At 46.8% G+C, this 72,089-nt stretch overlaps 4 non-coding genes across 4 annotated transcripts; 2 read left to right on the top strand and 2 right to left on the bottom strand.

Moving 5' to 3' along the window:
- Positions 1–34,951: 34,951 nt before the first annotated feature.
- Positions 34,952–35,024, top strand: TRNAA-AGC (transfer RNA alanine (anticodon AGC)). Its single transcript has one exon. It is a non-coding gene; the product is annotated as a tRNA-Ala (tRNA).
- Positions 35,025–40,184: 5,160 nt separating this feature from the next.
- TRNAY-GUA (transfer RNA tyrosine (anticodon GUA)) lies at positions 40,185–40,274 on the bottom strand. Its single transcript is given in 2 exon segments — positions 40,185–40,220; positions 40,238–40,274. It is a non-coding gene; the product is annotated as a tRNA-Tyr (tRNA).
- A 613-nt stretch (positions 40,275–40,887) lies between these two features.
- Positions 40,888–40,960, top strand: TRNAA-AGC (transfer RNA alanine (anticodon AGC)). The gene has a single exon. It is a non-coding gene; the product is annotated as a tRNA-Ala (tRNA).
- A 2,153-nt stretch (positions 40,961–43,113) lies between these two features.
- TRNAY-GUA (transfer RNA tyrosine (anticodon GUA)) lies at positions 43,114–43,203 on the bottom strand. The gene is given in 2 exon segments: positions 43,114–43,149; positions 43,167–43,203. It is a non-coding gene; the product is annotated as a tRNA-Tyr (tRNA).
- Positions 43,204–72,089: the final 28,886 nt, after the last annotated feature.

The following is a 72,089-nucleotide window of genomic DNA, read 5'->3' as shown; positions in this document are numbered from 1 at the left end:
GGTACGCGTTTATTGCTCAACACACACAGTTATTCCGTGCTCGTGGCACGCGAAGGCACACTTGTCGCGCGAGAGTTCCGCGTCCTCACGTGCATCAGGTACTCGCATGATTTCTCCGCGCACGTGAGCGCGCTCGCGCCTCGAGTCGCTGAGTCACTCGACCCATATGGCACTTGCTTTTCGCAGATCGTGACAATCGCAGTCAATAAAAACATGGTCAATACGAGGCCCATGATACTTCCTTTTTTTCCACTTATCCTTTGCTCATTTATACATACGCATTTCGAGCTTGAAACCAATGGCCAGTTGATATTAACAACACATGCTTCAAATTTTGAGCTTGTAAGCCCAGCAGATGCAATGAACTGAAGTCAGCATACGTATTATGTTTTATGTTGAAATGCTACGGTGCATACCCAAATAATGTTGTGCTTGATGCATAACAAGAAATACAAAACAACAGAACTCCCAGTAGCTTTAGTTTCACTCTGTCACTATGCATGTTACATAAACCGCTCTAAAAGCACAAGAATTTTATACATCGCCCTTATAACTTAGAAAAAAAGTGCTGCGTCACCAGCAGGCATTCCTGCCATTTTTTTTTACACAGGCAGCAAATCTTGGCAGTCTAAGGAAACCGTCATAAGTAAGTTGAGAAGAGTAGCCGCTCATGAACGCACTAGACAGCCGCGTTCATAAATCGCAATGTAGCAAACTCTCGCTCATAATCAGCGTACAGAAGTGCATATACGTTGCTGCAGTCACGCAAATGGCTCATATTGGCCTTCCCTAAGATTTAGTGCGCAAAATGGTCATCAAAGTTGGTTTTTACGCCTGCTGTGCACAGATCGTGTTACGATCACGGCGCAAACACCGCTGCGCACACGGCAGTAGCAGTGTGTCGTGCGTATACGGCGGACGAAGTCGCCCGGCAAAATCGAGAACGCGCGGTATCCGTTTACAAACTTAATTAAATGTATCCGATTTAGCTTGTGAAATTATACAATGAACGTACGTGCATGTGACACTGTCAGGTGTTAGTTTCGTCCTGATTGGAAACATTCAATAGCAGCCGACGGCGGTCCAAGATGTTCATGCCCAAAAGCACAAGCTTGCCTCATTCCGGCTCGAAGTGACGAAATGTTTCCTTCGTAGCTCGCTCCGCGGAAGGGAAAAAAAAAAACGCGTGCATAAGCTCCCGATAGCAGCGCTAAGCTGCTGCCCACAATCGTAGCACAGTTCCAGCAGTATAGACACGATCGGAGTGCAAAACAACCACCGGCTGCATTACTTCGCACAAAAGAACATTTTATTTTCGTTCTTAGCAACCATTATCTCTGGGCACAAAGTATTTGTACTTCAGTAAACACTCAACCCGATGTGTCACCGAATATCAAGCTCTTCCAACATGCCGGCCTTCCCGCGACGCAGTCGGCTTGGAAGGTATATGGCGGTGGCCGCTCAGTGTTGCCCGTCAAAACCTGACCTTTGCGGTACTCTGAAATTTTTTCCAGTGTCTCTAGGCCGACCACGGCGGCAACGCCACCTCTCGAGAGAAGATGGAAGAGGGCCGCGTTCTCGCGCCGCTCCTAGGCGGTGTTTCACAACTTAAATAACCTAGGTAGGACATTAGGCTGTATAATAGTAAGAGCTTGGTGGCGCAGCCCACCGCCCCATTACAAAGGGGACGCTCATAACATCCATCCGTATCTACTAACGTTGCATGCGAGGGTGACGATTACTATTCGGTTCTCTCACGTTTACAGGCCGTGTGCAGGGGGTGTTCAAATGATCGCGCACGCTTGCTCGCACTGAAATTGCGTAACCGTCCTGTTCTGTATAGAGACCACAGCGCAAAAGCTGCTTTCACCTTGAGACGACAAACACATGGATCGACGATGCAGTCAACGACTAATTCTTTATAAGGAGGCACGCTGAACACAATACCTGGGATGCAGATGCGCGCACAGACAAGAAAAGAAAAGCGAAACATAGAGGGATGTGCTACATGCAATACTAGATCAGATGCACAAAATAAATAGTCTTTTCAGGTGGCAGAAAAAATGCCTGGAGCAGAGAAATCGCCTCTAAACCCCTTTCACATCAATATGCCCCGCTCATATTGCTTTAAGAAAGTTTCAAAGTTTATTTGTCAATACAGCATACAAATACATAAATTCTGACCTGCCTAAGCATGTTGTGCTTGTTGGCTGGTCAGGCAGCAGGTGGAGAATCTTCTAAAAGAATAACTTCATATACATGCATTTTATGTTATACACGACATTGCCGATAAATCTGACAGCACAGGATAACATACAAAACAAGTAAAACTATACACAAGGCAATAAATTTACGCACCAATCTCGTAAACCAGTCATCATCTTTCTCTTGCTGCTTGCAAGACATATATCATCAGGAATTTCATTAAACACAGCTGGTACATAGTAATTGCGCATCTTTTTACCATAATTAGCATAGACCCGTGGTTTAACAAAATGTTCTGTTTTCCTCAATGTAACATCTTTTTTTTACAGGAGTTTTATATTCATTTGAATAATAATACCGCGTCAACACAACAAAATAAAACAGCTCACGAATCTGTAGGATGCCTAACTCAACGTATTTCTCTTTCATGTCAAGCGAGTGTAATTTGGTACCGTGAGATATACTGTTCACGATTCGTTTTAGTATGACATTTAATGCTTGCTTCTTATATTCCGAGCAGTTTCCATATAATGTAATACCATATTTTAAAACAGGTTCCACTAATGCTGTGTAGATTACTCGTCTAAGGTGAAGCGGAGATTTCCCCCGAAGGTGATACAACATAGCCGCAATGGCCCTAATCTTTCTAGAGAGGTAAACGATGTGCTCGTTCCAAGTGAGATGTTGGTCGAAATTGATACCCAGATATTGAACTGTTCGCTCTATTTGCATGGCTTCGCAATCACACGGGTAACAACGGGATGAGTGCAAGTACAGTGGCTGCATTAAGGCAACTGTTTTGTGGGGTGTTTTAAAACATGTCAGTTGTGTTTTGTGAAGGTTTAAGAAAATGAAATTTTGTGAGAACCAATCAACTATTTCAGTTATATCTGCCTGAAACGTTTTAACGTCAGTACAATAGTCAGTGACTTCAAGTGCGAGCGCTGTATCGTCAGCGTATTGAAATATTTTTGACTTAGTCTGCAATAGACCCAAATCAGACACATAAACGTTAAATAGCAGTGGGCCGAGTGTACTTCCTTGAGGTACACCGAAAGTAACATTCCTCAAATGTCCGTACGTATTATCAAGCTTTACACACTGCAACCTGTGCGTAAAATAACTGTTAAAAAACTTTTTAAAATGACCGCGGAAACCAAGTGAACTTAATTTTTCGAGTAGTAACGCATGGTCTATCGTGTCAAATGCCTTCGTTAAATCCAGGAATACGGCTAACACAACGCGATTATTTTCTATTGCATTGTAAACATAATCAGAAAATTCTTCGAGAAGTGTTGTCGTATTTCTATTTTTTGTAAAGCCAAATTGCGCAGCATTGTTCAAACAGTATTTTTCACAGAATGATTGCTTAACGTATGCAACATGCTTTTCCATAATATGCGCTATCGACGACAGTATTGCAATAGGCCTATAATTTATTAAGTCGCCTTTCTTGCCGTGTTTGTACACAGGCCTGACAACAGATATCTTAAGTTCCTCTGGTATATCACCAGTTTCGAATATGCCATTCAGTATGTTCAGAAGAACGTCTTTTAAAACGCCAAAGTTCCTGTGCAAATCTCTGAGACGAATGCCATCATATCCTGGTGGCTTGAACTGTTTCATTCTGCAAATAATGCTCCATAGATCATCCACTGATATGAGGGGCAGGTACGCTGTATGCGCACATGCGCGTTTTGGTTGATATGGTACAGGACTACCGACTGTTATGGTTCGCAACTTTTCTGGTGTATTTAAGAACACATCATTAAATTTATCACAGAGCACCTTCACATTTTCCTTTGGAAAATTCTTCTTTACTGTTTCATCAATGGAAGCCTTTTTCTGCCTACCCATTAGTTCATTCGCTATCTCCCACGTTTTCTTTCCGTCACATTTGTTCAGTGAAAACTGCCGCATGAAAAAGGATCTTTTCGCCTGTCGCATTTTAGCCGTCACTTCATTCCGCAATGCTCGATATTCATCTCTTAGCGCTTTATCTTCAGGTTGTTTCCTGCATTTCTGCCATGCCTTATCTTTTGCGCAGCACAATTCTGCTATTTCATTAGTTATCCATTTCTTATCTGGGCTTCTTATTTTGATTTTAACAGATTTAGTTGACTGTTCATAGACATTGCGAAGGATTTCAACAGTTTTCTTGTATAAACTGATATGATCTAAATGTAGAAGGGAACTCCAGTTAACCTTATGAATTAATTGATGTACTTTTTTCTTATCTAAAACAGAACCTCTAATAATGCCTCCATCAGTTCTATGATCGCTAGACATAATTGCAATCGCTACAAAGTAATGATCGGCTAGTTTTTGCTTGATAATCCCCGAAACATATTGCTGGTTTCGCAAACGAATTATTATGTGGTCAATGCATGACTTTGTTATGTTAGCACCTAAGTGTTCTTCTCTTGTACATTCATTAATTGTGCTAACAATCCCAAATTCTGCCAGCAAATTGAGGTAATTAGCGGGGATACTTTTTGTCTCTTTCATTATGTCTATGTTAATATCCCCCGCAATAATGAAGTGCTTCTCATTCATGTACTTATAGAAAAAAGTATACAGCTCATCTAGAAATGCACTGGCATTCATATTCGGTGGCCTATATATGGCGCATAAAGTGTACTCTGTATTTTCTTTCGAAATAGACAGAGTGACCGTCTCTGCATGAATAAAACTAACATCAATTTTATTCGTCATCCACACATTTTTTATGAACACCATAACACCGCCTCCTTTACGATTTTCGCGGCACAGTGCATATTGAGAATACCCATCCAAGATAAATGTACATTTTCTCGACGCTTCTATATTAACCTCGGTTAAAATAATAACATCAAAAGGAACCACAGCAGTCTTGAGCTTCAATCCTAATTCATGCCAGTATTTGTTCAAACTTCTGATATTAACATGTAGCAAACTAAGTTCGTGGTTCAATTCTGCTTCACTCTTAGCAGTTTCTAAATGAATATTCCACTCACGAAATGAGTCAAAGGAGGCCATTACACTAGTTTACCAAGGTCTCTTTCTGAGTTGATACTAATTACCGATGCACCTTCACTTTTCCGGACAAGGATTTTCCCGTTGCTCACCCAGACAAATTTGAATCCTTGATCTTTTGCAAGCTTCTTACATTCCGAAAGCAACATTTTCTGAGCCCTTGTTAGGTTTTCGTTGATGTAGATTTTGTCTGCCCGCAGCGCGCGCTTTTTCGCCAGCCACATGTCCCTTGTGGTCTGGTCCACAAAGCGAACAATAATCGGCGCAATCTTATCTTTATGTGCCTTGAGCCGATGCAATGCCTCTATCACCTGTCGCTCCGGTGACTGTATATTCAGCTTTATGCTCAGGTCAGTCAGAACTTGGTAAAGGTCCTGATTATGGGCTTCAGGTATCCCGTGTATTTCTACATTTCTGCGCCGTGTGTATTGTTCAGCGCTTTCGACACAGTCTTTCAACCTGGCAAGCTCAGTGTCCTTTTCAGTCAACTTCTCAGTCAGTTCCTCAGTTGTTTTTTTTTAGTTTAGCTATTTCCTTTCCCTATTGACAATCTTTGACAAGAGTTCGTCGTACTTGGAAGCAAGCAACTCCATTGACTTTTCAACTGTCTCTGTGATTCTGTTCTGTTTGTCAACTTTGCCTTCGAGGGTTCCCAGTCTGCTCAGTATTTCGGCAAGCTTCTGGCTCAAGCCTTCAATCAGAGTATTCACAGAGCCTGTGGTCTTTTTGTTCTGCCTTGTCTCGCTGTCACTTTCAATATTTGATGCATCGTCATCAATTTCCGTTTCCTTGCAGACATCACACTTCCAAGTCGATAATTCTCTAGGTCTAAGGTTTTTAAAAGCTGATTTAGTTGTTCCTGAGCACTTGCCTAAGTGGAAAGACTTTTCACATTTGCTACATGTTAAAAACGCACTTTCTTTTCCAATACCCTTCAGACAAGAAAAACACTGTTGGGCCATTACTGATTACAAAAAAGTGCAGTCCAGTGGAGCATAGAGCTGAAAAAATGTCGCTTACCTAAGAGCAACAAGACAAGTAGTTAGCCCAGCATTCGATGCTCCAGCGGACTGCGGAGTGTAGCCTTTCGCTGCTCCCTTTTATAGTGCTCAGATCCCGTGGTCCGTGACCTCAGTTTCGCTGCAGGCGGTGACAGCGAAGTTATCTGTCGTTGCTTCGGTGCCTCTATCTTGTTTCCTTGCTACGGCCGTACAGCAGGATCATCAGACCAGGAAGGGACACGTCGGCGCCTAAGAGCAACAAGACAAGTCGTTAGCCCAGCATTCGATGCTCCACCGATGCTCCACCGGACAAGAAACCGCCTTTCTCGTAAACGTTACCTTCAGGATTCTTTAGCTGTTATCGCCATTTTTGTAGACATTCCACACCCCTGGGGAGCGCAACTGGCCCAATCTACTGTGCCTCCATCGAATGCTGCCGCCCGTTTGCGAGAGCGAAGGAGGGAAAGCGTGCCGTGCGCAGCTTGCGCGGAAGGCGCGCGAGGAGAATTGAGAAGGAAAGCGCCGCGGGGAGGAGGCCGTCGCTACTTTCAAATTGTCAACGCGTTTTATTCCGAACGTTCCGCGGGCGCCGCCGCTAAACTCTCTGACTGGGGTCCGTCACCCTTTCTCAGAACTCTCCTCCAGCGCTGTTGTTCCCATTTCCCGGCGGTGTCCCCTTTTCTGTACGTCATAACGCGACCTTGAAGTATATGTATATAAGATTTTTCGCCTTAATACTTCTGCCACAAATTTCATCTTCCCATTTCTGTTCCTTTGTTGACACGCTACATAGCAAACTATAGAAAAATAGACACATCTTCGTGAGTTGTCCAAGTTGTATCTCTTCTCTGATGGAAAATCTCTTTTTTTTTCTGCACAGAAACCAATAAACCTTGAATATATTACGGCCTTTCTATCCTTACTGCTCCTCTATTAACCCTTGCTTTGAACAGTACTTAAACAGGTAAATAACATTACTGACTTGCAATAGGGGCACAGTGATAATGCACCCTCGCGCAACGTCATGTAAAACTGGTGCAACAATGCGAAAGGCAGGCAAACAGCCTGTTCTCGTGTCTAGCTTTTCTGGACACGTACCGACTAGCGCCCCAAGCGGGCACGGCACGAAGATAGCGCGTTTTCAATGGAACGAGCGGGTTTTCCGCGAATAACAAAAGCTGTGTGTCGATTATTGAAAAAGGCAGGTGACAGACGTGTTCTGGAAGACACTCCACACGAGCCAAATGCAGTGATCACGCTATGGCACGTAAGAATTTTGTTCCCACAGCGGTTAAAGATTTAGCAATGGAAGCCTATGGAAACGACGAAAATTTGTACTCAATTTTCGAGGCAAGGACGACGCCTGTGATAAAACTACGCCGTCTATCGTAATACCCGGTGCAGCGTATGTAGTCCGGAGACAGCTTTCGATTGATGCCTATCTCGACTTTCCACACATGGCGTAACACTGGTCCTAAATGCGATTTTTGTAACACTGTCGTGAGAATTCACGTGGTATCTATAAAAACATGAGCGTACCGCTTGGCGAAGCCTTGGAAGCCGTGGCCGAGTGGTAGAGTCACGAGCACCTATAGTCCCGCGTCATGGTGGCCGCGGTTCGATGCCCGCTTCGCACTTCTCTTTAAGCCGCATAGGACCAAGTGTTGTAGTCTCTCACTAGATGGCAGAAATACAAAACCCAAGATTTGCTTTCGATACTGGTTTTTCAGCAGCGCAGTTCTTTTTAAAGCCGCATAGGACTTAGTTTTATAGTCTCCTACCAGATGTCAGAAACACAAAACTCAATATTTGCTTTCGGTTCTGGTTTTCCAGTGGTGCTCTTGAAATATTATGTTTTCTATTTTTCCTTCCTAAAATGTAGCAGTGTCGTGTTCATTTGTTAAGTCATCGCTTTTATAAAGATTTAATTCATTGGACATCATAACTAGAAGCTTGCGCATAGCTTTGTGTTATGCAAAAAAAGAACTTTCGTGCTTTGTAGCGTGGGACATGGGAGAACAAAATGGCTATTCTTATTGCGTTATTCTGGAAGGTCCGTTTTCTTCGACTTTCGTCTGTCCTTAATGACACATACTCCGAGCGAATTAGGTCCACCTGGGCCACAGTGCCACCCGGTGGCCAGTGCCATTCCTATGCAACATTCTTGCGGAACACTGGGTCTGCTAAGCTGAGTAGCTGGCCGAACGTTAATTATTTCTAAAGATTCATCCAAATAAGAAATGCACCAACTAGGAGAAGATGTGCAGCGTCTGGATTAATAGCTACTGTTAATGTGTTCCCTACAGCCAAGTGGTATGAATCCGTAGGTGTGACCTTAAAAAACCATTTGAATAAATGTCTCGTGTTGTGTCTGCCCCGGTCGCTCTACAGAGAAGCTAGCTTGGCTAGCCGTCAGCATTTAGGATCAACATATGGCGACCCTCGTTCGGCGCATTTGCTTTTAATGCGTAGCATTCTTTGGCGGGTACCACAGTAATTCGGTAGCAAAAGCGTGCAAAATCGTATCTGTAACGCCAAGAAAACTTGACGCATTTCCCATACAAATGCATAGGTCTTCATAAAAAGCGTTGGGGTGGCCAACTTGAAATTGGAAGTGGCATCAGCATAAATTTGGGCGGGATACAGCGATGGGCCAAGCTGAATTTGGTAGTGATATGGGAGTGGCCCAACCTAAATTTGGGGTGAAATGGTAGTGAGCCAAGCTGAATTTGAGGCTGATATGGGGGTCGCCCAGCCTAAATTTGAGGTGATATAGGGGTGGGTAAGCCTAAGTTTGGGGGAATATGGGGGGTGGGCCAGCCTGGATTTGGGGATGATATGGGCGGTGGGAGAACCTAAATTTGAGGGCTATATGGGGGGTGGGCCACCATAAGCATGGGAGTGATATGGGGCTAGGGCAAGTTGAATCGGGGTTGACATGGGGGTGGGCTAACCTAAATTTGGGAGAGATTTGCGGTGGGCCATTCTAAATTTGAGGTGATAGAGGGGTGGGCCAGGCTAACTTTGGGGCTGATATGGGGGTGGGCCAACCTGGATTTGGGGATGATATGGGGGTGGGTCAACCTAAATTTGGGGGGACAGGGGGACGGACTAACCTAACCACGGGGGGTGATGTGCGCCTGAGCCAAGTTGAATTGGGGGTGATATATGGGTGGACTAACCTTAATTGGGGGATGAGTTGCGGTGGGCCATCCTAAATTTGAGGTGATCAAAGGGTGGGCCAGCGTTAGTTTGGGGCTGATATGGGGCTGGGACAACCTATATTTGCAGGTGGTATTGGATTGGGAAAATCTAAAATTGGTGGTTTGTGGAGGCAGGCCAATCTGTATTTGGGGGGTGATATGGGGTTCGTCCTACCTAAATGTGGGGGCAATCTCGCGGTCCGCCAACCTGAATTTTGGGGTGATATGGGGTGGGCCAACCTAAATTGTGGGGTGCGTCGACTCGAAATTTGGGGGCGATTTATTGAAATTCGTGGGTGGACGAACTTCAACATTAGGGGTGGCCCAATTGAAATTTAGGATTGGGCCAACTTGAAGTTTAAGGCTGGGCGAAATAAACATCGGGCGTGGCCGACTTTAAATTTGAGGGTGGGCTAATTGAAATTTGGGGGCCTGTTTATGAATAGTTAGATAACACCAGTGGTGTTTCTGCATCCTTTTCATCATCAAAAAGTACGTATATTAATAATTGTTAGCCAATACCCTTCAAGGTGAGCTACCACTCGAGCCTTCCCAGCCCACTGGGCTAATAATGTCACAGGAGTGCCCTCATCGTGACGACTGTGACGTTCAATGTGGAGATCCACAAGAACTTATCGCAGACCGAGCTGACCATTTTCACACCAATGTCATCGCTAACACTACTCGCTCGTGCTAGACGCAACACAAGCTTAAACGATCATAATTCAACATTCAATCTCACGCTAGTCGACACGTTCTCAGAGCACAATTTAGCCAATCATCTGGATAGGAACCTTGCTGGATGTTCTACTGTTGTGTTGCGTCGTTTTTCACGAAGGCCTTCTCCCGCAAAGAGAATACATTTTTGAGATTGACGAGGCAAGCTAGTATATAACTCATACGAAGCACATGTATAAACTGGGATAGTGATTTTTCAAAAAATATATATAAGTAAACGAAATTTCAAATGGTATTGTTTCAACCGGGCATGACAAGGATTTCTTCTCGCCTGTTACAGTGCTTTGACCGAAGACCTAATCATTTTGCTCAAACGTGTTGCCCCAATACTACATGGGCTAAATGTACAAAAGTGCGGTGCGTGGTCACAGCTTCAAAGCCAGTCTATCTTGTCTACTGTTGTTAATATTGTTGTAATGTGGAATTTTCCTCTTCAGAAGAGCGCAGAAAGAAAAATATTACAGTTGGTAGCTAAGCGCAAAGTACATTGGAAGATCTGAAGCTAGCGATGTTTTTTTTTTTAATTTGCGGGTTGGTCTTCTTGCCTGGTAGATCGCTGTCCGGTCAATTCAACAAATTTCGTTTGTGTGCAACTGCAGAAAAAACGTCGATACTACCGTTTAATTCCCAGGACCTTTATTCCCTCCGCACACACAAGAAGGACATCACATAATTGGCACACGTACTTTGATAAAGTGATGTTGTTTTGCTAATTTCAGGGTAGCGACGTGTCTGCGAACGGAGCATTTTCTTAGTATCAGTCCAGTGTTAGCAGTGAGAAGCAGTTCGGTCGACCATACCCATGAGGGCATACTAGCCATTGCAGCATTTTACTGTACGACAAGTGAGGTGCTAAAAACTTCGTGTGCCTTGCCCTTTACGCAGGTCGCCCATCCATTATGTTATGATGACGATCAACGTTGTGTCCGTCAGGACTCCTCCCCATTTTTAGCGTCAGCATCGCGAGAGCGGACAGGGAAAGGAAGCTTTCCTCACAATAGCCCCAGCGGGATTCCACCACTCGTCACTGCTGCAATTTGCATTCAGTGGCTGGGCATGCTAACCACATCCTTAGTTTCACAATCGCTAGAGCGCGCAGAAAAAGGAGAGCTTTGGTCGCTATCACTACCCCGAATCCATGTCAATGCAGATATAAGTACGTGCAGGGGCTGGGCATGCTAACTTCTGTGCTCCACCTGCCACCGCCACCTTAGATTTTCAATGCATGCTTTTCCATGCTTCTTGTTTTCATCGCAGACGCATGCAGGACAAACGCGGATAAGAAAAGAATCTCAGTGCCCTTCCACTCTGTGAAGAATGATGACCAGCAAAGCTGTGTATGTGGGCCCCTTAATGGCGAACTGCACCTGCGCCGCGGGCCGGCCCGCCATTGCACTATCTTCGGGATCGGTCCACGTATGGGGAGTGCTTAAAAACGCCTGCTTCACCGCCGCCGCGGGTCGAGTCAGCTCGGTATTTCACTATCTTCCGGATCGGCCCACGTATGGGGAGCGCTTAATGCCTGCTTCACCGCCACCGCGGGTCGTGTCAGGTCGGTATTGCACTATCTTCCGGATCGGCCCACGTATAGGCAGCGCTTAACGCCTGCTTCCCCTTCGCCGCGGGTCGGGTCGATTTTACACCATCTTCGGGATCGGTCCACGTATGGGGGAGTGTTTAACACCTGCTTCACCGCCGCCGCGGGTCAGTCCGGCATTTTACTATCTTCGGGATTTTGTTCTGCACGCGGACACGATAGTGGCGAAAGTATCCCTTAAGAGGAAGCTTTAGCTCGGGTGATTTTATCTAAATATAGGTAAAAGGAGAATTCGTTTTTCTCGGCAACCACTGCACCAAATTTGACAAAGTTTGTTGCACTTTAACGAAAAACGTAAAATCTAGTGACTGTTGGTTTCGAATTTCTGATTTAGGTCATCATTTGTTTATCGAAATTGGCAAAAATCGCAAATTTTCGGCGAACGGAACCATAAAGTTTACAACTGTGTCTTTCGGCAATGAAAAATGATATCAAAATTCTGTGCGTTGCATATTACAGGACATCTAAAGCAGACAAAATTAATATATTAATTAAACATTAATCTCAAAAGAAAATTAGCAATATGGAAATACAGCTTTCGCAGAACCCTTGTACACAACGTAACGAATTCACGTAGCTATAAATCGACATATCAAATTTGTCCGCTTTGAACGATCTAATGGATGCCGTTTACAGAACCGTGATATCTATTCTTGATGCGGAGCTATTAATTTGTAAACTTCGCGCTTCTATCCTTTTTGCACTTTCGAATCTCTAAAATTCTAAAATCGGTCCAGGAGTTATCTGAGAAAAGCGTTTCGGCGTTTTACACCTATTTGAATAGGCCGCGCCGGAGATGGGCCCGAGTTCGAACTTCCTCTTAACGGCTTGGCTATATAATTAAAGAGAAATAAAAAAAAATAAATGCCTCAGCCGTCAATACCGCCGTCGCAGATTTCGTCACGATGGCAGCGTCACCCCCCGCACGGCTCCGTGAGCAGCTACCAAGCTGTTCACTTTTCTTATCTTCCTTTCCTCGGCTGCAGCGCATTGTCTTGATGCCAGCGACGCGCTAAATCTGCACCATCATTGCGTCATGCATCGCTTCTGCGACCAAGCAAGCTTTCGGCGGCAAACGTTCGCTGCTATATTAACAATAAGAATTTAAACTGCTTGCCTTCGAAACAACAGTGTGAATGAAAATCGAAAGCGGACTGGCCGGCCACAAAGAACACGTTCACGGGGCCATACTATTGATTACAGCATCACAAAAGGCTAGGTGCGGTCAGGTTGACATTACAGGTTTACAAGTAATGACTGACTGCTAGTTGCTTCATTATCACAGAAACAACAGCGCTTCAAGTTGTTAGCGCAGTTTGTGTGTGGTTCCTCCTTTGTGTTCCGTCTTGAAGTGCTGTTCTGTGACTTTACATCTTTTTCTGCGTCAGTTACGCCTTCCAAGAGCGTTTACTTAGAAAATTTTTGTTCGCATGCCACTTACAGAAGCATGTGTAATTGAAATTTCTTCGCTTGGCTGCATAATCTCGAGGACGGGGTCCAAGCTGCTCATTTTTTTTAGCCATGTAAGATCAATTACTGGAAAGTTAACGTAGCTTTGTTAATTATGCACGCAATTTCTCAACTTACTCCGCATCCAAAGGTTACAAATCTGAACACTCGCATGATAAAATGATGTCACCATTGCTTGTATTGGTTAAATAGTTTTGTTTGATGCAGTTAGAAGCAGCCGGCATGTTGGTGGTGCCGTAGGCTTCTTATAAAGTAAGTATGAAAGTATCGGCAGGTTATCTTGGCGCAAATCAACTTCATGAGCTTAAGAGGAAGCTTTAGCTCGGGCCCAACTTCGACGCGGCCTCTTCATGTACATGTACAACGCAAAAACATTTTTTCTCAGACGACACCTGGAGCAATTATAATGAAATTTGTTGCATTCGAGAGAGTAAGTTCAATTCTAGCGACGCTTGGAAGCGGAATTTCGATTTAGGGTCTGTATTTTATGAAAAGAATCTTAAAACATTCGAAATTTTGAAAATAATAGACGCGCGAACTTTATAAATTAATAGCTCTGCATCAAGAACAGATATCGCGGTTCTGTAAAGAGCATCCATTCGATCATTCAAAGCGGACAAGTTCTCTATGTGAATTGTTACGTGAATTTGTTACGTTGTGTATGAGGGTTCTGCAAGATCTGTATTTCCATATTACTGATTTTTTTTAGATTCATGCGTAACATATCAATTTTGTCCGCTGTAGATCTGCTATTAGATGCAATTCACAAAATTGCGATATCATGTTTCATGGCTGAGTTACGGAATTGTAAATTGATAGCCTCTTTTTCCGAAAATTCTCGATTTTTGCCAACTTCTAATAAAGAATTGGCGACAATAAGGATTTGAAACCACCAGTCACTAGATATTAAGTCTTTCTTTTAAATGCAACAGACATTGTCAGATTTGGCACAGTGGTGGCCGAGAAAAACGAATTCTGCTTTTACATGTATTTAGATAGGAGCATCCGAGCTAAAGCTTCCTCTTAAGCACATGTGCCCAACCATGCACTTCTGCCTCCTAATGGACTATTCTCAGTGCTACGGTACATCACACAGGGTGTGCGAGAACATTGTCCACGCACCTGTTTATATTTCTGAGCGCTGGTGGCATCAGGCTCAGTTTCGTACCATCATCAGGAATAAAAACAGCTGCCTGGGGGAAAGCATTGGAAACATTTTCAGTACTTTGTAAAATATGGATCAGTGCGGACATTTACGTTAGAACGAAAAGTACTGAAGTATTAGGATGGACGGTATGGTATGGTATGGTATGAAAAACTTTATTTTGGTCCTGAGGGATCAGTCTGGGACTGATGCGGGCCGCTCCCACGTCGGTACAGAGAGGCCGAGCCCCTCTGCCATCACACGGGCCCTCTGGACAGCCCTGAGTTGGTCCGCCAGCACTTCACTGTGCAGCATGCGCTGCCACCACTGTTCACCTCGAGAGCCATCACCGGCCAACGCCAAGCAGCGCCACAGCATGTGTTGTAAATCGAGCAAACCCCCACACTTACTACAATAGACTGAAACCCCGCAGTCCGGATTAATTTTATTCATGATGACCGGGTTAGGGTACGTTCGTGTCTGCAGAAGCCTTAATGTAACCGCCTGCGGCCTATTTAATTTAGGATGTGGCAGCGGGAATGCCCTGCGCCCTAAGTAATAGTGCTTGGTGATGTCGTTGTAGGTTAACAGTTGGTCCCTGTACTCAGGAGCGGGAGATCTAGCCCCTTCAGGGAGTACACGGCACACTAATCCTCGTGCCTCCCTGTGCGCCACCTCGTTGAGGTTACGCGGGGCTGCCTCCACTGTCCCCATGTGCGCTGGGAACCAAGTAACTGTATGCGAAGTGATATCCCTACCCTGTAGCAGTCTGTTAGCCGGTTTCGCAACAAGTCCTCTCGAGAAGGCTGTGATCGCAGATCGCGAGTCACTAAACACCAAAGCTCTTCTTGAATCAATTAGTGCTAGAGCAATAGCCACCTGTTCAGCAACCCCCGGATCTTTGGTATAAATGGAAGCAGCATTTCTAACGCTCCCTTTGCCATCTACCACCACCACCGAATAAGCATTTTTACCATTAATCCATGCGGCGTCAACAAACGCAGACTGTTCCTCCTGATCCTTTGCCTCTCGCAACAAAGCCCTAGCTCTCGCGACCCGCCTCCCTACATTGTGCACGGGGTGCACATTCCGCGGAAACGGACGAACCATGATATTTGCCCTAAGGTTCACGTTCAACTCGTGTAGGGGCGCCCTATCGTACGACACAGCCACGGCTTCTTCAATTGACTCTAAAATATACCTACCCGCTGGTGTACCTAGCAACCGCTCCCTCTGCGCGGTACGTTGAGCCTCAGCAATTTCATCGAAGGTGTTATGCAAACCCAGTTGTAACAACATATCGTTTGACGTAGTCATAGGCAGACCAAGCGCAGCCTTGATGGCTTTTCTGATTAATGCTTCCAATTTATTTTTCTCCCCCCTATTCCAATTTAGCATAGCTGCCACATACGAGAAATGACACATAATAAATGCGTGAACTAAGCGCATTGCACCTTCTTCTCCTAAACCCCTATGCCTATTAGAGATCCTTCTTATAAGTCTTATGGCCTCCTCCGTCTTCTTGGTAATACGCTGAATAGTTCTAATATTCGATCCGTTTGCTTCAAGTACAAAACCCAGGACCCTGATTGCTTCAACTTTGGGTATCACCGACCCTTCCCTAGTATGAATTCTAATGCAAGGCTCAACTTCCGGTACCCAACCCCTCGGCCTTCGACCTAGCTTCTTAGATTTGAAGATCAACAACTCCGACTTTTTAGTGGAGCACTTGAGCCCCATGAGACCCAGAAACTCCTCCGTAAGCGTTACCACCTGCTGCAGCCTAGCCTCAAGCTCTCCATCACTACCACCGACACTCCATATAGTAATGTCATCCACGTAGATAGAATAGCCAATATCCTGGACAGTGTCCAGTCTATTAGCCAACTTCGACATCGCCAGATTGAATCACATAGGCGAGAGTACGGATCCCTGTGGAGTACCACAGCAACCCAATTTAAAGAGTTCCGACTTTATCTCCCCAAACCTGAGACATGTCCTTCTATCAGTAAGGAAAGCCTTGACAAAATGGAAAAGCCGCTGCCCCAAATTCAAGTCCGATAGCACCCGTAGAATGAAAGAATGTCGGATTTTATCGAAAGCTTTTTCCACATCAAGTCCAATTAGTGCCTTAGTATCCCTTGTCCGCCGGTCAAGGATCTGATGCTTAATCCTGATCATAGCATCCTGAGTCGAGAGGCCGGGCCAAAATCCTAGCATCGAGTGCGGTAAGACCCCATTGCCCTCTACATAACGCGTTAGCCTATTTAAAATGGCATGCTCAGCGACTTTCCCCAAACACGACGTCAGGGAAATGGGTCTGAGATTTTCAAGCCCTATGGCCTTCCCCGGTTTGGGTATCAGAACAGTAGTTGCAAGTTTCCACTCTTCCGGGAAAGAGCCTTCCTTCCATAGGCAATTGATCTGCCGCGTAAGGATGGACGGTGTCGCTGCATGTATTTTGGCTGTCTAATGTTAAGATCTAAAGAAAAAATGCTGTGATTTTGCGATATTTAACGCTGACATGAAATATGAGCTCCGACAGAGTACCCCTGGTGGAACTGGCCCCTCGACTACAGGGCTAAATTGAACCACGAAATGCTGGTTTGATAAATACCAATAATTGGAAAGTGTTTAGCTATTGAATTATCTGCATGTCGGCGCCGCTGTGCAGTCCTTGGGGGCCCTTTTTACCACGAGCACTATGTTTCACCTAATATTAAAAGCAACTGTATTCTCTTGTTCTTTTTTCTTGGGGGGGAGGAATGTTTTTAGCGTCTAATCACTGTTCCAAAGTTATAGGTTAGCTCAAAACGCACCTGCATGTATTTCTAATATCCAGTATGTTGTCACGGGCTCAATAGCGAAAGAGCGTTATCTTATCAGATTGCGCGCGTGAAGCGAATACTGGCGCACATTCTCCATCACATTTGAGGACCCGAGATTGCGCTGCAATGTACGGGCATTCCAATCTGATGAAACGATGTCTTGATGAGTAGATCAGATCCAGAGGAAGCACTACTATGTGCGCAGCCATCGTTGTGCTTTGAGTGTTTTCCAGCGCAAGCTCCCCTTTTATAATATGTTATATTCGTGACTCACTCTTTTGGAAGTGTTTTGTTCTTCGCATCAGTAGGTGGTGGTGGTGGTGGTGGTGATTTTGAAGCAGGCGGGGTTAACCTGGCATACATAGCCGGCAATTGTTCCGCCTGATCGTCCTTCAAGTTGAGATCAGGGGTGTGTCACCAGGTGTCGATGAGCCCCGTGTCTCGTGGGTAGGCTATCAGCAGTCGTTGCGCTCTCTTCCTCAATGCCGCGGGCCCTCCGAGGAAAACAACGTCTTCAAAGGTCTTGTACGTAAGACCGCTCTTTTGTAGGTTGGTCGACCATCGCTTTTCTCTCTGTGTCAAACTGCGGGCATAGCCAAATGAAATGTTCGATGTCGCCAATGTCACCACAGAAAACACAGAGTGGGGAAGCGCGAAGCCCAGTCTTGAATAACCAAGCTTGGGTGTACGCGGAGTCGGTCCTGATGCGATATAAAAGCGTCGCTTGTTCGCGTGTAAATCCATGAGTCACACAGGATTCGTGTGGATTCTTGTGCATCTCTCTAAAGTGAAGGCGGATTGCACCCTTAGAGTTTTGAAAAGCTTTTGGAGCTTTCCCTTTTGGGACACATGTCAGCGCTAGGCGTGCAAGGGCGTCAGCTTCCTCGTTTCCATCAATTCCTACGTGTGATGGAATCCACTGAAACCTAATATTAAATCCTTTGCTCGTTAGGTCGTCAATCAGTGCCAGAGACTGCCTTGTAAATTTCTCTAGAGGTACGCCCCGATGTAATCTCTGTAATGCTGACTTGGAATCCGTCAGCACCACGACTTCTCGTGCAGAAAAGGCCCGTAGTTTCCGCAAAGCCGCGGTGATTGCGGCGCTTTCTACTGTTGTAGAGGAAACTACGTGATCCAGTCGGCCAGACCATGACACATCAAGGGATGGTATGCAGAATGCCGCTGCACAGCTATCTGTTTTTGCGCACACCGAACCGTCTGTGTACACTTGTAGATGGCTTTGAAACACAGTGCTCAAGTGGTCCAGCACAATAAACTTTGCTTCGGCAGTGGAAATGGTGCGTTTCGTCTGTAGGTGGGGTACATTGAGGCTGCAGGTAACGTCCGAAAAAGACCATGGCGGGTCAAGGCGACTTCGTTTAGGCCATTCCAATCCTAAAAATCGGAAGGTGTTCAGCGCCGCATGGAAATGTGAGCGAGTTCTTTCTCTTAGCCGCCGGAGAAGCGCCGTGCCTGCGCGTGACTCGCCCAGCCTTAATAGCTGCGTCAGAGAGGTCTGAGATGCCAAGAGGCGAAGTGGAAGAGACTCTGCCTCATTAGTGACTTTCTTGTTTGAAGCCGCCGTTGGAACTCCCATCGCCAAGCGAAGTCCCTTTCTGTGCACTGCCTCCAAGCGCTCGAATTGACTCGTTGACGGTGATATCAGAGGGAGCTGATAGAGAATGCGGCTCGTTATCAGTGCAGCGTTCAGTTTAAGCATAAATATAGGATTGTTTCCCCAACGTACACCTGCCAATCGACGAAGTGCGTTGACTCCTTGCACTGATGCAGACACAACACTTTCGACCGCACCACGCCATAGTAGCTTGTTGTCGATGGTGACGCCCAGGAATCGAACATGAGTTGCACGAAGAATTGAATGCCCTCTGATATTCAGCGTCAATCGTGTTGACTTGCGTCTCACTCCCGGGAAAAGCATGATGGCTGATTTTTCTGCTGATAAAGATAGGCCAAGCGTCGATAAGTGGCGATCGATAGTGGAGATTGCGGCCTGGGCTATCCGGGCCAAACGTTTGTGTTGGTACCTCGAGATCCAAATGCAGATATCATCTGCGTAGATGGACATTTTAACTGCCGTCCGACCTACTTTCAGGGCATCTGGAAGGTTGGCCACGGCAACGTTAAAAAGCAAGGGAGATAGGGCACTTCCTTGTAGAACGCCGAGGGAAATTCGTCGCTTGTCACTCATTATACTTCCGAGCTTAACTTGGACACATCGATCACTGAGAAATTCATGGATGAATCGAAGAGCATTTCCAGAGACGCCCATGGCTCGGAGTCCGTCGATGATGCCTGTATGAAGCACACAGTCGTATGCCTTGGCAACGTCCATAAAGATGGCGAGTGTGGAAAGGCCGTCTACGCGATGGTGCTCGATAAAGCTTAGTAGATCCAAGACACTGTCCTGGGCACTCAACCGTGGACGAAATGTGGTCGTACATGATGGCAGTCTGTTTCCTTGCTCAAGAAACCATGTTAACCTCGTACATATTAGTCTTTCCATCAACTTTGATACGCATGATGTTAGCGATACTGGCCGATATGAGGGGAGGTTTGCAGGATCCTTTCCGGACTTGAGCACTGGCACCACCCATGCTGTCTTCCACGCTTCTGGGATCTCTCCTGTGCTCCAGACGTAATTAAATATGTCCAGAAGGGCTCGTTTTCGTTCATATGGCAGATTTGTCAGCATCTGATTGCTGATCGAATCGGGACCCACGGCACAACGTCTTCTTAATTTGCTAAGTGCCAAATACAACTCACGAAAGGTGAACGGTGTATGGAATGCTTCAGACAACAGAGGGTTCGATACTCCTGCTGATCTGCCAGATGTGTATACGTCTGCAAAATCTTCTGCAAGGGTTTGCAAATCTTTTCCTTGCTTTAAAGCAAGTGCTTCGAATGGTCTGTGTAGGCGAATCTTTCCGGATCGGCTATTCATTACTCCCCATATCCTTGTCATGGGGGTAAACGCCGATAAACTCTCACCGAAAGCAGCCCATTGAACTCGTCTTAACCTTTTTGTGTGACGACGGATGACAGCGTTTATCCTGTTGTATTCAGTTTTCATAGATGGATTTCCCGTTTTTCTCATTAGTTTTCGCTCCGCTCTCCTACGCGCTGCGCAGAGGTTCTTTAGTTTCAAATCAGGAGTAGGGAAATGATCTGGCAGTTTCAACATTGAGGTGGCCACTCTTTTGCTCCGCAGCATATCTGCAAACAGTTCACCAGGAGATTCATCCAACGCTTCTCTGTATGTGTCCCAGCGTGTCACAGCACAGAATTGTGCATCACTATATTCGCATCACTACAACGGGTTAGAGTATAGACGTTCTCCATCTTCATTGAGTGAACACTTGGAAACGGTCTAGGACTCTTCTTGGCGTCTGCGTTTACACATTTTCCGCAACAATTTGTTATTCATAACTCCCTTTTTAATTTAGGAGGCTGTAAAAGACGTCAACCTGATATTAACATGATGTCTTCATAACACCAAAAATTCAATTGCTTGTTAGTCGGCTTTCACCTCATCTTAAGGTATTTCAATAAAGATATCCTTATGATAATTAAAAGCATATCCGCTTGTAAACGTTTCATCTGAGTTCCCCTGTGCAAGCTGATACCGACTTGTAGGTGGTTCATATCGCAGGCCCTTGACATATGTCCAACCGTGAAATAAAGAGTTATTCCGAACGTTTCATTTCAGGAAGACGTGTTACCCTCCTGCCTTTCATTCCCGTTCGAAAACAGGCGTAAGACGAAAGGGCTGCATGAAGAGCGTCGTCAGTCCAAAGCAACGAGCTACCGTAACTCACATCGCCTATATCACTGTCATTTAGGCTTAGATACGAAGTATATATTTCAAATCGACGCATCACGAATCCGAAATGAGCTATACCCCGACCAACCCAGATAGGTTTCTTTCATTTCGTACTGCGTGCTAGCGGCTAATAGTAGCTCACGGTGTGGATGTGGCAGAGAAGGAGCTTTAAATGTTGTATTGGCACCCACCTAAAATTGCACGCCGCGCTGCTGGCCATTCCTAGAAATTTGTATATGTGATGCCCAGCCATTTGCAACACATCAACATTGTTTTGCGATGGGAGAGTCCAGGTGAGAGACAGGGTAGTTATGGAGATGAAGACACGCTATTTTCTGCAGCAACTTAAGAATGAATGAATGAATGCCTTCATTTATTGAGAAAAAGGAGCAGCAAGCATCAGTGAACGCATGTCTCGGCACATTGGGAAAGAAGCGAGGCACAAAGAGAGGAAAAGCTGGAGACCGGGTGGCAGGCGAAGTCGCAGTTTAGGGTCGAGAGAATATAAGCGAGAGTTGGAGAAACTAGTTGAATTCCAGTGTAGATGTGTGATGTGGCGAGTAAATGATTGGAGTCACCGCCCAGCATCCGTCCTTTGCGGTAGTATAAGCACCCGCCGTTCTTGGTAACAAAAGTTTACTGAAAACCAATCTTGGCAATTACTTATTCATCAGCCATGCCTCACCACTCATTCCTTACTGGCAGGGTGTGTTAATTATGACTACCCTGTCGCTTCAAGTTACGACTATGACGCTTGCGGTTACGCTTGCTTTACTCGGGACTCTTGCTATTGCGGGAATACTATAAACATGGGTTTGCTGCACAAGTTAGAGAACAGACATTTTAGAACAGCGTTTCTCGCCTTACATACGCTTAACACAAGCATCATTGCAGCATGTAACGGTACGCGTCCCTTCAAGACGGAGACGCGAACGCAAACATAAGAACGCGTTAGAAGACAGGGTGCCGTCTTGGACCTCGTGCAAAAATATCTAAGCCAATAATATATTAGCAATGATGCTGTCGTTTCTATGCAAAGAGGTTATATATTTAAACTTCTGGACTGACAGTCCAATTCGCCGCCTACGGGAGCGGGTGAAGCCGCCGGCGGCCATATTGTTAGAGGAAAGGGAGGGCGGCTAGAGTACGCGGCTGCGGTATACGGTGCGGCGCTCCCTGTGCTTGCGGTTCTGCAAGAAAAAATAAAATTAAACCTAAATCTAACCTAAACTAAATCTAAACCTAATCTTAAACCTAAAATAAGTTAAACCTAAATAAGAATGTACTTGAGGATAGTCATATTGAACGTCGACGCCGGTTGAAGAAAGTTTGCGACTTCAGTTGCTCATGTCGCCAGAAAGGCTTGAGTAATAGCATACCGCTGGGCATATTTGGTAACCACAGCGATAGATGCACACTTTGCGGAAGTGAACAGAGGAAAGCGACCTAGTGAGTTGGCCTGCCTTTTCGAGCTCTGGCAAAGTTTGAGAAAACAATGTGGCGAAGTACGACGCATAAGGTAGTATATGCCAACCCAAATGAGTCAGCGTGGTCTTACTTGCGCGACACGCCATGGTGGCCTGCCACCAGGACATCTTGAGTTGCAGCGATGACTGTTTTCATTGGGTGCTTGAGAATAAAAACGAGCACATTAGAGACGTCTGAGGGACGTTTCTACGGTACAAGAGCACATCGCCCCCCCCCCCCCAAAAGAAACGCACGAAAATACCCTGCCAATAGGGGTATCATAAGATCGAGCACTACGGCGCTTGATGATCTTGTTCAGGATGATGTCAGCGTTTCATTCAGCATTTATTTCTGAGAAAATGAGTTGAAGTTACATTTATTTACGTCAAAATCACAGGCGTAATCAAGAAAACATTGACAGCACTTCAAAGGAGGGTGCCTGACTACTCTGTGGCGATTACATATGACAACGACAACAACGAGCACAGAAAGATTCGTTTACATCAATTCGCACATACGTGAGATCCACATAATTTTTTAGACTATCAATTTATATGCTTAAGAATGGCGCTCATTATTGCAATACAGTAAACTCTCAGCTGTACGAACGTCGGTTTATCGAATATTTCAGAATAACAAACTTTATAAAAATCCCCGGCAGTTTTCTTATAGATTCTATGCAACAACGTTTCACTTAAACGAATTTTGGAACAGTCAATATTTCAGTTTAATGAACTCGCTCAGAGGACCAAGGCTTATTTTTACGATCAGTTGGCGTGGCCTCCGAGATCGCCTGCTCAAAACGAGCAAGCATGTAATCTCGGAGATTGTTTCCAGTGTTCGTCCTGAAGAAGAAAAAGAAGAAGAGTGCGACGAAGAAGAGGCAAGTGCCGAGCCACTTTCAAGATCTATAACTCTAATTGAGGTTGTAGGGTACATTGGAAAGTTGAGAGACTATCAACAGCAAGCTGTGCCAGAAGAAGTGTACAAAAACATTGACTCTTTGAACAGTTTTGTTACTTCCTGTGCTTTAAAGGTACAACTGCAGAAGAAGATTACAGATTTTTTTTCTAAGTGAGAAAGGCAGCATTATAACTGTTATGAACCTTGTACTTGTTGATATGTAGAAATTCCATTTCACAAATTTCTAACATTATGGATGCCATGTCTTTTGCTCCATGAATCGCACTTCAAACTTTTTACGCCATGTCTTATGTAGGTCCAGTGAATATTCAGTTTAGTGAACTTTCAGTTAAGTTTCCTTCTATTTCCTTCGGTCCCTTGAAGTTCTCTCAAATGAGAGTTCACTGTATTTGCATCCACAGTGAGCAAAAGCGGTTGTCGTCTCCACGGTAGAATCGATTTAAACGGCTTTAATGTCATGGACATAATATCGTTGCCAACTTCCGCGGGATTGTAGTCGTCGAAATGAAATACAAGTGACAGGGAAACCCGGAGGTTGATGAACGGCAAGAAGGCAGAATCTTGCGCAGGACCTCAGGGAAATAAAATGACTTTTTGAACAGCGTGGTCAGGTGGCCATGCGATGGCTTCAACGTCTATTAAAGATCCTCCAAAATATGAACAGAGGCCGACAAAAATGCGGGCATTTTGGGAAAGGTGAAACCGCTGGAAATCTCAGGACAGCATTAGCCTAAATATAAAAGATGACCTAAAAATAAGTAACCATTACGTTGACAGGGGGGCTACATTTTGGCAAAAATAAATGGGCTGTTGACGCAGTTCAGGTCAAACCCGATGGTGCAAAATAAGAAGAGAATGGCGGCAAGTGTTGAAAGGAGGTCAAGTAGGTCCTGTGGCCGATGCTAGCGCCCGACAACTGTCAGACGACTGCACTTATAAGCGAGATGCCTGGTCGTCAGTTACAGGGGGATTCGGGTCTGAAATATTGGACGCGGACTCCATCACATTAAATACAGGGCATTCTACGGTGTCATTTTTCGACGGCTGGTACCGATTCTCGTGCAGTGAGGATGGGAACGAATAGTCTCACGTGCCGACTGTCACCTTCCTCGAACTGCCAACATTCCTTCCTCTCCGTAGTTGCTTAGCTTTTATTGGATTTGGCTGCTAATCACGAGGTCTCGGGATGGAATCCCAGCCACGGCAGCCGTATTTCGATGGGTGTGAAATGCGAAAACACCCGTGAACTTAGGGTCAGGCGCATGTTAAAGAACCCCAAGTGGTCTAAATTATTCCCGAATTCCCCACTAGCGTGCCTCATAATGAGATCGTAGTTTTGGCACGTAAAACCCCGTAATGTGTTATGTACCATTCATTAGGATGTCCTTGGCAGTCGCACAACTCTTGAATACAAGTAATTGTCAGGAGCTGTGCACGAGGTATTTCAGCATGTCGGTAGCTTTTATGGTGTTCAATAAATACTAGTCTACATTGCGGCTATATTATAAAGGCGGAACGGCAACATGGTAGACAGTATGGAGTGCATACAAATCCCGTATATATATATATATATATATATATATATATATATATATATATATATATATATATATATATATATATATATATATATATATATATATATATATATATATATTGAAATGGGGTTTATTGTAGCTCGTTCGAGGGATCGCAGGTAGCTCTAGATCACGAGTCCTAGCGCTTCGCATCAACAACCCGCGCTCGTGTCTCGCGCCGCAGCGGTGGCAGTCCGCACAGTGCCACATGCATATTACCCACTACAACTACCCCCGGGGCGAAGAGGAGCCATCCTGGCGACCTAAGGCGATGATACGATAAGGGGGTCGGGGTACGGCTTCAGGCGGCTGACGTGAACAGTCTCGCGGCCACGGCGGCGTTTGTCCGAAGATGGTGTCACCGGTTCGACCACATAATTTACAGGCGAAGTACACGCGACGACCCGGTACGGACCTTGATATTTCGGAGCAAGCTTTGGGCTAAGGCCTGGAGCTTGGAAGGGCAGCCGAAGCCAGACGTGAGAGTCCACGGCGAAGGACTGTGTGGGCTGATCGTTGTCGTGGCGATCTTTGTGGATTCCTTGGGTATCCGACGTGAACAAGCGAGCCAGTTGGCGGCACTCTTCAGCATGGCGAGCAACTTCGGATAGAGGGGTGAATTCAGAGGCATCCGGGTGATATTGTAGTACGGTGTCGAGGGTAGTGGATGGTTCATGCCCATAAAGAACGAAAAATGGTGAGAAGCCTGTGGTAGCCTGAACGGCGGTATTGTATGCGTACGTCACAAAAGGGAGGACATCGTCCCAATTTGAATGATCCGACGCAACATACATGGTGAGCATGTCCCCAAGGGTGCGGTTGAATCATTCCGTTAGACCGTTAGTTTGTGGGTGATACGCCGTAGTGGTGCGGTGAATAGTGCGGCACGCGGCGAGTAGCTCATTAATAACTTCGGACAAGAAGACACGGCCTCGGTCACTGAGTAGTTCTCGCGGTGCGCCGTGCCGTAAGACGAAATGCCGTAAGATGAATGCGGCGACGTCGCGAGCAGCAGCCGAAGCAAGTGCAGCAGTTTCAGCATATCTTGTCAGGTGGTCTACTGCGACAATTATCCAACGATTTCCGGCAGCACTGCGCGGAAGAGGCCCATAAAGGTCGATGCCAACCCGATCAAAAGGACGTGCAGGACACGGTAAAGGTTGCAGAGGGCCTGTCGGATGAGAAGATGTCTTGCGTCGCTGACAGGCTGCACATGACCGAATGTATTTGCGGACATAAGAATACATGCCGCGCCAATAGTACCGCTGGCGGAGCCGCTCGTAGGTTTTCAGGACGCCAGCATGAGCTTGTTGTGGGTCTGCATGGAAATACGTGCATACGTCGGAACGCAAATGGCGAGGGAGGACTAGCAGCCATTTGCGACCGTCGGGCTGATAGTTTCGTCGGTACAAGATGGCGTCCCGTAGCACGAAGTGGGTGGCTTGGCGACGAATGGCTCGAGGGCATGTAGACGTTGAAGAACTGCTAAGAATGTCAATGAGAGACAGAATCCACGGATCTTTTCTCTGTTCAGACGGCATGTCAGTAACAGCAAGCGTAGCAACCGGGCACTCTATGGATGAAGGTGGCCTTTCGTCGGATCGCATGGGCGCACGGGAGAGCGCATCTGCATCAGAATGTTGGCGCCCGGATCGATAAATGACGCGAATGTCAAATTCTTGGATCCGAAGAGCCCAACGTCCAAGACGCCCCGACGGGTCTTTCAGTGACGCAAGCCAGCAGAGCGCATGGTGGTCTGTCACAACGTCGAACGGACGGCCATACAAGTAAGGGCGAAATTTGTTTAAGGCCCAAACTATAGCTAAACATTCTTTTTCCGTGACAGAATAATTGGATTCTGCCTTCGTGAGAGCACGACTCGCATATGCAACCACATATTCTGGAAAGCCAGGCTTCCGTTGTGCAAGGACGGCCCCAAGACCAACGCCGCTGGCGTCGGTATGAACTTCAGTCGGTGCACTCGGGTCGTAGTGGCGTAGAACAGGCGGTGAGGTAAGCCGACGACGCAAAGTAGTGAAGGCTTGGTCACATGCCGGAGTCCAGTCACGAAGGTCACCAGAGCCAGCCAGGAGCTTCGTCAGGGGAGCGATGATACAGGCAAAATTGCGCACAAAGCGGCGAAAATAAGAGCAAAGACCGACGAAACTGCGGAGCTCTTTCACTGTAGTCGGCCGCGGAAATTCTGCGACAGCACGAAGTTTGTCAGGGTCGGGAAGGACGCCGTCTTTGGACACGACATGGCCAAGTATGGTCAGCTGGCGGGCTCCGAAGCGGCACTTTTTCAAGTTAAGTTGAAGGCCGGCGGTGGTAAGGCAAGTAAGGACTTCGCGGAGACGAGAGAGGTGAGTGGTGAAATCAGGGGAGAAAACTACCACGTCGTCTAAATAACACAAGCACGTCTTCCATTTGAGGCCTCGTAGAAGATTGTCCATCATCCTTTCGAATGTCGCGGGTGCATTGCAGAGGCCGAATGGCATTACTGTAAACTCATACAGGCCATCAGGCGTAATAAAAGCTGTCTTCGAGCGGTCGGATTCATCCACTGGCACTTGCCAATAGCCCGATCGCAAGTCCAAAGAAGAAAAGAATTCGGCACCATGAAGACAATCCAGGGCGTCATCTATGCGCGGTAGAGGATAGACATCTTTTCGTGTAATCTTGTTGAGGCGACGATAGTCCACACAGAAACGAATCGAGCCATCTTTTTTCTTAACGAGTACTACAGGAGATGACCAAGGGCTGCAGGATGGCTTGATAACACCACGTTCAAGCATGTCTTCAACTTGCTCGGCGATGACACGACGCTCGGTGGATGACACGCGGTACGGACGCTGGCGTAATGGTGCGTGGTGTCCCGTATCAATGTGGTGAGAGACGGTACTCGTGCGGCCTAATGATGCTTGGTTGCAGTCAAAAGAGGCGTGAAAATCATTTAAAAGAGTAATAAGCCGCTCACGTTGTGTCGGCTCGAGGTCATCGGCAATAGAGCGACAAAAAACATACGGTGGTACTCGGTTAGATGGCACATGGGGTGCCAGTGCTGTTACGTTGGCAGTATCCACGTCGTCGGGAATAGGGAACTGCACAATAACGTCAGCGTCCACAGTCTGGATGGTACCAATAGTCTCGCCACAGTGCAAAGCCAAAGTGTACGAATTTGGGTTAAAAATCAGTATTTCTGCAGCCCCATGGTGAACCGTGAGGAGGGCGAAAGGCAACAATATAGGCTGGCGGCGAATGAAGACGGCAGCGGGTGAAAACATGACCGTCGCTTCGGCAAGCGATGCGCATGAAAGAGGGACAAATACCGCGCTGTGAGGGGGAAGGTCAGTATCTGAAGCTACACAGATCCTGGTAACATCATGAACTTGAAAGTCGTGAGATGGCAAATCGCACAGAACGGAGAACTGAACCTCAGCACGTGCACAGTCAATGACCGCGTGATGGCGCGACAGAAAATCCCAACCGAGAATCACATCGTGGGCGCAACAAGTTAGCACAAAGAAATCAATCGAATACAAAATGTCTCGAATCAACACCCTGGCAGTGCACATAGCGACTGGCTGAACTTGTTGTGCACTGGCTGTTCTAAGCAATAATACCGAAGGCATCATGGTCACTTTCCGTAATTCACGGCAAAGTTTCTCACTAATCACAGATACAGCAGCACCTGTATCGACGAGCGCAAGACATTTGATGCCATCAACAGACACTTCAATAACGTTAGCGGGGGAAAAACGAGGACTTTGATGTTCCGACGATGACGCAGTTCGTGCCTCAGGAACTGCGGAAATCAGTTTTCCGCCTCAGTAGTACTGGCACTGGGCCTACGACGCATGGGTGAGAGTGAGCGCCGACGAGGGGAAGGTGAGCGACGAGTATTGTAGAGCTGTGACTGCGGTGCTGGTATGTCATCAGCAGCGTAGACTTCCGGTGGTGGTCGTGAAGGCATACGGAAAGGTCGGAAGCCGGAGCTGGGTGGTCGCGCGGTGCCCACGAAGGCCGGCAAGCGCCGGCGGCAGAAGCGCGCTACATGTCCCGGTGTACCGCAGGCATAGCATATTGGGCGGTTGTCAAGAGTGCGCCAAGGATTTGTACCTTGCTGCTGTGCGCTGAAAAAGGCAGCGACCTGCTGGCGAGGCGAGGGCGGATGAGAGAACACCGGCTGGAGAGGCGCTGAAGGCGGAGGTGAGAATCCCGGCAGACGAGGCGCCCGTGCAGCGGCTTCAGCATACGTCAGAGGCGCGGCCACAGGAGCCGGCTGACACGGAATTGGAAGAGCTTCGGTCACTTGCTCTTGAATTACCTGTCGGATCGCTGGAGCCAAATATTGAGAAGGCTTCTCCATGGTCGGCAAAATCGAGAGCTGTCGCGCGACCTCCTCGCGCACAAATTCTTTTATTTGCGTCAGCAAAGTTGTGTGGTTGTCGCCAATAACCAATGCTGCTAACGAATCTTCCGTAGGCGGTGGGCGCCGAGCTAAGATGCGTTGTTTCCGTAGCTCGTCAAAACTTTGGCACAAGTTGATAACCTCGGCCACGGTACGCGGATCCTTCGCTCGCAACATTTGAAATGCGTCCTCATCAATGCCTTTCATAATGTGTTTTATCTTGTCCTGTTCCGCCATTGACGGATTCACGCGCTTACACAGGTCAATGACATCTTCGATGTAACTTGTGAACGTTTCACCGTGATGTTGCGCGCGCCCCCGTAAGCGTTGTTCTGCGCGAAGCTTGCGCACAGCGGGGCGCCCGAACACTTCTGTGAAACTTGCCTTGAATCTGCTCCACGTTGTGAAATCGTGTTCATGGTTTCGGAACCAGAGGTTCGCGACGCCGGTTAAGTAAAACAGCACATTGTGCAACTTCGTGATGTCGTCCCACTTGTTATGCTGGCTCACCCTTTCGTAAGATGACAACCAATCCTCCACGTCATGATCATCGGTGCCGCTAAAGATGGCAGGATCACGCTGGCGCAATGCACCGGAAACGATGATCGTCGGAGGCTGTGGTGCATCTTCCTGGGTGGTTTCGTCAGGCATGGTCGCAGCAGTCGGTAGCGTCCGGCTTCGGAGTTCCAGTTTTCGAGGTTACCCCGCAGCTCCACCAAATGAAATGGGGTTTATTGTAGCTCGTTCGAGGGATCGCAGGTAGCTCTAGATCACGAGTCCTAGCGCTTCGCATCAACAACCCGCGCTCGTGTCTCGCGCCGCAGCGGTGGCAGTCCGCACAGTTCCACATGCATATTACCCACTACAATATATACATATATATATATATATATATATATATATATATATATATATATATATATATATATATATATATATATATATATATATATATATATATATATATATATATATATACTACTGCACAATAGTTTCAAATAGCACTCTTCCTTCACGCACATGGATAACCTAAATAGGAGACTACCTTGAAAACTAACTGCAAGTACTGTATATATCATACCCAAGGGTGTACCTGGCCAGGTGTCCAGTAAATGTGACGTAATATTGCGAGCAGCTTCGGCCATTGCATTCTTACAGACGACGACACAGAGACAGTCAATTCTTGTGTCGTGACTTTTGCATCAAGGTGCAAAACCAACATATCCATGTCTTAATACTTGAGCACATCTCGATTTGCAGCTGTGGCGGTAGCCCGTGAGTGTGGATAGCAAAGTCGCTAGCGAAATATTTGGGGGCACCTTAGAGAAATCGATAGTTCAAAATCAAAAGGCGTCTCTCGTAGACGCTGTACGATGTTCGCACGTTAAAAATGTGTGCCGACTGAAGAAAGGGTGCCACAGAGTACTTCTGACGGTTAGCCTAGCCACCCGCCGTGGTTGCTCAGTGGCTATGGTGTTGGGCTGCTGAGCACGAGGTCGCGGGATCGAATCCCGACCACGGCGGCCGCATTTCGATGGGGGCGAAATGCGAAAACACCCGTGTACTTAGATTTAGGTGCACGTTAAAGATCCCCGGGTGGTCGAAATTTCCGGAGTCCTCCACTACGGCGTGCCTCATAATCAGAAATTGGTTTTGGCACGTAAAACCCCATAATTCATTTTAATTTGGCTGAGATGTGTTTATGTTTGCTTGTGCGCACGTGATACCCTGCTTTCAATTTACCTAAGTCTAAGCACATTCGAGCGAGCGACCCATCGCATACGTGCGCGCGATGGCGGCCACACTAGGGCGACAACGAGCCGACACCGCTGCTCGCGTTCTACCTCCACTACGGCGTGCCTCATAATCAGAAAGTGGTTTTGGCACGTAAAACCCCATATATTATTATATTAGCCTAGCTTGTTTACTCCGTAGCATCAGAAAGAAAAAAAGAGAAAAGAAAAAAAGAGAACCGTATCAAAAGCCCAGAATCCATCATCGCTCGTCGCGACTAGACGCCCTTAGGATGATAAGTCATTTCCAGGCGACGAGCGGCTACGCTTTATCAAGAACACTGATAACGCCGGTGGGACGAGCATTGTGGCAAAGTTCAACGCGCAGGGATAGCTTTTAATTATTTTATTTTCCGTTTGTTGACGTCATCACGCGTCACCGCGGGAAGCTTGAAATGTTTAAGGTCAGTACGCCACGTGGTGGCACTCACGCGAACTAACCCCTCGTGTCCGGAAAAGCTGGATATGCCAACATTTGCGCTGTTGCAGCTTTGACCAACGACGTTGGAATCTCGTGGCAGGCTCTGCTTATTTTTGAATTTAGGGCTTCCGATGTGGTGGTTTCGCGTATAAATAAATACACGCGATCTTTCACGCAGCCCCGCAAGAAGTCCAGTGGTGTCATGTCCGACGACCTTGCAGGCCGAGGTGCAGGTCCGTGCTGGCTATAGTCTCAATGAATAGCTTCGCATAACTGTCCCCTGTATATCGGAGGAAAATTGGGTCTATTTTGGATGGCGCTCTCGTTTGCAGAATGACAAGTGTATTTTGCTACAGGCTCTGCGGTTGATTTCGGGGCGCCATCAGTTTGACCCTCCTGCGATCTTTGAAAGGAGGTAAATGTTTTGTCGTTCTAAACTGTGCATATGCTGGTCATTCTATAGAGATTGATCCTAAAGTTGCCGAGAAGAAAACTTACCTCGGAAAAGGCACTGGGGATTGCGCTCTTGGCTTCGTATAAATTTGCCCATTGATTGTTGTTTCACTCTTTATACACAATTTCTTTCTCACAAATGGTATATTCTTGGCGATTTAGTTTATTGACGAAGTTATGCGCAAGCGGTATTTACTGCTTTAATGGACAACTAAATAGTGGCAGTGGTTGGCTTGAAGGAATGGGCATGAAGCGTAAGGAAACAATGCCTATCCCTTTATCGTAATGAAGTTTTCGTCACGATAATTTTCCTTCGCAGAATATGATGAACAAGGCCAGCAAGCGTGATGTACTCCTCCGAGCGAAAGTATACAGAGTAGGGATGCTGTGATAAGGCCGATTTTCATATCCACTTTTGATTATAAGCTTATTTTAAGGACTGCAGTACTATTTTGGCATTGCGAACCTTTTATTCCACTCATCAATTTCAGTTAGTGTGACTGTGTTACGAACAAAGCGAGTTTTATTTTTTTTATGTGCCTGTTCTGGATGTACCCTTGCTCGCGGGGTGCCATGTTATGTAAATAACGTCGCATAAATTTGTCACTTTGCTGGAACTGAGTGCCAAGGCTCAGCATTGAAAAAAGTCGGTTGGGTCTCCTGGTAATGTTACGGAGCCTTCCTTTGACCGAATTTACGTCTCTCTTTTATGCACTAGGTTTGCCATATTCCAGCTGCCTGCCCTGCAGGTATATCCTGAGCTATATAGGAGGGGTGAGGTATTCAATGGTTCTTAATGAATGACATGCTGACACGCGGTAGTTACAAAAAAAATGTGATTGCGGCTGGTTTCAGCGCGTCCACTACCAAAGAACCAGAGTCAAGCACGATCCTCGACCAGCTCCATATTCTAGACCAAATCATTAAATGCACCAAAACTGTCCCATGCCATTTATCTTGCATTATATTGACACGTGTGCTTGTTTAACTTTTTCGGGTGACCGCTCTTCACCGTCTAGCAATTGTTATCTTTCAGTGCAGGACGCGCCCGCATGTGTCGGAAGTTTCTCGACTGTTATAGATGGTGCTATCTGCTGTATGTTGTCATCAAAGCTTGTGCAATCTGATTGTATGTGCGAGGCAAATTGCGTACAACTTTACGGAAGACACGTGGGCACCAGTAATTACTCTGGAACATGCTAGAACCTTCAATTACTTACGTATAAAAGCTGAGCTAGGCGCTGGACCATCACATCAGATTTCGACGATCGCCCACCCAGTTCGCCGCTGTAGATGTACTTTCAGTGTAACTTATCTTTGTGCGCACAAGTTAGCCCAATAAAAGTTAGTTTCCTCATTCACAGATTTGCCGCTGTATGATTCACCGTCACAATTACGTGACAATATTACAACTGTTTTAACACGCACATGGGTTTATTATTCGCTCTAATGTTGTCCGATCGTTCAAGCGCACAAAATCTCTTAGACAGAGTGGTTTTAGAATAAAACTATTCTGGCCCTGTACTTCTGTAATTGAAGTTGACTAACATGAAAGGAAACTTCCGTTCTGCTTAAAGGATGCTAGTTCCTTTTTTAGGACTCGGTGCCATTCGAGTTTAATTTAAATAGAAAATAGTCACGTTTTGCTACAGGGAAGCTCTTAGCCTTTCGGTGGTTTTTCCTGTCCTTGCGTGAGTAAAAATTATCAACATCAGCAATGTCTCATGCCTCGCTAAGCAAGTAAGAAATGCAGTGGCTCGTCGCCCTCGTAATGCAGAGGCTGTAAGCACTCAACTATGGGAAAGGAACAGTTTATACATTCACCGGAATCACGCATACAACGTACAGAACAGCGTACGTTTCAATAAAAGCTTAAAACAAGCAGCTATCATCATCAGCAATGGATCATAGCTCCGTAAGCAAGACAAAAGGCATTGGCTCATATCTCCGTATGTGACGAAAAATACAATGGCTCATACACCTGTAAGGCAGAGGCTACAAGCGCCCAGTAAAATGAAGCGAACAGTGTACACATTCATTGAAATCACACATACAACAAACAAAACAGCACACATTTCAATAAAGAACCCACAGAAAGCAAGTATCCTAACCATATATAAAGCCTTGCATACACCCCTTAAGTAGTAGTAGTGGTGGTTGACTCACTTCCCCAGAGCCGGGATGGTGAGTCAACGTTTTCTTGCTAGCAGTCACCAAACTGGAACATGTTAAGCATCTATGAATTAGTATCGTTAGACCTGCCGTTTATCTTAAACAATAATTACTTGTTAATTTGAGAAATTAGCTTAAGAATACGGAGGGGTTCATTAGTCCGTGCTTGCACACAGTCATCTGTGTCAAAACCATCATTATCACGTGCTTATCACTGCTTCAAGACGAAATAACTTCAACTAGGTATAAGAAAGAGATTACTTTCTCATGCAAAGGAGCTTAGCAGGAGTATGAAGATATATCAGGAAATACATTGTTATATCCAAGCAAAAGGACTCTCCCTGTGGTGGTGTTTGCTTACGTGACTCTACACCGATTGGTCGACACTGCTTTACCGTCAAGCGACCCACATACATATATACAAATATATGTTCTGGTGCTGGTTTATTGAATACAAGCACGCTCGTTTACGTCAATGTGGCAGACGATGTTCTGATCCCCACCGCAATCAAAAATGGTGTTCCGAGCGGTAGACTGTGCCTTTAATATGCGAAGCGAGATTCTCGCGGGAACCGGTCGGCGCCTCCCCCCCCCCCCCCCCTCTCGTCACCTCTGTCGTTCGCATTCCTTCGACCTAGTCTCACGCGAGGAGCACAATACGGTAGCAACTCGGTGACCGAGCGATCGTGTTGGGGGTGTAGCTCAGATGGTAGAGCGCTCGCTTAGCATGCGAGAGGTACTGGGATCGATACCCAGCACCTCCACGCTTTTGTTTCCGCCATTGAAACAAAAGAATAACAATATTTCTTTGAAACTGCTTCCGTACTCAGTTGTGAGAGATACGATGTAGACAATTTTGCGCAGATCGGGTGAACTTCAATGTTGCTCCTGTATATGTACTGACCAGAATAGCTTTCTGCATTTTTGTGAGCTTGGATAAAAGTAATGTTAGGGTAAGCGTGCTTATATAGTCCGAATAGTTGGCTGTATTAGAGGTGCTTCATGCATTATAAACGTTTATCCAGACATTTTTGCCAAGCCTCTTGTCAGATGTTGCGGAAGTCGACGCCCAAGCACTCCGTAAAGCTTGTTAACCAGAGAAGCTGAAACGTGCCACCCCGGTGTTTATCACTGAGTTAATCCCGATGTTTCAATAAACGGCTGCTCGGTACACTGCCGGATCCTCGATACGCAGTTGCTTCTTGTGCTCAGCTGCACGAGCTCACTTTTTTAATGATATGATATAATGGGATGTTGACGCACAATTTAGGCGCCAGCTACGCCTTAGCTCTTGAATGGGTCCAACCTACAACATGCAGGGTTCAAGATTACATAGGAAACAACCTTCTCATGCAAGCACCAGAAGTTGCCAAGTAACGTGTTCTTCGTAACACTATGACGTAAAAATAAAAGTGGTGCATACAATATACATCTGGAATAACTCCACAGGAATGTACAAGAAAGTATCAAAAATACAAATAACAATGTCACCAATTATACCGTCTCTAGTTAGCGGGTGGCGCATACATCGTGTGAATGCAAATAATAGTCAACAGTGCAGTGTCTAGTCAGTGGGTGGTGCATAAATCGTGCAAATGCATTATGTATACATATGTACATACGTATGTATAATGTATACATATATACAGAACAGAACAGCTAACATAAGATAATGCACAAACACATACATATATACAGCGACACTGAAATAAAAGGAATATTGAAGGTATTAATATCTGCCAATAATGCCGCTGTCTTAGAGAAATAGTTTAGAGCTTTTAAGCCGCTCTTCTGCAAGGCTGTTCTAGGCCAAGGGACCAAATTTTTCTCTAAACTAAAAGGTCGGAGATCTAATGTCATTAGAGTTGATTTAACGTGGCGTCTTGGTGTGTCGTGATGTGGGCAATCTAGAAGGAGGTGATGTGGATCTTCATCTACAAATCCAGAATCACATTCGGGGGTTTCCGCACGGCCAATGCTATGTAAGAAATGTTTTATGCACGCAGTTGCTAGCCTTACTCGATGTATTGGCGTTTCCATATTTCTGTCCAATGACAATGGAAATTTGAATTCAATAAATGGATCGATATGATCCAAATCAGAGTTTTATAATTCTGGCCAAAGCAAGTATTCCTCCACATTTTGAAAGACTTTGCCCTTATAACGCAACGTAAATCATTCTTTGATATTGGGAAGGAACCACATCGCCTTTGAGGTGTGCTTGTCGTACTGCTTCACAGGCTGATGTCTTGCCACAGATGTTGTAACGTCCTGGTATCCACTGAAATGCTATTTCATGCTTCGCTTCGCTTGCCTTTCTGAGGTATTTAGGTGTTTCGCATATTATGCTTTCACTGATGTTTTTTTTTTCATTTTATGGTGCAGATTGATGATAGTGCCGCCTATTAATCGCTGAAAATTACCCATTTTTGCGCATCTCTAATTGAAGTTATAAATTTTATCGCACATAGCGTTGGGAATTGTTCAGCCGTTGGGGATGAAGTCGCGCGCGCTAACTTAAATGATTCTTGTTTATTGAGGTGCCCTATTAAGAATCCTGAAGTTGAAGAGGTTGCTGCACTGAAGCCATCTGTATAGACGTGCCTGCATCCTGAATATCGCATATTTTTCTGTTGAAGTGCTAGTTGTTGAGCAGCTTGAATGAACATGTCTCTTTTTCTTAATATACCGTCTACCGACAATTCGATTTTGGGAAGCGTAAGCAGCTATGAATAATATTCGACGTCTGAGTTCCAAAATTCCTTGCTTGGTAATATATGGCACTTTTCCTTGAATTTCCTTATAAACATAGCTTCTATCTCGTTTCGTTATCTCTAGAGCCAATGGGTGGCTTTTATGCTGTAATTGCAGAGAAAATAATGTCGGCATGTTTCTGTAGTTCTCATAACTGGAAGCGGTAATTGGCGAACCTCAACTATCAAAAGAAAGGTAGAAGTCGCTCGGGGAACTCTTAGACATATGCGCAGTCCTCTAGCTAAAAGTATTAAATGTCGCTTTCGGACGTGTATTAAAGTCCGCGTAAGATGGGTATGGAATGCGCAATTTTTGGCGTATTAATGCATTGTAAACAGTCAGAATGAACCACGCTGATTTACCGCATGATGTGCCTGCATGTGTGCGAAGCACAGTCGCTATCGCATTGACCTCGTTTTCGAGGTTTTTATGTGAGTTGCGCAGGATTGCTGCCTATTAAGATTTAGTCCAAGAAATCGAAGCTGTGTGACAATCGTTAGAGGTTGTCCTTCAAGATTAAGGGTTAAATCTTTTAACTGCCTCCGAGTGAAGGTCAATACAGCTGTCCTTGCATGTAATAGAACGATTTCTCTCTTTTTCTATCTCATCTCTCTCTTTCTCTCTTTCCCTCTCAAACTAATGGTTAATAATATTTATGCCATCTTGCAATGCAATCTCAAGTAACTTAACATTAGTCCCAGATGTCCAAATCCACACACAATCTGCATACCGTGAAGGAAGGAAGCAAATCAACTTTATTCGAGGTCCTGCAGGCCACGAGAGCTTTGGGCCCTCATGGAGTGGGCGTCTCCCACGACGGAACCGGGAGGTTGAGTTTCCTGGCGGCGTCGTGGACCTGCTGGACGGCCCAGAGTTGGGGAGCGAGTTCTTCGCTCCGGATTGCTTCTTCGAATTTGCGCTTGTCAGTGAGAATCGTAACTGTGACGTCAGTCTTCTTGTTAAATCAGCCTGTTGTTCTGCCCGGGCTGCAGCATTGTAACGACGTAAACGAGCTCGCTCCAGCTTCTGGCCGCAGCATTGCTGATCGAAGGCTGTCTGCTCCTAAGGACTACGTATGACGCGTATTCTATCCATTTCGGAGCCGGAGAGAAACTGCTGCACGCGTGCTCAGCTGCGGCAAAGAGCAACGATGTCACTAGTGGCGCAACTAATACAGCACCACCTCGATATAATATAATCGGGATGCTCCCTATTAAGCAACAGTGATTTTGACGTCATGGCTTTCATCACGCCAGCCTTGTAGATGAAATTGCGGGTCAGGTAGCGTGACGTCATGGCTCGAAGTAAACAGGCCTTCGGCTATCTAGGTGGCGTTGGCTAATCGTGCGCCTCCTTTCTCTATTTTTTTCCTCCATGCGCGTGGGGTTACGCCTGAGGAGTTTTCGCTCTACAGGCGACCGACAGATGGATGTACGGACAAATGGACGGATGAATCGGCTAGTGGTATACAGCTTCGCTGTAAAACTCGAGTTCAGCGAATCGTGTCTCCGAAGGTATTTCCTGCGAGAGCATTTGCTCCGGAACTTCGTTCAGTGTCCCCAACCTGTCATATTTAAAAGAGGCCGCCCTCTTAAACATGACTGGTTACAAGATAGCCAAAGTGTCGACCTTAATGTGCCCCCAACATAGTGCAGTGCTGTTTAACTGTACGCAACAACGACAACAGGTCGACAACGATTGAACGAATGCGACAACAACGGCAGTGACTGCACGATTGCGATGAAACGACGACAGCGACATGACGACACCACATCACTGACTGTTAAAAAAAAAACTTTATTTTGCACATTCCCTAATCAAGGGCTATGCAGGAGTTGCTAGCTCTTCCAAACACTTATTGCACGGGCCACACGACACAGCCTATAGGAACTATTTTGCCACCGCGTGTAGTGGAGTGAGCCAGTGTTCAAGAGAGTTGAAATCGGTGGGTGGATGATTAAGCTCTAGTGCACAGGCCGTTTAGTGCAATCTGTCAGGTTTACATAGTCATCCTTACTCAACAAATGCTAACAAAAAACGCTGTCTTCGATACATACATCAGAAGGCAAATGTATTTTATGTCGTTTTATTACCATTAAAATTAACAGTGTTGGCTTGTGTTGCATTGTGTTTACTGTTCTTTGCGTTATTTTGTGAATTGCGTTCGCGTTAGCTTAATGTGCTAAACATTTCCTGAATGTATGTATTGATTGAATGCCTGCCCTCGTTGTACTCGTTATAAGTTCTAATTTTTATTACGTTATTCTTTATATTGACTCTTTTAATTGCTGTATTGCACCAGTGTACATTGGTACACATCCGGTCTGGAAACCCATGTACATGGGCCTTCAGGGACTTTCATGTTGTTTGAAGCGCTTTTCACCTGATGGAGCCCCAAATGCTGCTGGAAATAAAGAGAGAGAGAGAGAAACTAAGAGGAAAAGATAATGAGGTTAACCAAGGACGTGCCCAGTTGGTTACCCAACACTTGGGAAGTGGGAAAAGGGACGTACATATAAGAAGAAAAAAGAAAAATATTCGTCAGTCATTGACAGCCAGTCAAAGAAGAATTTCCACTGTCACAAGCATTCATGCAATCCAGTGTCCTTCAAGAAGTGCAGAAGGGCTCTTGTGGCCTTTTGCATGCAAGTATGCATAAGCCATGGTCCGAGAATATTTCCTTCTGAGAGCGCTCTGTTATCTAGCTGGTTGTGTTTCGCTTGTAAAATACGTCGTTGAGTGTCGCAGAAGCTGCTCTAGAGTCTTATCTCACCCGCACAAATTGCACGCCGCCGTTATGGCCATACCTATCAGGAATGCAATTTGTAAATGTGACACCCAACCACATAAGGGAGGCTTTGTGGTGGCGCTTTCTTTGAACGTGGGCAGAGCCAGGAGACTGCGATTCATACATGCGTATGGGTGGGGGGGTGAGGGGTCGCGTTGGAGTTGTAGCGAGTTGGACCGGAAACAATATTGCCTCAAGACGCAGTCCGCTTTAATTATTGTTAATTAAAGATGCTCCGCCGTTTATGAAGAGGGCCAGACCTTTTTTTGACCAGGAGAACATGACCACCCTTCTTTTATGAGAGGCGACCTCTGCATTTGTTGCTACATCACAAAGGAAAGTAAGATTCAGTTGATTTGACCCGTGGAGAGGGAAAAAAATATCCGTCGAGCCGGATTTGAACCAGCGACCTATGGATGCCTGTGTTGAATGCCTCTACAGTCCACCGCTCTACCAACTGAGCTATCGACGGAACGGCGACCGCAAACCTTAAAGAGCAGGCAGTGCCTGGGGACGGCATGAACCAATTAGCTGAAGGAATATGCGGCGAAGGATTGGTGCGAATCTGGTTCATTGGTGTCGTCGAATTTTCCCGAGCCCAGATTAACTATAACGTCGGCTGGCACCTAAGGGGACGCTAAGAAATTCTAACAAGATTTAAGGAAAAGATAGCGTATTCATTCCGCAGAATTGACGACTGTGGTCAAATACGTAACACCGGTGTATATAGTGTTTGCTTACGTGACTGTACAGCGATTGGTTGACACCGTTTTTCCGTAAAGCGACGCCACATGTTATTTTTGCACTCACATTCAGAGCCAAGTTAAGAATATATATCCAGGTTTATGAAGTATAAGCATTCTCGTTAAGTCAATGTGACAGAGGATGGTCTGATCTCCAGCGCAATCCAAAAACATGTTCTGAGCGGTAGACAATCCCTTCAATATGCGAAGCGAGATTCTTGCGGCAACCGGTCGCAGCCCCTCCCCCCTCCCTTCTCTCACCTCCGCCGTTCGCTTTCCTTCGACCTAGTTTCACGCGAAAAGCACAATACGGTAGCGACTCGGTTACCACGAAAAGGTGTCGGGGGTGTAGCTCAGATGGTAGAGCGCTCGCTTAGCATGCGAGAGGTACTGGGATCGATACCCAGCACCTCCACGACTTCGTTTTTTTTTTTTCGCCAATGAAATATAGCAACAACTTGGGTTTTTTTTCCTTTTTTTTTTTGCAAAGTGCCGCAATACTCAGTTGTGAAAAAGTTGATGTAAACACTCGGTTTTCTGCAGTTGGGGTGAACTGCAAAATGGTGCCTTTATGTGCACTCAACAGAAAAGCTTCTTGCATTTTTGTGCACATGGATAAAAGTAACATTCACATAAGATACGTTTAGTTCGAATAGGTCACTGTATTAGAGGTGCTTTATTTATTATAAAAATTTATCCAGACATTTTTGACAAACCTTCGGTGAGGTATTCTAGAAAAGCATTCAAAGTTCAGCTAATACTGTGTCTTCGAACGCCTTTACTGCGAGCGCATTTAATTTAATGCTTCTAGAACTGGTATTGAACGTGATAAGTACATACTTAGGCCTGATTATGTATCTTTACGTCTAGATCATGTGAATAAGGTAAGAGAAATAAAATGCAAAACCGAAATGCTAAGAATGTCTTTTTTCCCCCGGACGATTTCAATCTGGAACAGGTTACCGCAGGACTCTGTAACAATTCTGTCTAATGATGCATTTTTTTCTTCCTTGTTATAACATGTTCTTTGACGATGTCTGACGATGAATGCTTTGAATGCTGTCTGACGATGTATCTTTCTTTTTCTTCATTAAGATAACATATTCTGAAGTTGTGTTTCTCAGGATGTATATGTTGTGACGTAAATTATTTTGCATTTATTATGAAATGACTTGTACTGTTTGTTGTGTAAACTATTTGAACCCCCCCCCCCCCCCCCCCCCCACTGTAAAGCCACATTGGCGCTGTGGGTTCTGTAATAAATAAATAAATAAATAAAAATACATTTGCAACTTAGTTCAAGCGCCCCAACCTATTATCTTTAAACTGTGCCTCCTTCTTAATGATAACCGGTTACAATATAGCCAAATCGTCGACCTGTATCTGCCCCCAACGTAGTGCAGTGTTCTTAAACTCTAGGCAACCACGACTTCAGATCGACAACGGATCAATGAAAACGACAACAACTGCAGTGACTGCACATTGCGGCTGCAATGACGACGGTGACATGACGACGACACATCACTGACTGTTGAGAAGAAAAAAAAACTTTATTTGGCACATTCCCTAATCAAGGGCTACACGGGACTCGCTAGCTCTTCCAAACGCTTATTCCACGTGCCACACGACACAGCGCATAGGAGCTGCTTTGTTGCCGCGTGTGGTAGAGCGAGCCAATGTTCAAGAGATTTGAAGTCGGGAGGGTGGATGATTATGCTCTCCTGCAGAGGCCATTACGTGCAATCTCTCAGGTTTACATTGTCATTCTTGCTCAACAAACGTGAACAGAGAAGCATTGGCTTCGCTACGTACAGCAGAAGACAATTGAGAGATTGTTTTTCAACTCTTGATTAATGTTCTTGCTTCAGGTCTTTGTATTGCCATTACACTGATGATTGTAAGCTCTCTGTATTGTATATATTGTAATTTGCGTTATTTTGGGAATTGGATTCACGTGAAACGTCTTGCGTTAGCTTAATGTATTAGATATTTCCTTTATCTCTGCATTGATTCAATACATACAAACTTCGTCGTACTTTTTATAAGCCTTAATTTTTATAACCTTATTCTTTACAATGACTTTATTACTGTACTGCGCTATTGTACATTTGTACACGTCCGGTCTGTAAACCTCCTGTGGTCCCAAATGGTTCCTCAGGAAATTTCATGTTGTTGGCAACCGCTTCTCGCCTGAGGAACCGCCAATTGCTGTTCGAGATAAACAAATAAGTAAAGTGACTTTCTGGTGGCGCTTTCTGGGCGTGTCGGCAGAGCCACGAAAATACGATTGATATATGAGTATAGGCGTAAGGGGGTGGGGGAAGGGGTTAAGGGTCGCGTTGGACTTGTAGTGAGTTGAACCGGCAATAATACTGCCCCAAGAGGCAGTCCGCTTTAACTATTGAGAATTAAAGATGATCCGCAGGTCATGAAGAGGGCCAGTCCTATCTCTGGCCAGGAGAATATGACCATCGTTTTCTTACGAGGAGAGGTGACGTCAGCATTTGTTGCTACTTCACAAAGAAAAGTAACATTCAGTGGACTTGACCCTTCAAGAGAAAAAAAACATCCGTCGAGCCGGATTTGAACCAGCGACCTATGGATGCCTGTGTTGAGTGCCTCTACAGTCCACCACTCTACCAACTGAGCTATCGACGGTACGGTAACTTGAAGCCTTAAAGGACAGGCAGTGCCTGCGGACGGCGTGACCTAATTAACTGAAGGAAGATGCGGCTAAGAATTGGCGCGAACACTGGTTCACCGATATCGTCGAATATTTTCCGGGTGAAGAGTAGCTTGAACGTCGGCTGGCACATAAGGGAACGCTAAGAAATTCTAACCAGATTTAAGGAAAAAATTGCGTATTCGTTCCGCAGAATTGATGACTGTGGTCACATGCGTAACACCGGTGTATCGGTGGAGTGACATTCAGTGAATAAGAAACAGGCACAGTCGATTACCTTGCAGTGGTCTTACCGTCTATCGGTAGCCTTGCTCTATTCGTGATTTTCGTTCGTCGTGTTTGACAAACAGTTGGGGAGTTTCTAGGAACGTGCAATATTACGTTGTCTATACGACTCATCGAAGGCAATACTTCCTAGAATACTCCGTGGGCACACACTCCATGAATTTATCTGAATAAGGTTTTCCTGTCTTGGGTGCGCCTTTCCGTTCGCCTTTCAACGAGCGCGAAAAACACACAGTACTGCAGGGCCGCGTGAGCGCAGCACTGGCCACCTGTAGCACACGCTAGCTCTTCTCGACCCTCGTGGCGTGATTTTGTTCGGCCTGCCTACCATACGGTCCCGGCGCTGTGTTTAAATATGTAATACAATTTACAATTTACAATTGACAAAGACTCTGGTGAGCCATTGTCATTAAAAATTACATATTGAGTACGACTAGAGAGAAAGCTACAAATCAAGTTGAATATTAAACGGTCAATATTTAGAAGGCTTAGCTCATAGATAAGTAGTTGATGATTAACTTTATCAAAAGCTTTAGAAAAGTATAAAAAGATACAGTCCGTCGCAACACCTGAGTCCAAATACCCACGCAAGTCATTAGTAAATGTTAATGGTTGTGTTTCACAAGAATATGGTTTCCTGAACCCATGTTGAAAACAGCTAAAAAATTCTTTCATTCAAGAAAATTTGCAAGGTGACATATGCTCAAAGATTTTGCAAGTTCTCGTGTGAAGGATAAAGTTTAGTTTATTAGTTCGAGTGCACTTTTCTCTTTCGTTCGCCGATACATGTCATGTTTTGCCCGCCGTCGTTGCTTAGTGGCTATGGTGTTGGACTGCTAAGCACGAGATCGCGAGATCGAATCCTGACAACGGCGGCCGCATTTCGACGGGGACGAAATGCAAGAGCACCCGTATACTTAGATTTAGGTGCACGTTAAAGAACTCCCCGTAGCCCAAATTATTTCGGAGTCCTCTACTACGGCGTGCCTCATAATGAGATTATGGTATTGGCACGTAAAACTCCATAATTGTTTGTGATAAGATCGTGTGCGTCCGATGACCTACCACTTGTCCGTGTTCGCAGTATGCAGTGTTTAAAGCAGGGTCAGTGCTTAAGAACATAGTGGAGACCGCATGACCCGGCCGTATATGGGTCTCAAACTCCAAAACCAGGAACAAGCGTTGTTTGCTGCTCTTCTTGGGAGCAGATAAATTGACAACGCACCACGTTTCGCGGGAAAACAGCATATAACGTACATAACAAATGCAACTCACCGTTTCTTGCGGGAGTCAGCATCATCTGACGCAACAAGCTTGACCGCGTTTGGCCTGCAATGATGACGCCGCTCCCGCAACGGGAGCAATCGCATGCATGCGAACCCTCATGCGTAAGATGCCATTGATCCAGCGACAATGCAATTCAATAAAGCTGATAACAGGGCAATGTACACACGCGCAAGGCCTCGGTCAAAAATGTGTTGAATACATATAGCTTCTTATCGCTCACAACGGTGTGTTTACTTCGGCCGAAGTATACCTGTAGCCGAATCGAGCTCACGTACGTTGGATTGTGAACCTCTCGCAACTCGCCCAAAGTGCGGAACACATACCTTGCAGGAAACGACCGAAGCGGAAGAAGCATCCAGAGAAAAAATGGGACCAGAGATGCAGGCAGAGCAGCTGAGCAGCCACGGAGGCCTCGATCTGAGCAGCTATCAGCTTCCGGCCGAGCGCGCAACGAACAAAAACTACCGGTAACCAAACATCTCGGCAAATCTCGAATTTCCTCCGTGATCTCGACGCAAGAGGTGACGTGTTGGGCCACCACTGCGGCTTCACGGAGCATTCGCTTGCCAAGGCTGGCTGCGTGACGTAATCCTCCCTCCTATCTTTCTCCTTCCTCCACGGCTTGAGGTCAGTGGGCGACGCGGACGCTCCGCGCGTTCGCGGTACCGTCCGCGGTACCGTCCAGAGGTAGGCTTCGTAGCGGGGCACCGGGATGGACGAACACGATCGTTCGAACGCGCCAACGTTTGCGCGTCTGCACACGCGAACGAGTTGGCGTCCAGCATGGGGGCAAAGACATCCACCCGCTATCCGGTCGCGGCGAGTCGGACTTCTTCGATTTGTAGCCCGCCCATCGGCATGTTCTGTCGGCTGGCTAGACTAGTGTATGAAAGGCACATTAAACGCCCTTCTGAATGTTTACCCTACTGTGTGGTAGTTTCTTTGTCCCAAGGGCATGTGTGAGAGCCCACACTACTAAAGGAAACAATTTGCAAACGCTTGAGCAAGTTCGTGTGAGGTATACTTACTGTCGCTATGAATGATTTGAGTTAATATATCGTAATTTTTCCCATATTAAGAAAAAATATTTACTTCCTTCCATTTCTTAAAGGGAAGCTGAAGAGTCTGTCGAATTCAATAAGACGCTCATATACGGATGCGGGAACCTTATAAACCATGCAGGTAAGGTTTTGGGGGGGATTTTTCATTTAGGAGCGACGCAATCGTCGGTCAAAATTGCGCTGTAGCTCCGCCTCCCGTCGAGCGCCGCGCGCTGCTGCTGACGCTGACGATGCGAGCGGGGACCGGAAACCGCGGCTTAGTGACGTCTGCACTGGTGTTCCGCTCCTTCGCAGTCTCCACGACCGCGCATGACCGGGCTAATTTCTGCGTGCCTGCCATCCTAATCTGCTTCGCTCGACCCTACATTTCCTTATTTGTGTGTATATATGAGTGGTAGTTGACGTGCGCAGCATCAATTGAACTTGTAGGCCGATCATGCCGGCGTTCTGTGCAGCCTACGCTTGCACGAACACTAGCGGCCGCGACGATGTTCCGATGTTCCATTAGTTCCTGCTAGACAAGAAGCTTTCAGCTAAGTGGGAGGCTGCTGTGAAGCGAAACAACTTCAAGCGCTCAAGAACAACAGTGTTGTGCTCTAACCGTTTCCGTGACGATTACTACCGGAGTTTATCAATAATGCGTGCTTTGGGTTCTCCTAAAAAAAAATAGTTAGCACGCTGAACGGAAGGTGCATGTTTATCGCCCACCCTTGACGCAGGTTTCATGGCCAAGCGCCGCGAATTTTCTATTCGCACGTGTGTGGTGAAACAGCCTGCATGCAGCTACCATAACGCAGTGCAAGCGTAAATTTTGCATGTGTAGGAAAGCCTGCTCACGCCAAGACGCTGCGCTCCCCCTTCTCTCACGCACATAAGAAACCGACCATCTCACGTAGCCGACGGAATTCGCCGGTTACGAGTAGCGTGCGGATGGCGCGCTGATGAAGGTTCTATACTACACGTGCTACAACAGCCGGTAAACTTTTCCCGCGTTTAAACCGTCTGTATAGATTGCCGACAGCTTTGGGGCAGCGCACAAATGCTGAAGATCGCATCACCACTTACGTTCTACAAGGAGGCATGCAGGAACATAACACTACAGTTGTTTGCCCGGAAACGTACTCACTGGAACGCTGAATGCAGCTTAGCAAAAAACATATTCACCAAAGAACATTTCCAACACAAGGAGATGCTAACACTTCGCCTTCGTTCGCGTGCACCAGCATTTTTTGCTTCTTGGAGAGGCCGGCTCTTCGCAATCGGCTCGTACGTGTAGTATCTACAAGTATGTGCGTACGTGTAGTATGTACAAGTATAAACCCCTTACAAGTGATTTTGCACGCGACAGCGACAGCGCTACAAGCGAGGCGATGACTGTCGCGTTCACTCGTCGTCTGCAAGCCGAACACCACGCGAGCGACAGCTTTGAGCGATGACTTCCCGGTATGAGGGCAGCAATATACGCGCCGAAACTAGCGTGACGCATGCTTTACCAATTTAAGTTGATGTATTTTACTGAAGAAGGAGCACAAAATATTTCTGAAGGTCTTGCACTAGGTTCTTATTCTTGCGCGTGTAAAATTCAATAGTTTGCTCGTTCCGTGCGACAGACAGTAGTATTTGAGTTATGTACATCCAGTTCCGGCGTCGCACAATTGGCTAGTCGCTCATCGCATTTCCGGGCGACGAGCGACGAGTTCCAGATTTCTAGAAACGAGCGATCGAGCGACAACACCGAGCGATTTGCTCAAGCGACGGCCCGTTTTGTCACTCGAAGCCGTCGCCCACCACCGTCGCGCGCAAAATAGCTCTCGTAGAGTTTGAACTTAACGCCGAACTCCTCAGAGAAACGCAAGCTCTCGAAATTTTCCATGACCGTCTCAGCAAAACACCACCAAACTACCTTGAACCGTGCTTCGTGTGTAGCGGCAGCGGCCGGTCAGGACGAACATCACTGTTGACGTCACGAGGCGCCCGACCAATCACAGGCGGAAACGAGGCGCGCGAGCTGGGCGTGTCTGCTGCTGCACTTTTCGTCGAAATAAAATATGTTTGCGCTTTCTTTCACTCAATTTCGATGCGATATTCGAATTCAGAGGGTTGAAAACCACGGCGTACTGCTCTTCGCTCATTTTTTCTGGAAAAGTTTTCAGCTTCCCTTTATTAATGTAGTTGCCACACTAGAATACATTTTTTTTTTCGTAATGAAGTTTTTTAGCGTTCTCCAGTTTCTTAGAAAGAAAGTTGGAAATTTCGTTTACCGGCTAGGCCAAATTGCCCTTAAATGGCCATATTTTTTTTTTTTTTAATACCGCTTGTCCTTTGTGCGCAACAAGGCTACAAGCTTATCTGGCAGCGAAAGATTATGTGGTGACGCAAATTTTGTTTGCAGTTGACTTCGTAGGTGTGGCGGTCAAAAGACGATTTTAGTGCAGTTAAAAGAAAGAGAAGGGCGTTTGTGGATTTTTTGTATCTGCTATAGCAGACCAATAAGCTTGTGAGTGAATCGATGAAAGCTTCTTTGTCAAGTGTTAGCTTGGCGTAAGTGGCTTTGACAGTCTTTGTTACTCTGAAAGCTTAAGAATATTGGAAAGCGATCAGTCAGATTTTGGAATAGGATGCCTGCGTCTGGTGAAGACAACAAATTTGAAAGCACTTGATCGAATAATGTACCATCTTGATAGTTAATGCACTGTGTAGGCACATTAATCAAGCATTTGTAACAAAATATATTGAAGCGATTTGAATATTGCAGGGCGGAAGTAGACGAGGTGTCTGCAAGGTTAACGTTAATATCCCCTACGATTACCACGTTTTTATTCTCGTTTGCGGGGCTACTCAGCATGTCATGAAGCGTGGCGCTGGAATAATTCACAGACGATGAATTTAGATTTTTGTTGTAAACTTTAAGAAAGCCACTTTAAGTCCAACCCATACCATTTCAGATGTACCTAGGCTGAGAACAAGGCCGTGCCTTCTTCTGTAGGTGAGAGTGCTTGAAATATAGATTGCGGCACCGCCATGACAGCTGAACTCACGATTCGTGTATTCTGCTTCATAGTTATGGAAGCAAAACAAATCCGTATCTTGTTCACTTAACCGAGTTTCCGAGATACCAAGAACTGAGCATACGAAATGAAGTGTCGCAATCAGATTTGAAAAGTGATCATAGTGTCTGCGTTGACTTCGTGTGTTGAAGTCAATGGTAGATTTATGATTATTAAACATATACAGTAATTTAGTTCGTCGCCGTAAAATACTATGGCACTGCGAATTTGCCTGGTGATGCGATTTGTCAAAGGCGATGGCAGCTAAGTTATCACAGAAAGATCTGTTTTGGTGATGATTAAAAAAACGCAGCTGTCTGCTCTTTTCTGAGCCTTGATTTGGCAGTTGTCAGTCCATAAAAATGGCTATTTATTCAATCTCTCCAGAAATAGGCCTTTATAAAATAGGGTCTTATTTTCCGATGTTAGCTGCTCATTTACGTAAAGTGGCGTTTCTTTAGTTGCTGATATACCAATGTATCCTGGAGCTAGCCGTGCTTTTTTTTGCGTTTTTGAAGAGGACAGTCTTTTTCGTTCGCGTGATAAAACAGGCAATGTCTTTTTGTTGGTAGGTACGCAGTGAAGAACATCATGAACCTCTGGCGGTAATGGGCAATCTATTTTGTTGCCAAAGATATGCATCACCACCAAGCGGTTTTCTCCTTGTTTAGAAGGAGCACCTTTCACCTCGACGTTGTTCAGCCTCGAATTGTGTTCTAGATCCTTCATATTGTTGTGAGCGTGTTGTTGCTATCTTCGACAGCGCTATTTTCGGCTACAAGCGTAGCCTTTTCCTCCTTCACTTTTTCTACCAGATTGGTGGGGAATTCAGCACTGGTCACCGAACTATTCATTTTTTATATTTTTTTTTATTTCCACTATACATGATCCAGAGTTGCTCATTTTTGGTAATAATTTTCCAGAGATGGTCATCGAAAATCTCGGCAGTAAAATTTTCAAGCTTGGGTTCTATAGTTACTCCACTCGTTTTGCGAGTTGTGCGTTTGTAGGTATTACGCTCTGGAAAACAAACCAAGGTTCAGGCGTCACAAGAAAATAAAAAGAAAAACTTATGTGGGTTGTTACGCCGATCAATACACTTCACAGTATTCTGGCATCGGCTGAGGCAGTACAGGCGATATTACTAAGAGAAAATAATAAGCTCATGGCAAACCTGCAGATGTGAAGTAGCTTCGTTATTTCGTGTGCTTGCTGCCGCAACCGCTGCGAGAATGAGCACCTGGCATCATCGTGGCTGCATTTGCACTCCTCGTTGTATGGTAAGCGCAGACGCAGCAATGCCTGCGGTAGGCCCGGTAAGCCGACTTGGCTCCCCAGGTACTTGCACAGCTTTGATGACTTGTATCTTGATTTAGCGAAGGCTCTGCTCAAGCTTTTAAGGGCTTGTGAATTGCGCGACTGTCTTTGAATGTTGTAGGGAGTAGCATTGCGTTATTGGGTGAATTTTCCTGATTTTTTTTTTATTCTTTCATCTTTTATTTCCTTTACCCGTTTCCCCTGTACGGGGAAGCCAGCCAGTACTTACACTGGTTAACCTCCCTGTCTTTCCTCCCCTTTTGTCTCGCTCTCTGTCTCTCTCTTGATGCGTTCTTCAGGAAAGGGTCGAGGCACGTGGTACTTGATTGCACGAAACCCGAATCAGCGGAACACACAGAGGTGACCGACGCTGCTAACCTGCAAGCGAAAAGTAACTTGATTATTGCGCGTGCGTGCTGCCGCGACCGTTTCCAGAACAAAACATGCCACAGTTTCGCCGCAAGGCCGAAGCAATGAATGCGATAGCAGCACATCGGAATGTTATACGAAGTAACGCCAGGAGCTCTAGGAGCAATATGAACTGTGGCATATATTAGTTTCGTAAGTAAGCTGCCGTGCCGCGGCGTAGCGAGACCGATAGGAAGAGAGAGTATCGATGACCCCGACCAGGAGCGTGCGAAAGGGCGGCGTTGATGAGAAGCGGCTCCCGTGGGCAGCGCGTGTAGGCATGGGCTATATACGTCCTGTGTTGCCGATCCGGGCAGCATTGCATGTGTGCCACGCGTCGGAAAATCAGCAGATGAGATAGCCATACGGCGCAGGGAAAGAGAGCGCACATAAAGGTAGAACGCGAGCAGCGGTGTCGGCTCGTTGTCGCCCTAGTGTGGCCGACATCGCGCGCACGTATGCGATGGGTCGCTCGCTCGAATGTGCTTAGACTTAGGTAAATTGAAAGCAGGGTATCACGTGCGCACAAGCAAACATAAACACATCTCAGCCAAATTAAAATAAATTATGGGGTTTTACGTGCCAAAACCAATTTCTGATTATGAGGCACGCCGTAGTGGAGGACTCCGGAAATTTCGACCACCTGGGGATGTTTAACGTGCACCTAAATCTAAGTACACGGGTGTTTTCGCATTTCGCCCCCATTGAAATGCGGCCGCCATGGCCGGGATTCGATCCCGCTACCTCGTGCTCAGCAGCCCAACACCATAGCCACTGAGCAACCACGGCGGGTGCATCTCATCCAATGACCTCGCAAACAAGCTGTCAAAACTCTGGGGTGAGTAAGCGCGGCAATCGAAGCGAGCCAATTGACCTTCGTGCATCCGTCGCTTCAACGCGAACGAAACGTCGAAAGCACAGCGTAAGCGAAGCCACCGGAACTACGCGCGGACATCGCTCATCGCTTTGAAGGTACGGGGGCCGCACGGCCGTGTCGTAAGCAGCAGCCGCCGGAGAAGAACGCACGCCCTCGTGCTTCACCCGCGAAAGGAGAGGGCGCGCTTCCGGCCGGCCTTCCTCGCCGGCGGACTGAAGGTTCGCCGGCTCACCCTCGCGCGATTTCACTCGCACATACAGTATACAGCCCGCGGCGACTTTATCGGCCTTGCAATAACGCGGTGGTGGGGGTGGTGGATACAGGTGGGTTTAGCCTGGCAGACTTGGTCGGCAAATGCTCCCACTGAGCACCCTTTTCTGCGCCAAATATGTCACCACGTGTCCATCAGTCCAGTCTCTCGCAGAAACGTGAGGAGAATGAGCAACGCTTCCACTGCAATTCTTTTTACGGCGGCGTGGTGAACGGACGAGCGCGGTTGCGCTTGTCGGCTCTGTAGCAGACGCCAGGAAAATAAAGCTGTAGAATAGCAGTGTGCAGTGATTTGCACTAAGAATATAGCCTCAAGTACTGTCGGCCAAAAAGTAAACGAACCACGGCTTAGGTGGCCGGAGAGTCTGCGGGGCCACTCCGGGGCTCTATCTCGCTCCGCGCGCTGACGGTGAGAGTTCCCCGAGTGACGCCAGATTTCCCCCTCACTCTCACGCGGGGCCTTGTCGCGCATGACAAATTTCTAGCGCGTCGTTCGGTTGCTCTGGTGCTGACGGCTGCAACGAAGGGGACCGTGCATTGCCGGTAGTCTATCACGTGGCGCTGTCGCACAGTAGCGGACGGCAGCGGGGCATCGAGCCGTGGCACTGAGAAGGAACGAAGACCCGTTCTGATGGTTTTGCTTATATTCACCTTATCTTTCATATTATAGCATCTCGCCGGCATCCATTGCTGCTCGAAACGGACCACGCCACCTAAGCCGGGGTCCGTTTACTTTTTTGGCCGATAGTACATATGCATGATGTGCGATGATGCTATGAGTTCACCGCACTTCTTTCATTTCTTGTCGTTAAATCCTAGTTTTTCTTACTCTTCGCTCTCATACGACGTCGTAAGTTAAATGCGCTGCCACTTCGGTTGCACCCTTATCTCATATTAAAAACCTTTTGGCTAAGAAATTGCGTACGAACAGCGCAGCTTAGTGACTTCCGCACCAGATTGCCAGGATACGATGTACTTGCAAGAATGCGCAAAATATCAGTACCTCCTTCTACAAAACTTTTTTTTTTACAGAATACACATTGCTACCTTACCAGTGAGAACATGGCTTCGGAAAACGAACAATTTCGTTTCGTCAATAACTTTCGCCTTAGTGACATACTGAAACTATTCTAATGATGCCATTTTATTCTGGCATGTACTCAATATCAATTTCCATAAATAATTTCATCTAGATTATCACAGTATCCGATATGTTGTTGTTCCGTGTGATGAAGCACCATTCGGTATGCTTTTACTGATAGGCCTGCATGACCTATGCAAAACTAGTATACAAGACCAAAATGCGGAAAGCACAACTTCTTGAAGAACGCATTTCGCTCACACGATTGCATACTCAAATGACATTTACAACCAAGAAGAGTTTCAACAGGACTGCTGTAGACTTTTCATTAGCTGTTTAACTTCTTTAAACTTTATGTTGAACATAAATGAATATATGGGGTTTTACTTGCCAGAACTACGGCCTGGTTATGAGGTACGCCGTAGTGGGGGACTCCGGATACAGTTTGACCACAGGGTTTTTTTTTTTTTAAGTACTCCTAAGTCCAAGTAGACGGGTGCTTTATTGCATTTAGCCCCCATCGAAATGCGGCCACCATAGCCGAGATTCAATTCCGCAACCTCGTATTTATCAACGCAACGCCATAGCCACTAAGAAACCACGGCGGGCTTTCAAGTTTTTCTTATGATAGAATATGTTGCTTTGGGTAACGTTTTCATTGTGCGAACCACTCGTTGAGTTTTGATTCCTCATGACCACCCGGTGCTCATATTATTGCAAATAGTTCCTATACATACGTCATTTCATTCATTATAACGAATACCACGTTTAAAAATAAAGTACGTGGTGGCTTAATGGCTAGGGCGTTGCGCTGCTGGGCCCGAGTTCACGGGATCGAATCCCGGGCGAGACGGCCGCATTTCAATTGGAACGGTGCATTTCTGTTTATTTTCTTTTTTTTCAACAATGAGACTGATTCTATCCTGCGAGAACCCCAGTAGCGACCGACAGACCTACCGACCCCATTGAAACCATGGGGTAGTATGCAGGCAAATGAAGTTTCGCTTTAAACACTGCCCAGTAGTTCGCGTACCTCGCTGAACTACTCGGCTCGCCGCCTCTCTGGGCAGTCAGTCGTCGCTCGCGGGCGCGGGTACGCGAGACGGCTGCCGGCACCTGCGCGGCTCTTACTGTGTGGTGCGGCGAGTTTCTTTGAGGTCTCCGGCTTTTTAACGCGATAGCGTTAAGGAGCTCGCGTCGCAGAAAAGCCGGTGTCGTCGGCGGCGTTGGTCGTGAGCGAAAAATCCCGGAAGGTAATTCATAAATAAAAAGAACTTGCAAGATGGGCTGGGTGGTAGTCGAACCAGAGTCTCCGGAGTGTGAGACGGAGACGCTAGCACTCAGCCATGACTTCGGTGGTTCAAATGGCACAAAAGCGCCTCTAGTGAATACGGTGTTGCCTTAGAAACGTGCCATAGAAAGTTATACTGCGGTGTATATCGGTAATTATGTGCATGTAAATTACAGCAATCGCAGTTAAACCGGTAGCGAAGTACGTTTCCGCTACATTTCTTCTGCGCTTAGCGCACACGCAGAGCCATCTTGCGGCAAACACAGAAGACCCCCTCCTCGCAATGTACGGCGCTGCCCCGACAGGTGGCGCGCCACTCGCCCGCTTCTTCCCTTCGTCTCGTTTGAGCGCATTGGGGCCGTGCGGGGACCGGTGCGAGGATGCCCCAATACCCATGCGTTTAATGTTTTCTCGCTCTCTCCGCTTCCAAATTCCAGCGTGTGTCACTTGAACTCTCGTGTTTAGGCGAAGCGGCTCCTCTTTCCGCTCACAGCGCGATTCCTAGGTGCAGTGTCCGATGCGGGACGCCTCTGACGTGATCGCTGCGCCGTAGCGCGTCTGGTGGGGAAGCGTCCCCTGCGATGTGTGCCCTGCTGCTGGCGAGGAGTCATGCGTCTGCGTGCTGCTCCTGGAACAATTAAGTACAAAAAAGTTGTGCTGTGGACTTAGAAGGGTTGTATATGAAAACTATGCCTTTGTGTGACTCAAGAGCATGCCGAGCGAATGAGTGGGCGGTCCGAACGGGGTGCGAATTTTTTTATGTGAAACCTCACGGCGACGGCGAGCGCAACCTATATGGAACCTCACGGCGACGGCGAGTGCCTAGAGTTATATAAGTTATATGTTATATAATGGTTATCGCATTAATATAACAATGAGACCAGGAGACAAGCAAGTACGTATTTTACGACTTTAAAAAGAATAGTTACACGTACATTTATTGCAAAAATTGTCTATCAGGATCAAATGTTAGAAATTTAACGGTACGATAACGTGTTAGGTTTCGCCAACATAGCAACGCTGAACGTGCATTGATCTTTGACGTAGAACATGACATCCGTCCTTTATTTCCCCGTTATCGCTACTGAAACGAGTCGCTATTTGCACTACGACTATTGCGCAGATTAGTATGCTTTTCCTTCACCATTCTGGGGGAAAAAGGTCCGACAAATCGCAAATACTCATCATCTGTTTCACGCTATCTCGTACTCAGAGAGGTGAGCGAGTTGTATACTTCAGAAAGCCGTAGGCTCAATGGTTTGATAACATTCTCTATTCCTTCATGTGGCTGTTGAGAGATCCACTGTTGAGATAGCAGGTGATGTTGTTTCTAACACTGCGCTTCCTATCCCCTCATACTTCTGTCCAACAATGAAGGATCTGGGCTGCTATTCTTTCTCACAGTTCGGCGCTTCAGCTTCCACAGCATAACACGGGGATAAACTATCTTCGTAGGATGTCTCAATACTTGGCCCACTTCTTGAAAAAATGACCCTCTCCGGTGTTTCCTGGCGTGGAACGTCTTCTTCCCCAGGCTCATTTTGCAGCACCAAAGCCATGGACCTGTAACCTCGATGCTGCTGCGCGCGGCGTTGTTTCGGTGTGCCTGAGGGTGTGGGGCTGGTGAAAGCAGATGAGATGTATTCGGATGATTCGGCCTCTTCTCTGATATGATTTAGCGACGGCGAATGGAGCACTGTCTCCGTCGTTGATTCAGCTGTTACCGGTTCCGCTTCGAACAAGCCGGTAACAAGCACCTCCGGCGGCAGGAGCTCCATATTTTCTGGCCGATGATTCTTGTTCGCTGATTCCCACTGCTGATTCTTCTCCGTTACTGCGGCATTTTCGCTTCCTATCCCATATATTTGCGGTGGCAGCGCCGCTTTTGGTGGCTGTTCGGAAACTATGGATTGCAGTCGCTGGCCCTCGCTTTTTTGTGTTAAGCCTTGGGGTAGTTCACTTAATTGAGGTATAGAGGCTCTTGACTTGAACTGACGGAGCTGTCGTGCTTGACCTGGAGGTGTCACATGAACGGTGGTTGTAACCTTGGCGCTTAGGCTGCTTGCAATGAGCGGCCAGTTCAGCGGGGAGCAAAGCAGTGCCTTGTCGCTTGCTCTGCAGACATGCTCCTTGGAACCGGATGGTAATTTCGGAGCCTTGCTGGTTTCATGTGCTTTGGAGCCCTGTGAGCTTGATGCATTTCTTGCACTTGATACGGACAGCGTGGATTTGCCGAAACTGGCACCACTCTGGCTGCGAGTTGTGAAGAAGCGGCATTTACTGTATTTTTTGAAGCTGGGTGTACATACAAGTGAACGGGTGTCGGAGATCTCCACGTAGGGGCCCACTGTAGAACTGCAGCAAGCCTGTGCCTTTGAGCCAGCCTCAAGCAGGTCAGTTTTTTTCATAACGCTCGTCTTGAATATCGGTGAAGAGTGCCCGCATGCAGGGATTGGAATTTTGTCCTGACCGACTAGACCACATCCAACGTGGGCGCGCAAGGATCCCGCGCTGCTCTTGCGATTTTGGATAGTACACTTGCCGAATGCCGAAGCTTCACCTGGCACCTTGTGAGCAATCGAGTTCAAACGTCCAGGCGAAAACCGTCTACTCCCGGTACGACTCGCACATTGCAAAGAATCCACGTGGACGCCGGAGATGGAGATGCCTTGCTGATGGATGGAACGCGGACTGGAAGGCGCGGACGGCCGGGACGGAGGCCTGGCCATTGCTTCTTCTTCGTCTTCTTTTACAGGAATCACCTATTGAGAACCAGACACTGCCCATAGATTAGCGATGGAAAATACTCAAGAATATAAGTTTTCAGAAGCGAAAAGGAAGTAGCGAATTCCTGAGGACATGTATTTAACGTAATATTATACATTTAGTGAAGAGGAATGCCCGGCGCTGCCGCGGCATCGTTAGTCGTCCGGGAGGCGCGAGCTCGAGATTGCCTGTGCTGCTATGGTTGAGACGCTGCCAACGCTGTCTGCTGCTTTCTTGCCCTCTCCTTTGTTCGAATTAGATTTTGGCGGATGTGCTGCTATTTTCCCTCACCCTGGAATTACGCAACCGAGCTCTGCCATCCGTCATGCCTGATGACGCGAACCCCCAGACATCTCACCGGTCTCACCAGCCATGGCGTGTTCCGCTGCCCAGCGTCACCGAGATCCTGACATGTTCAAAGGCACCGGTGACAAAGAGTTTGAAGATTGACTGGAATTGTAACAAAGAGCGAGCACCACATACAAATGGGGCGATCACGTAAAGCTCAACAATGCGATCTTCTATTTATCGGATGTCGCCAAGCTGCGGTTTAAAGAACCGCGAAGCAGGTCTCCGCACCCTGGCTAGCTTCAAAGCTAGCACCACAGAAGTTTACGGCCGCCCTGGAGCGCGCAAGCTTTGCGCTGAACAACGCTTACTAAGTCGACTCTTCCTCCACGTTCTCGAGCTATGCCCCGTCAAGCTTCCCACTTAAAGATGTCGGATGACTTTCTCTACCGCCGGAATTACCTCTCTGGTGGCCGCTAGTGGCTCCTAGTAATGAACGCCGTAGTGAATGCCATGGAACCACCGCATCCTGACGTAAACGGCGTGACAGACGGATGACGGCGATGCAGTGACGAAAAAATGGAATGACCTTGATTCATTGCGAAGACTGATGGAGTTGAGCACAAGAAAATGCCCAGATGCCAATTCGGACATACGTACCTAGTGGCACAAGCCCAGTTGGACATGGTTAGGGGCTCAGGCTGTTGTTCCACCGCACACCCCGCAGTGTTCGATTGTCGGCCTCTTTCTGTCTTTTGGTTTTACGTTTCTTTCTGGGTTCGATGGCATTTCTCATTGCCAAACAGTCCAGAGTTATCGCTGTGGCGGTATGCCACGTGTGGCTGTACCCGATAAACACATACACGCACAGTAACCCAGTAAACATCACATGACCCATGGCCTGGTGTCTAGAACACTCGACCGCAATGGATCGGGGAGGTAGCAGGGTCAGCCTGGTGTCGGTGGCTGGCGGGACCCTTTAGTGTGCTGGTGTAGTTAGGAAGGGGTACGCAGGTCGGGTCAGAACCTACATCTGCCTTGAGAAGTACTCAACCTTCTTTATGGATTGAGCCATTTCTGTGAGAGCCTTGATTCCATCACTGCCCTCTCCTAGTTCTTTTAAGCAATTAGCATTCCTTGAGAATTTTACCAACATTGCAGTATAATTCTAGCCTCTTTAACATACGCGGAGACCGAAGTTGTCTGCTAGCTTCTGCCACTGGGTATGTGCTTGCTGCTATTTTGCTGAGACCACGATATGTTCCTCTGGGTACGTGGCTTAACTGACAACTCGGCGCACTTTTTAAAGAATGATTTAAACCCCCTATAAATTTAAATACGTACAGTGGCGTGCACTGTACGTATTCGGTAAACAATTAGCTTCTGTAAACAATTCTGTGCTTTGAGTTTGTCCAACATTATTATTTCGACATAAAGAAGCTTCCCTATTTTTGAGAGTACTTACAGAAATGTCCAGGAGGGCTGCCACGTGGTGTTTTTATTGAGCGCCGTAAACCAAAACAATGAGGATCGCCTCGTGTGATCCCTCATACTATAGGCACGGGAGACGCTTCCGACAGATGGCGACTCCATAAGTCCTCGTCTCCAATAGTCAGAGCGTAAAGTCGACAAAGGCGGGTCTTCGGACTGACCTCATCGGAGCGTAAAGCCCCTCAGTTTTCCAACCATGGAGGAAGGAAACTGAGGAGAGGCCCTACCCCCTCCGCGCGCTAGGAGAAAAGTGTGGAGGAAATGACATAGTAGGTTCTCGTTTGTTTTGCTGTCTTTTTATTTCTTTGCCGTAGCGGCCCCTCCTTTCGGGCCACAATGGCGGCTTTGTTATTGTTCTGTGCGCTCACACGTGTTGCTCCGTAGGTTTCGTACCGTGGCAAAGGCGCCGTGCGGGCAGGTTTGCGTTGGTCTCCGTGTTTTGCTGCGCTGCGTTATCTGGACCGTGCTCTACCGGATGTTGCTGTGGCCAGGAGGGACAGGAGGAACTAAAGTTCGTGAAATGAACGCGCATGCAACGCTGTACGCTATGTACCGCGCCACGGCAATGGCAACGGACGAAGGAATTTCCGCGGGAAATTTTGCCCTCTTTGACGAAATCATGCTAACGTGCTAACGATTGTTTAGTGTTGCTGCAGAGAGCGCGGGTCCGAGCAGCACGGTTGCGCGCAGCGCGGCGTGGTTTCGCGAGAAATGTAAACAAGAGAGGAGAGCTGGCCCGATGGGCGGAGCAACGCCATGAGCAACGCCAACTTCCGGCTTCACTTTCGCTTCACAAAGAGTGACGTCAGGGCCTCTTAGTTTCCTTCCTCCGTGTTTCCAACAGTAGCGCCATTCTTACATCTTTCCGCCACCCCGCTCTCCCCGACGTTTCCTCCTCCACGCTTCCTTCGCCACGGCCTCCTTCGCTCCCCCTTTGACCAATCTGTGTCACGTGGAAGCAGGCGCCGCGCTTTTGTATATTTTTTTTCTTTACAGGGCGCTGCGACCGCCATTGTTGGCCCTGCGCGACGAAACTTCGTGCAAACGGACTGATCGAGTGTGTTAGCGGAACAAATCGAGTGTGTTATAGACGAGAACCAAATGGTGATGGCGTGCTGCTGCGCATTCGGTAGCCGCTACCGACACAGCGACGACAAAAGGTTTCTTTACCATACAGCGAGCGTAACGCACAAAGAATAAAAGTGTGGATAGATACGATTGAGCGGGTGGACTTCGAGGAAGTGGCAAAAACACACGGCTTTGTGAAGTTCCACGGTTCCTCACAACCTCTTCTTTTAAGCCTAGTTCACGCCTGCCGCTTCGAAAAAGTGTGTGTGTGTTCATGCTGTGCGTGCTTTTAGTGCGTTTTAAGCTGACTTTTTTTCGAATGTGCTCTCTTTGTTTCATGTAATTTTGTCTTGCGACGAAAGGGTACGCATCTGCGGCTGGCCTGTGACATAAAAGCGACTTTATTCATGCTATGTTTTGAGCTCCACCAGAAGTGAGCACATTCTCGACGCTTTTGCATGGGTCACTATGACTTACGAATGCAATCGTTTAGCTTCAAATGTACGCCCGCGTGTACTGATCTTGTTTGTAGTGATTGACGTTTTTAACGTCCCGAAGCGACTAAAGCTATAATGGAGGTCGTAGTGGATGGCTCCGGATAACTTTATTTAGGTCGCCAGGGCATGTTTAACGTGCACTTTGATCGTAGTTTTACGTGGGCCGGTAAATTACTTGTTGGCGTTTCGTAATTCTCGAGCGGGCGCGCTAGCGCTGCGCCAGAAGTTGGCGCCTTGGCGTTATTGCATCTATTTATTAGATTTTATTTACTATTTATAACAACGTGTCATTATTTCGTATTATTGACGGCGCCTCTAGGGCACCAAAGCGGCAACGGGAGCACTTGTAATGTCACGTGCTCTCCAGAGGCCTCTCTTAGCCGTTACATGTGCCCTCCTGGAGCAGTATTTGCAAAAAAGAAAAGTCTATAATAACGATTACCAAAGCACCCCGCAACTAAAAAAGCGCCTCGCGGCTGCTGCAAGATACCGCGCCTGTGCGAGGATAATTACGGAATACCAACGAGGAATCTCTCCACAGGCCCCTTGCATTTCGCTTCTGTCCTGGTTCGCTGCCGGACGCGTCCTCAGTATTGGAGGCATGTGCAGCGGCTACTCGCACGTTTTGTGTGCAGAAATATAATGGCCGAGAAAGGGCGAAAGGGACCGCAGGTTCGCTGATAAGGATTAACATTTTTGCTGCTTAACGTTAACATTTTATGCGTCCATTTAAGTAAATGGGTATCGCATGCGTCATATGCACTCTATGTGAACCTACGAAACCACGCACACATACTTTCACGCCGTCAAAACCTGAAGCTCTGGTAATTACGCGCGCGTTTGAGCACACCTCGTGCATGTGTCGTATTTGAGCAACACGAACTCTCAACGTGCGCGTTCTGTACGCTTTAAATAATGGTCCTTTTCTGTATTTTTTCCGCAATTCCAATACGACATTCCCAAGGCCAGTTACCGACTGACGAAGCAAGATCTCGATTACAAAAACTTCTCCGCAGGGCTCGAACGAATTTTTCCGCGGATTTCCTCCAGTAGCGTGTTAGCCGTCGTCCGCTACGGCGGGGTCAGCATGGGCGGCGCCACCGTCTAGGCCCCACCGAGCGGAGGAAGAGGGAAGTGGTGGGCGCTACTCATAGAGTTTCTCACATATAACATATAGTGAGAAACTCTTTGGCGCTACTATTGGAGATTGAGGGGTTTTATTGCAGCGCCGTTCGCAGCGCCGCCATCGGTAGCGCAGGAAACTAGTTGGCGTTGGTCACTGCGAAGTGCGGGCGACCTTTTGCGCGCGAAGCTCGGAACCTATGCAGTGTGCAAGGCATTGAGGAAGAGGCATTACGCGGAGTTAATTCTTCCGGCTAACGCCTGGGACCGCTGCTGTCTCGGTGCGCGCACGCGTAATCATGCGGCTGTGTATATAAGTCTCCGCGTTTTCTTTATAACGCGGAAAAAAATAATTACGCGATACGTAGCACACGAAAACAACGGATCGGGGGTTCTAAAACACAAATATTACTTCTCTAGCAAAAGTAACGCCCTCAATTCAATTACAAGAAGTTCGTTAATAAATCTAATCTTATTATATATCGTTCCATTCTGACGAAAGAAAAAAAATTACTCCTGAGGCGGAACGCCACTGCTGACAGAATACCATGGTTGAGTCCTCGTATATTCTATGTTTTAAGAGCATGGGTAACGTTAGCTGGGACACTGTATACCTGGGGCCCCATAACGTTAAGCTATTCCAATCTGTTTTTAATCCAATTTCCCGACGTCAAATAATACGTAACTGCCGACGCAAGCACGGTGCGGTGACCCGCAGCGTTGCCCTAAAGGCCCATACAAACGCTCTCCTCGTTTGTGGGAGGTCACTTTTGTTTGATTTAAAAACGAATAACGTTGCCTGCATTGAGCGGTTTTTCTTGTCTAAGTGGCTGACAAGAGGCGAGGAGCACGCTCAATCGGAGAAGGTTTCTAGCGCAGCGAAAAAATTTGGAGGACGCTTAAGCTTCGCCTTTAAGAGTGGAACGCGATAGCGTTATCGCACCCCGTTCGCATCGCCTACTCAAACACGCTACGCCAGCCAAACGTCGCGATCGGCACAGATAGCCGGGCCCCGACGCGCCATGAAAGCGGACGCGATCATGGGGCCAGTGGCGCGCCACGTGTCGGGGCAGCGCCGTACATTGCGAAGAGGGGGTCTTCTGTGTTTGCCGCAAGATCGCTCTACGTGTGCGCTAAACGCAGGAGATATGTAGTGGAAACGTACTTCGCTACTCGTGAAACTGCGACTTCTGTAAGTTACATGGTCATAATTACCGATATACACCGCAGTATAACTTTCTACGGCAAGTTTCTAAGGCAACGCCGCATTCACTAGAGGCAATGTTGTCCCGTTTTGAAGGAGCTAGCTCGTGGCTGAGTGGTAGCATCTCCGATTTACACTCCGGAGACCCTAGTTCGATTCCCACTAGCCCATCTTGCAAGATGTTTTTTATTTATGAAGTGCCTTCTGGTATTTATCGCTCACGGCCAACGCCGCTGACGCCGACACCGGCTTTTCTGCGACACGAGCTCCTTAACGCTCTCGCGTGAATAGATACCTAGATGAGGAGGGTCGTGCCCGCGTCTGCCATCGGTCCGCTACACCTTACTTTGCTTGCGGTGGCTGGTCGAAAATCGAGGTGGCGCACAACGGAAGGTTAAGATTGCCGGTAAAACAGATCCTTAGCAAAGAATAGTTGGCAGAGCGATGTCGTATATGTGCCGAAACGCCTAGATAACGTTAGGCTGTCACGCAAAAATTTTGGTATACGCAAATTAACCCATGCTCTCCGGCAGTTGCGAATAGCCAGTGCCTAAGCGATCGGCTGGCAGCCATCTTCTATTCCTTTCGCAGCGGGGCAGTCACCAGCTATTCAGATAAAAAATCATTTTTGTTCCGCATATTAATGCATCTTTAACGCGTACATGTAATTTTGACGTGGTGAGTTTTCGCGGTATTGTGACGTCGCGTGACAGAAAGACGAGGTGGCTGCAGCCCTAGTAGCAGATGGATATTGGGAAAGAAGTGTCGAATAAGAAATAACAATGCATCTAACCACGCGTAATCAGTGTGCACATATCATATCAGATGGGGCGTTGCCGCGGTTTTTGTGACATCGCGTGACAGAGAGGTGAAGTGGGAGGGTGGCCCGAAAATATTTTGGCTTATTGTGAAGGGCTGATTGCAGAATTGGGAGAGAAAAGTTTGGAATAGCTTTACGTTATAGCACCCATGAAATGGATAGTAACAGTTAAGAGAATAAAACTCCTTCAATGTGATCATTTATTAAGAAGTACGCTTAATACTTTAGTTTCTGTTTATTTACAAACTTCCTTCTTATTTTTCTTCTTATTTTACTTCTGCTACTGCTGGATCCATGGTCTATCCAGGATAGTGGGTGAAGCCTTAACACCATACGCCAACCAACTAATAGCAATGTTTGCTGTAAGAGGCTGCTCATGGTCAAGTGAATAAATTCGAAGTCTAATGTCGTTGACTAAAATTCGTTGACTAATTTTATGAAGTTACATCCGTTTGTTTCGTCGCCATTAGGCTAGGATTCAATTTTGCATTATCTTAAAGTGAATCCCCGTGGCAAGTGCCTTCGGTACCTCGTGAAAGTAGCAGAAGATGAGCGCGTTTGCGTGGAGATGGAACATAAGCAAAGTCTGCCCGACTCTTGGCCAATCCCCGCGAGTGGGTAAGCGCCAAACTCATCAAGGACATCATAATCATCATCATCATCATCATCATCATCACCCGTAAGCGAGAGCCGCCGCCCGTCGACCGACTGGCGGCGATACGTGCTCTCCCCAACACCGGACGCGTCGGGCACGACGTGGACGGATCACGCGCGCGATCCCAGGCTGCAGGCGCAGGCGAACAACACGAGCAGGCGGGACTCAAGTGACAGCCGTCGCGGGAAGCAGCACAAACATCTCCGCAATCAGATGAAAGTCGCCGTTATGACCACAGCCTGTCTCGTGAGTATAAATGATACGCCGCACCCTCTGCTCCGTGCTCCGGAGCAGCGCAGTGTTAAAAAGGAACAATTTAATGTCTACATCGACTGCCGGTGCCGGGTAACGCTACGCCAACGCACTGCACTGGTGTGCAAAAATACGACAGACGCACTTGCCACATGCCACAATGCATTCCTTACAATGTAGGACGACGGTGAAAGGGCAGGTGCGTAAGTGTAGTACATTCGCTACACTTACGTGTTCACCTTAAAGGGACACTAAAGGTTACTATGAAGTCAAGTTAAAGTGATAAAGCAATGCTCTAGAATGTCTAAGGCGTCAATATAACGCGAACACAGCTTTAGTAACCGAGAAATTGAGGTAAATGCATGACACGATTTGAGACCCCCCAGCGACATTCCGGTACTAGCCCAATGACGAAGGCACTCCTCATCATAATTTATGTCACTAGTACTCAACTACTCGTATTAAAAAGATCATTAGGTTATAAGACGAAAGAAAATGCTACTTGTCTACTTCTATTAGATACAAAGAAAAAATAACATTTTGACGTTACCCTTCAGTAGTATGGGTGGTTGAAAGGTTTCGTTTTCGCTCGAATCTGCGCGCTCGACTATGCGCCGTGCGCGCTTTGGAGTTTCAGTTGTTTCGTTATCGCGTCGTGCTGCGCTGGTTCAGCTCGCTCGCGAAACTTGCATTTGGAACAAGCAGCGAGAATTCCACGTCCATGTGATTTCGTGGGATGCGCGAACGGCCCGCGGAACTTGGCCAAGGGCAGTTGCAGCGGCAAATCCAACGTTACTTACCACTGTGTGCCAAGAAGTGAACGTCTCCGTTCGAAGTGTTTAAGTGCCGTACCTCTGCCATAGTGCGTTGGCAAAGAGCCGAAAAATCGCATAGTGTGCTCGCTGCACTTTCGTCCAGAGGATTACGAGTTCAACGCCGACTTTCTGAAGTCGTGGGGAGTGCCTTTCAAAGCAATGCTTTCCCGTAGCGCTGTTCCGTCAGTCTCGCCTGCATTCTCCGAAGCGCAAGATCAACTGCAGGTCGAAGACGGGGCGGTGAGTGCGGCATTTGGTTTTTACGAAGGGAAAAGCTACAAATGTACGACTATGTACAGCCATGAATTACAGTTGCCGTCGTAGTAGTACGCAACGACGCCGGCAGTGCGAGCCCTCAGCAGCAGGTCGCGTTCATCAGTCGCTGAAGTAGAGCCCAGCGTCGCGAGCCAATGTGTCGCTGTCAGGGTCGTTCATTGCAACGAGCGTCAAAGTTGGCGTCATAAAATAAAGAACCAGCTTATCGTCGCGCGCTTTCCATTCCGCTAGCCACCATAGTTCCGTTTTCGCGCTGCTGTCGGCTCGGTCTCGGCTCGATTCTGGCCGCGCGTTTGTCTTTTGCGCAGAAAAGCCGTAGCGCCGTCTGCGGGCGCCGTTTTACTCACCGACGGCGCAACGTCACTATGAGACCATGACGTCACCACTCCTCTATCGGAGGGCGGACGATTTGAACTGCGCTAGAGGTACAGGGACGCTTCAGAATGCATTTTCTCTTAAAATAAGTCTCTTCGCATGAAACAAGCGTTTCGAGGTTTCTGGGATGGTATTTCAACAGTCTACGTTCACTTATTATTAACCTTTAGTGTCCCTTTAATAACGGACCGCGCTGTTCACACGAGTAAGAAAAGTCGAGGCGAGGAGTAACAAACGTCCCGCTGAGCTAGTGCAGTGCAAATGCAACTTCTCCATATTGTAGAAACCGTCTAGTCTGACGTGACGCTGTTAAACTGCCTAACCAAACCGGCCTTCTAAATCTATGGGCTAGGATCTGCAAAAAGCGCATAAAGAATAGCAATAGTTCGCAAACGAATGCGACTTCAGAATGTGTTGATTTGCTGCAGACGTTTGGAGGTTAATGCTATTATTCACGTGTAGAGCCCACGTACAAGCGCGCTGGCCAGTTCAAGTTCCCGTAAAGACCCCCTGCAATGCCGTCCGTTGGTGGTGGTTAGGTGGGAATACCGCGAGCACGTGCAGTTTTGAAACACTGTGTTGATTCTGTTCGTAGTTAATGTGTGTATTTCAGAGCCTGGCTCTTCTAGTCACGTAATTTGGCAAGAAGTCAACTTTTTTTTGCAGCAGTATTTCAATATACAGTAAATGTCCACTGCTGGAAATAAAATAACGAGGACGGTTGAGCGACTTGGAACCACAAAAAGCTGAGCTAGTAGTTCGCGATTCATCGTGAAACGAGGTAAGGATTGCAGAGAGGAACAAGATAGCTAGCCCTATTCCAATAGTATCGTATGCGCTTTGACAGACGCACGCGATTCAATAGCCCTTAGATGAATACGCATTTGTCGATCCTCTGTGAAAGTTCCTTCGCAATAAAGAATCGACTAATGTTGATTCCAATACATGGCTCGTATTAGAAGCCACACTGCATCAAACGATACAATTTCCACGTTCACGGTCCGCGTTGACTAAGCAGTAACGTCCATTAACTGCACATCCCAACGTCTTGCATCAGTTTTCGGCCCTATAGTGATAACGGATGTCATGTAAGTGCGTACAAAAAATGACACTGACTGACTAACCTTGTGGTAATGATTGCACTAGGCGGCTACATTGCAACGTAACCTTTCATGTGACGTAGCAACCCTAGCCACACGACAGAACGAATACATGCGCAGCGCTGAACACTGATTTTTAAGTGGTGATTCGCGTTAACGGTGACATGGGGAAATTTATTGTTATCCGGCCCACGAGGGGTCACGTGCAACTCCTGTGAAGAAGTACAACTCGGTGACGAAGGGTACAGGGGGAAAGGACGGCTGTGACGGCCACTGATGTTTGCGCGGGAGGTCGAGCGGTTGAGAATACGGATTTAGTTACGTCATGCCATCGCCTTGGTGCCGATACATCGTCAGCAGCACTCGCAGGGCGTTTGCGGCACCCCACTATGGTGGCGTCCCTGATACAACCTATCCATTTTTTTTTCCGGATAGGACGCACATGCCATGATCGCACGGGTAAGGCGTTTCGCTCTGCTGCAGCGCGTGTTCTCGGAAGACGTGTGGAAGAAAGGGAAACAGAGTTATATGAGGGCGCACTGCAAACACTAGACGCAATAGCTGTGTGATCGTGGCGCCTCTGTGCGTCTCCCGAGAAAAATGCATGCGCAGCTTGTATTTTAATGCGTAAGCATTCGTGCGCTCTTTATACAAACCACAAGAGGGGGGGGGGGGGGGGGGCTTGCTCGATATGACTCATGGAAAGAATAGTTTCTGGAGTGCGTGACGACGCCGCAAGACGAAGACAGATACGAAGACTCAGAAGCGCTGACCAACACAAGCGTGTGTGGTCTTCTAGTTTGTGCGCTTTGTCGCACTCCAGAGGCTACGCAACATTAATTCGCCCGATGTGGCGCGCACTGCTGCTCGGGAATAAGCCATAATGAGTTGCCACAACAGAGGCAATCAATAGACAAAAAGGGTAAGCTACCAACGCATCAGGTGTAGAGGCACCACTTATGCTTTTGCTAGTCTTCCGCTCAAGTGTTGCACTGATGCAAAGATAGTGCAGTATATTGTGCGAAGTCAAAAGAGGTAAGCAAGCAGAGTTAATGACACCATTGTTTAAGGGAAAGTGAATTGTTGACGCCATGAAACACTACTCGGCTCACGTATCTTTCCGATGCTCTGTTCAAGGTCAGACTGAGAACTTTATGTGGTTTGTTAACTCATTCACAATAGGCAGCCGTACTAGGCAGTTTTTGGTTGAGTTTCTCGCCTTAAACAGCTTCTGTGCTGTCTGCGCGTAGGTTTATAAGGCCACAACAGCCAATAGTGCTGCAGACGAGGACGACTTTGCGTGCATCATAAAGAAGCTATATATGCAATATCGCGTTTCATGGCGACAGCCTGCCGCTGTCGTAATGTTAAGCTCACATTCACATTCAGAGATCACTTAAGTTTCACGCGATTGTATGGGTCAACTCACGCCTTCAACTCATCTGCTCTTCCTCGCGCCATACGTTTGTGGAATGGTCTTCCAGACAACATCGCATCCGAACCAGACCACGATAGTTTCCTTCAATATCTCCACTCTTTCTTTTCACCATAAAAACTTACCACTAGTTTTTCCAATTTTGTTTTACTTCCGGTGCCATGTCCTGTATCCCACCCATGTATTTATTTATTTGTTATTTTTACCGCTTTAAGACCAAACACATCCGTCATTTTTTTTTTGTACCACTGCACGTGTTTTTGTGTTTTTGTTTTTCTTCAGTATCCCACTCTGTACCCGACTGCATTTTTTACATTGAAGAATGTTTTTACTGTGCACGCGATTAGCCCCTGCGTTTTTTATCATGCCCTACCGTTGTGCATCTTTGAAATACTGCCAACTGTTCCTGCGCCTAGAATTCGCATATTTGGCTGTCTATCGTTGGTTGTAGTTTCTTTTCTTTTTACTGTCGTCATTGTGATTGCTATACTTTATAGTTCTTGTGTTCAGTTTCGCCATATGCATAATGCCAGCCAATATATTTTTTCGTGTTATCCTCTTTCTTGCCCAACCTTATATTGCAGTCATACCACTTTATCATCCATTCCTCCAATGTTTGTGTTGAATAGCAATTCGGAGCCGTATGTTCGTACTCTGTCGAGTTACTTTGCACATTTATTACCCCCCTTACTCAATGCCCTGTCAAGGGGCCTGTAAGGTATATTCAATAAATAAATAATCATTGAAGGCTGCTTATGTTATCTTGTTCATTCTGTTATCTTTTTTTTTTTTTTTTTTTTTGTAGCAATAAAATCGGAACGATGACATCGGAGTACGCCTTGAGAACGGAACTCGGACATTATTTCGCATATCTCACAATAATAGGAGTTAGATGCGGGTGCACAATGTGGGAGTTTAATAATGAATGTGATAAAATAATTCTGATTATTAAGCTCGAAAAGTAAAACAGTCCATGTGAGGTGCTTTAGGCGGAACGTACAGGTGCCTTTTTAGCAGCCATGGTTCATTGAGTTCCTCTCAAAGTGCAGAACACTGGCGTTTCAGAACGAGGCCATTCGTCTTCCCGAATGCCGCCACCGTGGCCGGGAATCAAACTCGCGACCTCCTTTTCTGCACGAGAGCGTCTCCGCCGCACGCAGTGAAGGTGTACTTTTTACTCTTGCAAAATACAGAATGCTTATTTTTATCAGTACAGCGTAGATTCGATTAGGGTGAATAAATTACCTTTGTTTCATGCTACATTGCGAAAAATGACAACTGCAAGATGCTCTAGGGCTTGACTTGATTTCAAATGTATTACGTTTCTATGCAGTGACCTTATAGGTATCAGATAATTATAGAATGCTATTTTCCTCCTTTGCAGGCGTGGAACTGCGTTTCAATATTTGCGAGAACGTCTGACTCTTTGGTCTCGAGATTCATCGGTGTACCTGCACCGTCACGTAAGTCAGCATAGCTCCCCACAAACATTTCTGTGCTTTTTTTTTAAGGTGTTACTTACTGAGTCACACATGAACGCATTTTTGTCTACCTTCTGCTCTGAAGGGAGGCAACATGCTGATTTAAATTCTGTTGTTTCGCATAACGCTCTCTGTACTTATTATTATAAGAGACACACGACCGCTGCGGGTAGCCCGCGTGAAATCCTACAGAGACGCTGGCCATACTCTACCCCTCTTCTGTGACCGGCGTTTGGGATGTCCTTGGCTCTTTCCACCCCAGTTATCATAACTTTCCAAGCCGTGGAGATTAGCGTTTACCAAACTTTTTCCTGTGTTATATCTATGGTTATTTTCATGGACGTTGCCATATGATGGCGATGTTTATTGACACCCCCCTTGAAACAGGGCGGAGACTTAGTCAACTAGCCTGTTTAATCATTTCAGGTTTTACAACTATCGCTATCTAGCCTTTCGCATATCTGGGGCCCTATAACGTAAAACTATTCCAATCTGTTTTTATTCCATTCTCCTGGCGTCAAATGTGCGTAACCGCCGACGCAAGCATCGGGCGGTCACCCGCAGGGTTGTCTAAACAGACCAATCAAACGCTCTCCTCGTTCATAGGAGGTCACTTTTGTTTGCTTCAAAAACGAATGGCATTGCCTACAGTGAACGGTTTGTTTTATCTAATTGGCCGACAAGAGGCGAGGAGCACGCTAAAGTGGAAAGGACTTCGATGGGGCCGAGCTAATGCACTCAAAATCGATCACCGGATGAAGGGGGCGGTGCCAGCATCTGCGATTGGTCCGCTTTCTTTTACATAGCTGGCTGTGGCTGGTCGAAAATCGCAGCGGCATGCAACGGAAGCTTAAGAATGACGATAAAACTAATCATCGGCAAAGAAGAGTTGGCAGAACGATGTCGTAAACGTGCCGAAAGTGATCGAAAACGTTACAAGGGCACGCAAAAAGTTTTATTAGACGCAAATAAACCCACGCTCGCCGGCAGGTGCGAGTAGCCAGTGCCTGAGCGATCGGCAGCAGCCATCTTTTATTCCTTTCGGAACGGGGCAGCCTGCGGCTATTCAGAAGAAAATTCAGTTTTGTTCGGCATATTAATGCATCTTTAACGCGTACACGTCACTTTGACGCGGTGAGTTTTTGCGGTTTTGTGACGTCGCGTGACAGGCAGGTGAACTGGGTTCAGCCCAGAAACTCATGACCAATAGCCGAGGGCTAATGGGTCAGACCTCCTCGCTTCACACTTGGGGAGCTCCTCTCCCCGGCTGCCGCGCTTTGACAAGCGTGGGCACACACACACACACGCACACACGAAGATACGTGGCACTGAAACACGCCTGGACGCGCTTGGCGGGGAGGCTTTGCGGCAGCTCCGAACGGGCCAAAATGTCCGCCGCTTTGAACGAAGCCCCGGCGTCCGTTGCATCCGCGCCGGCTATACCGCGCGTCGTAGGCGAAACGTAAGAACGGGCTGTCTGCTTTCGCCTCCATGCTCGCTCAGGCAGACACTCGGCTTTGCATGCCAGATAATACTCTCGGTGGCAGTTGCTGGCGGTTGTTTTAGGGCCCGCACGGTGTATGTAGCGCCACTTGGCGTCTGCTACCTTCGAACGGTTCTGCGAGACGCACTGATGTCATTTGACTTGGTATGGCCGACGTTTCTGCTGGTGTTGGGGCAGACGGAGTACCCAGTGCGATGTGGGGGCGCATGTTTGAGCCTACAATCAGCATCGGAGTTGTAAGCTATGATTAGGGCAGAAACATACGCGACGATAGTAGCAACGTGAGTACCGTGGTGATACGGAATAAGTTCTGCAGTTTGCTTCGACAGGCGCTAAAACTTATCTGCAGACACGTGGCGCGACTTGCTCGTTCGTTGGACGCGGATGTAAATGAGAATGAAATGGTTTGTTGAGTAGCAGTAGTAACCCGTACCGTGTGAATAACAATCGCCTAGAATAGTCGAGCGGTTGGCTGCGGACTACGGGAGTATTCGCTACGCTAATTGCCTTTTTATAAAACACTTGTCTTGGTTAAAAAAACGCAGAAACAAACATCGCATATCTTGTCTTAAAATGGGTGCATTGCGTTCGTGCATCTACGATGACTTGTGCTTCTGGCTTGTCTTGATACCAGCTTCTGCTTTTGCTTTTTCTAAATGGCACACTTATGCAACGATTTTTTCTAATATTTATGCTCGTAATACTACTCTAACTATTTTTCTAATTCGCATCGCGCATTGAACTTCGATGCCTCAAGCCAATGAATTTATTGTTCCAGCTGCACATTG

Source organism: Dermacentor andersoni, chromosome 6 (assembly GCF_023375885.2).
Source record: "Dermacentor andersoni chromosome 6, qqDerAnde1_hic_scaffold, whole genome shotgun sequence".
Classification (NCBI taxonomy): domain Eukaryota; kingdom Metazoa; phylum Arthropoda; class Arachnida; order Ixodida; family Ixodidae; genus Dermacentor; species Dermacentor andersoni.
Note: the sequence above shows the minus strand (reverse complement) of the source record. Positions and strands in the feature narration are given on the sequence as shown.